The 70,087-nt window shown below is 40.8% G+C and overlaps 6 protein-coding genes across 9 annotated transcripts in view; 3 read left to right on the forward strand and 3 right to left on the reverse strand.

Annotated features, from left to right (window-relative positions):
* Window positions 1-492, reverse strand: part of tmlhe (trimethyllysine hydroxylase, epsilon) — a 10,510-nt gene extending 10,018 nt beyond the window's left edge. Inside the window, exon 1 of the mRNA XM_005931926.3 lies at window positions 1-492. This exon is cut by the window's left edge and continues 284 nt beyond it. The gene's annotated coding sequence lies outside the window, so the exon portion shown is untranslated.
* A 3,876-nt stretch (window positions 493-4,368) lies between these two features.
* Window positions 4,369-14,012, forward strand: mpp1 (membrane palmitoylated protein 1). Its single transcript, XM_005931925.2, has 12 exons — window positions 4,369-4,745; window positions 7,720-7,848; window positions 7,941-8,019; window positions 8,192-8,277; window positions 8,401-8,469; window positions 9,664-9,860; window positions 10,516-10,619; window positions 10,702-10,782; window positions 11,348-11,428; window positions 11,528-11,730; window positions 13,157-13,231; window positions 13,313-14,012. The coding sequence occupies exons 1-12, from the start codon at window positions 4,593-4,595 to the stop codon at window positions 13,487-13,489; spliced, it is 1,434 nt and encodes a 477-aa protein (XP_005931987.1). The 5' UTR covers window positions 4,369-4,592; the 3' UTR covers window positions 13,490-14,012.
* Window positions 14,013-16,759: 2,747 nt separating this feature from the next.
* On the forward strand, window positions 16,760-26,654 carry vamp2 (vesicle-associated membrane protein 2). The gene is made up of 5 exons (XM_005931924.3): window positions 16,760-17,129; window positions 20,799-20,901; window positions 21,168-21,326; window positions 21,618-21,669; window positions 21,832-26,654. Coding segments are annotated over exons 1-5 (333 nt in total). The 5' UTR covers window positions 16,760-17,127; the 3' UTR covers window positions 21,849-26,654.
* Window positions 26,655-30,520: 3,866 nt separating this feature from the next.
* Window positions 30,521-36,139, forward strand: pcolcea (procollagen C-endopeptidase enhancer a). Its single transcript, XM_005931923.3, has 9 exons — window positions 30,521-30,695; window positions 32,940-33,048; window positions 33,136-33,394; window positions 34,460-34,584; window positions 34,685-34,821; window positions 34,914-35,215; window positions 35,304-35,381; window positions 35,467-35,637; window positions 35,780-36,139. The coding sequence occupies exons 1-9, from the start codon at window positions 30,607-30,609 to the stop codon at window positions 35,908-35,910; spliced, it is 1,401 nt and encodes a 466-aa protein (XP_005931985.1). The 5' UTR covers window positions 30,521-30,606; the 3' UTR covers window positions 35,911-36,139.
* A 1,569-nt stretch (window positions 36,140-37,708) lies between these two features.
* Window positions 37,709-42,322, reverse strand: tmem88a (transmembrane protein 88 a). Its single transcript, XM_005931922.2, has 3 exons — window positions 39,945-42,322; window positions 38,655-38,980; window positions 37,709-38,216 (listed from the first exon to the last, which is right to left on the reverse strand). The coding sequence occupies exons 2-3, from the start codon at window positions 38,961-38,963 to the stop codon at window positions 37,929-37,931; spliced, it is 597 nt and encodes a 198-aa protein (XP_005931984.1). The 5' UTR covers window positions 38,964-38,980; window positions 39,945-42,322; the 3' UTR covers window positions 37,709-37,928.
* A 1,364-nt stretch (window positions 42,323-43,686) lies between these two features.
* On the reverse strand, window positions 43,687-68,292 carry kdm6bb (lysine (K)-specific demethylase 6B, b). Of its 4 annotated transcripts, none has more exons than XM_042224818.1 (22): window positions 68,079-68,289; window positions 65,682-65,846; window positions 63,610-63,668; window positions 63,005-63,128; window positions 61,278-61,334; window positions 60,809-61,013; window positions 60,479-60,727; window positions 59,276-59,365; window positions 58,919-59,197; window positions 53,875-56,429; window positions 53,653-53,779; window positions 53,090-53,195; window positions 52,490-52,695; window positions 50,648-50,817; window positions 50,493-50,561; window positions 50,262-50,410; window positions 49,839-49,953; window positions 49,568-49,755; window positions 49,292-49,433; window positions 49,052-49,178; window positions 48,454-48,624; window positions 43,687-46,420 (listed from the first exon to the last, which is right to left on the reverse strand). In XM_042224818.1, the coding sequence occupies exons 4-22, from the start codon at window positions 63,121-63,123 to the stop codon at window positions 46,397-46,399; spliced, it is 5,148 nt and encodes a 1,715-aa protein (XP_042080752.1). In that variant the 5' UTR covers window positions 63,124-63,128; window positions 63,610-63,668; window positions 65,682-65,846; window positions 68,079-68,289; the 3' UTR covers window positions 43,687-46,396. The 4 variants fall into 4 exon arrangements, 3 of the variants coding, with proteins under 3 accessions (XP_042080752.1, XP_042080751.1, XP_042080754.1); XM_042224817.1 differs by having other exon boundaries at window positions 59,276-59,431; XM_042224820.1 differs by having other exon boundaries at window positions 59,276-59,431; window positions 60,809-61,334; window positions 68,079-68,288.
* Between the last annotated feature and the right edge of the window lie 1,795 nt (window positions 68,293-70,087).

Below are 70,087 nucleotides of genomic sequence, written 5' to 3' on the forward strand. Positions count from 1 at the left end.
GAGAGTCTTAAAACTTGTAAAAAGTTCTTGGCATGGCGTAAAAGTCCAAATTAATTATTAAGCGACTCCTCCTGCAGAGTTGCTGCACTCCTCCATCAGTTGGCTCTTCTTCTTCTTTGAGCTTTTCTCTTTTGTTTCGCTTGGGGCAGCAACCATCAGTGAAGTTGCATTACTGCCATCTTCTGGATTTCAACCACATCAGAGAACCCGGATCTGCTTCCCCGCCGTCTTTACACACTTTAATTTGAATTAAACACACGAAGTTCTTTTTACTTATCATAACCCACAGTCCCCTGGCGGCTGGGATAGGATTCAGGACCCCGGTGGCCCTGAACTGAATAAGCGGAAAAGATTGGATGGAAGGGCATCTGTGTTAAATGGCAGAGCTTTTGATGGCACAGTTTACCACCGTTAATAAATGCGCCGTTTAAAGATTACTTTCCAGCTCGGCGATAGGAAGCCTTTTTATGAACCTGATGGATATCGGCAGGAGAAACAGAAATGAAGCCCAAATGTAGCTTGCCGACCTGTAAGAGTCCGGGTCATGTTAGTGAGTGGACAGCTGATAGAAACATGCTTGCTGGCTCCCTCTGGAGTTGAAACTGGCACTCCATCGGGGAGCTTAAACTCATTAGCTGGCTTAATACCTATTTCCTTGCCTCCTGTTTACTACACGTTTTTTTTTTTGTGCCACGCAATAAAGAGTTGGCAGCTCGTGGTTTGTTTATACTTTGCATATACAAGAGGGTTTTGGCAGGTGGGGAACTTTAAGTTCCAAAAAGTGATTTCCGGTATTTGCCAAATAACTTTTGTCCGTATTTAAACTGTTGTAAATAACTTGTTGGCCTATAATCTGTGAAACATATGTCAAATATATCTTTCATGAATGATATCAAGTCACTTTGAGCCAGAAACAATATCCCTGCCACAATGTAGAAGCCGCAATCTGTTTTGTTGTTGTTTTATTTTTTGTTTTTTTGTTGTTAAAAATGCTTTTATATCTCTTTTATTTATTACAGTAAAAATCACTGACATTAAAAATGGCTTTTTAAGAGAGATCAGCCCAAGAGGGCAGGAATTGCAAAAAATAAATAAATAAATAAATAAATGTAAAAAAGAAAAAAGGAAAGAAAAGGAAAGGAAAGGAAAAGAATCGTTTTATAAAGATATTTTGAGTGGTCAAAAAGGACTGGGTTGATTATAATGGGGTACAACACTGCAGAGACATAAAAAAAAAACCCTTAAAAACAGGTCCTTTTTAAAAATATAATAACCCTTCATAAATCCTGTTGATTACAGTTTATTTAATAATATAAGATGTCACACATAAAAAAACACACACAGAAACACCAGAAATCACTATTTAGCCCAACACAGAAACAACAGATGGGACACGACTCTAAACAGCTGGGATGAAGGTCAAACTTGGAATTCTTATATTCGGATTGATGACTCCTTCTGGAAGCAAGTCCAACATCTGGGCACTTTCATTTAACTTTTATTTTAATGAAATAAAAACTGCATACATAGGCCTACAATGTCAAGTCAAATTTGATCAAATTAAATGTTTTCTGATGTTGTCCTCAAATAAACTTTTAAAACTTTTACCAGCATCTTTGCTGTCACAAAAGTCTCCAATACAATTCACAGTTCTTTCACTGCTCTCTATTTTATAATATCTCTGTAGTTACCCACGACCTAACTTACCACAATCCACCACAACACTGCAAACCCATCAGCCTTCACTATGCATCTAAACTTTTGAATAACATGAAATTATTATCGTGATACTCCACATTATGTAATAGCCTGGTAACTTCTATATGGTTCAAATGATTGGAAAGTCTAATATGGTTTAATTTAATCTTTTAATTTCCAGTCTTGGTAGCCGGGGCTCGGTCTGCCAGGACCTCTGCTCCTGGCCGCCGCCCGGCTCACATTGCACCTGACCTCTACGTGCCTCCTACGGGTGGTGGGCCTGCAGGAAGATCGGCCCATGTCCCTTTTTCGGGCTGTGCCCGGCCACCAGACGCTCGCCCTCGGGCACCCTCCCCGGGCGTGGCTCCAGGGCGGGGCCCCGCTAACTCTATCCCGGGCAGGGTGAACTGTTCCCTCGATGGTCTTTTCATAGGGGTCCTCTGAATCACTCTTTGTCTGGTCCCGGGAGGAGGCCCTGGGGCAGACCCAGGACACGCTGGAGATATTATATCTCTCAGCTGGCCTGGGAACGCCTTGGTGTTTCCCTGGACAAGCTGGAGGAGGTGGCTGGGGAGAGGGAGGTCTGGACCTCTTTGCTTCTCTGCTTGGGCTGCTGCCCCCGCGACCTGGCCCCGGATAAGCGGAAGAAAATGGATGGATGGATTTCCAGTTTGTAAGATTTCCATTGTGGAGAAGTACACACCTTTTAAGGACAATTTCCCATCTTCTTTGCCAGGAAGCATCTGAAATATATATTTTTGAAAAATAAATGAATAAAAAAAAATTATGGATAAAACCAGGATTAATTTGTATCAGAATGATCAGAAGAGAAAAGTATGAAGAAGTAACGTAGATGTCATCCAGACCTTTATATCTTTAAGAGATGTCTATAGTTAGCTAGTTGATTTGTATCTTCTAGCTTCACAAATGAATAAAGCTGGGTATCATGATGTGACCGCTGATAGAAGCAGTAGGATGAATTCTGAGTGTACAGGGCTATTCTCTCTGTTCAATTCAATTCAATTCAATTCAATTCAATTCAATTCAATTCAATTCAATTCAATTCAATTCAATTCAATTCAATTGTGCTTTATTGATATAGCACCATTATGTACCAATATTGTAAGGTAAGACCCCATATAATAGAGAGAAAACCCCGACAATTAGATGACCCCCTGTGAGCAAGCACTTGGTGATAGTGGGAAGGAAAAACTCCCTTTAAACGGAGTAGAACTGGGCTCAGAGATGGACAGCCATCTGCCATGACTGGTTGGCGGTAAGGGGAAGAAGATTCAGCCAACTTTCAGGCTCCTCTTCTGTGGAATCAGTTCCCAGTTTGCATTTGGGAGACAGACACATTCTCTTCTTCTGAGATTAGGCTTAAAATGTTCCTATTTCAACAAATTGGGGCTGGTTTGGGTGAACCTGAACCCTCTCTTAGTTAATCTGCAATAGCTCCGGACTGCTGGGGGCTTCTCATGATCCACTGATTGTTTCTTCTTCACTCACTTCTGTTTCACTCTCCATGCTGTATTTCATCGTTAATTTTAAACTCTGGCTGTCTCCCATGTGTGTCTTTTGTGCTATCCTCTCTCTGCTCTCTTCACGGCAGATGGCTACCCCTCCCTGGTTTTGCTGGAGGTTTCTTTTTGCAAGGGAGTTTTTCCTTCCCACTGTCACCCAGGACTTGCTGCTAGGGGGTTTTCTGATTATTCGAGTTTTCTATTTATTATTGTAGTCTACTTGCAATATAAAGCTCCTTGAGATATAGTGATTTGTTTTCTATATAAATGAGACTGAATTGAATTGAAAGCGGTGTAATATAAATCTATTTAAAGTTCATTAAAACAGTAAAGGAGATGAAATCCATGTGTTTTTGTGAACCAGCCCTCAGTTCACCTGTCAAAAAGACTGCATACATGCTTGTATATGTTGTATGAGTACACAGTGGAAATAGACAGGCCATTTAAGGACGGGGCTTCCTGCTCACAGTCTCCCACAGCTGCACTGTATTAAACCTAATCACATGCAGTGTGCATGTTGCAACACTGATGTCATCTGTAATCACTCAGTAATGTATCAGTAATAGGATCACTCGACTTTCCCACTGATTATTTTTTGTTTGTTTGTTAAATTAGCACAGAGAGACTATCACACTGCAGCTGGGTACACTATGTTCCAAACTGAAGTTCTTGCAAGCTAGCTGCTGGAATCACCGGGACTACGTTATTTTTTGCTTCTCTGTAGCTTGAGAGGGTAGCCCTGCTGAAAATGCTGCGGTAATGTTGCATTCTCCGCCTGTGGGACATTTAGCATTTTGTGGGGCTCAAAATGGAAATTGATTTCCGTTTTGGCCCATCAGATTCCAAAGGCTTATTTAGCACCGGTTTTGAATTATTTTTGTACTCTTTTTAAAAAAATAAAACGAAAAATAAACAAAGAATCTTTAAAAGGGTTTTTGTGGCACATAGGTAGATGATGTTTGAATAAACATCGCAGTTTAGAGAAAGCCTATAGATCAATAGGGATATACGATGCCAACGTAGAAATATCCAAAGAAAATAACAATAAGAAGCGCTACATTATCGTTTGTAATTCTCTGATTTCTGCTCATTTTGTGATAATAACTTTAATAATGAGATTCCTGAGCTCGCACGGGGAACTTGAACGCATCAGCAGCCAGCCCCTCAGAGCACAGCAGCAGTCAGATGCATGTTTACTTGCTTTGTCAGCGGTGTCCCTGCAGTAGTTATCGCATGAACCTCACCTACTGCTGATCACATCTTTGGACTTTTATCTCCGACAGTGACTTATCTCATAGTCACTCCTTATCAGCAGTTTGTGGCCAGTGTCTTGAGGACTTTGATCGAGGGGGCAAATCGAGTTCACTGTGTATGTTTTTTTTTTTTTATCTAACGGGAAAGATGACGTTAAAATCCAATAAAAACGATCCCACTGTCACACTGGAGTCCGTGAACAGCGTCCGGACAGCCCTTTCCGATCTCTACCTGGAGCAGCTCCTTCAAAACAAACCAAAGTCTGACAAGGTAAGATGATCTTTTTTGTATATATATATACCTTATTAATTTATTTAGACCCCTCTGATTTCGCTGTTCTTATTTGCTTCCGGGAAGCAGATACGGGGACATGTGATCGTTGTTTATTTCCGAACAAGATCTCTAAGAATAGACCCGTTTATGTTTTCATACTGCAGCAGCTGAATGTGTTGATCTCTTAAACAAAGAACATTTAGATCTTTACTGTGTTAGCAGCTTCTTCATTGCTCAGCACTATCGGTCAGCCTCAGCTTGAAATCAGCAGACATTGCTGTGGCAGTTTCAGTTCTCCATTTCTCACAAATTCACGCAAGTATTTTGACAACTTGGGGAAAACATTAGGGAAGGGTTTTTTTTTGTTGGTTTTCTTTTAGCCATCATAAGACTATGTTCCTGTATTTCACAGAGTAGTATGAACTGTCTCACTAACCAGCTGGGCTATAGTGATATGAACGCATTTAAGAGCGGCAATAAGATCATAAAGAAGTAACATGTCAGCTGTGAAGTCGTTTCTGGGACTGTGCCTTCGTACAGTTTTGAAACATATTGTGTAATTTTGCTTACAGCTTACCCTGAGCCTCTGCTCAGGAATCAGTCAAGTAAAAGTTGTTTACACCACACTGCCAAGCACACTGTTAAACTTGTTTGCATTTTCCTCCCCTTAAAGATCCTGGAGTATGTCATGAAAATACTGTCTTTGCCTCTAACAAAGACTAAGCTAACAAGTATGACTGAAAAGATGTCCCAGAAAACATGTAGAATATGTCGGAAGGGAGAAAGCCAGAGTTAAATCTCTGGCACACTTTAGACCTGGATTTGATTTCCAGCAGGAGACCGGTGCCTTCTCAGAATTTGAAAAGTCAGCACTGAGCCACTGAGGGAAATGTGAAAGAGAGGAAACTTTATTCCTGACTTCAGCAGTTTGCAGTTCAATAGCCTTGAGTTGCAATCTTGCCTACATATCTTTCTGATCTGTGTTAATCAGCATGTCTCTAACTGAGGTCACGAGGGCATTATCTTAAATGGTGTGTTTAAGGCTGATTAATCATATTTTGTTGTGTCTTTCTTTCTTACTTTTTTTTCCCTTTTTTTTTGCTCCTTTGCACTGAGTTATACTTCTAATATCTCATGCTTAATAACTGTGTACTGCCCTACTTAGATAGACAATAAGGCATTTAAGGTCTTAAGGCAAGTTGAGGCAAGTTGATAAGCGGGACACGCAGAACTTTTGGCAGTTCTTTCCTCCTTTTTTTTTCTCCTTTTTTGTGGAAAGCTCATTAACCAAACACGGTGTTCAAATGTCAACTATTAATCTCCTACTGTGTTTCTCCAAGAGATCAATAGAAGGAAAACAAAAACCTGTAAACCCTTCATTGGGGAGGGCTGATGATTTATATTCCTTTAGTTAAAAACAGCAGATCATGTAAGAAAGATAAAGTATAATCAACTATTCTGTGTTATATTAGTAACCCAACTGTGTGCAGAAAAGCAAATGGAACTACTGCTATAGATTTTTATGGTGAATTAATTTATCTCGGCACGGATGGTCTTCCTCTACATGCCTGTCACCTTCTGTTTTTCACCCTGAAGAGACAAGCCGCCGCTTTGAACACTCTTTCTTTACCATGATGCTCCTCCAAACTTGAAACCAGCATTAAAACTGTGGCCATGACCTGACCATACTTGTTGAAGGATAGCTTGTTTCCAGTTACTGAAGCATTTCTCAAACCTTTAATTAAATCTTGATCTTGTTACACTCCAAGTGGTGGAGCTGACAGAGCTCACTGTCAACATCTTGATGAGGTGGGTTTTATTAAAATGACCCTTTAGTGCTAGTCTAAATCTAATTCCTCAAGAGATCAGAGACATTTCTGCTCCTTTCTTCAGACACGTTCAGCTGATTTGTGAGTAAGCGGACATTATTGCAGATTCTTTTTTGTGTGTGAAAAGAAATGAGAGGGAAGATACATATCGTGTATCGGAATATCAAGATTTTTATTTATTTCTTATACAGCTTTTCACTCTTTCCTGGTGCTCAGCACTCCCGATGGCTAACAGCACACACTGCTGATGAATTACTATCACACCTCACAGAGAAGTGACCTGACTGGCTGCTCATCAGTGCAGGAGTAGTTTCTAAACCCAGAGTTGGCTTTAGAGCAGCTAAAGCTATTGGTGAGGTGGACAGTGATAACGATTGGATTATTGTAATGCTGATGATGGAAGGTAGATAATTTTTTTTTTTTTTGCTGAAGCAGTGCTGATGTGTCATATTCACGCAAGAAAGTTTGCTGATGCAGGCAATCATCTCTCTGATGTCAGTTAAGTGAACAAATTATAAAAGGTTTGATATGGTGCACTCATTGCCCGATCCTGGAGGGCACTTTACTCTCACAGAGTCATTACGTGGTATCTTATCTTGTACTCAGTAGATTTAATGTAATTCCGTAGTGTCTTGATTTGTCAGGGGAGCTACGTGGATTTCTTCTTTTACGGCGATGCTTACACTCGGGAAATAACTCAGACGAGGTTGTCCTGCTACGCTTTTGGTGTAAAAGAATAGCACAAATCTACACATTTGATTTCTGTAGCAAACATTCAAGCAGCATGCTTCGTAGTGTATTCGTTTTGCTACATCAGTGCTTTGTTCATCACACTGCTGGTATCCATGACCACACGAACCTGGTGGACCAGATGAGTGGACGTGGTTAATGAAGTGTGTTTTAATGTCTGGTTAATTTTCAACTTTGAACATATGTTGAAAGTGCAAAGGAAACGTAGCTGTTGTGCTCACGAGGGCAGAAAGTGTCCGCCGCCGTTATTAGAAAGAGCAGTAAGCTAATGATCTGATCTGACAGAATAGTGAATTCGGTTCCCTGTATAATGGGAGGCTTCTTGTTCTTTAGTTAATTTCATTTCCTGTGATGTCATGTGATTCATTTGTTTTCTTTCTTCATTTTAACAGGCAGCTATGCAAAACTATGAGAATCAGGGGGCTGACTTTTATACCAACGGCAGTGCTGGACACAGAAATTGCACAGAGGTTCCCAGGATGAAAGAAGTGGCGTTTGAAAAGAGTGCTTCAGAGCCAATGGTATGTAATCAGCCTCGACTGTTCACTCAGTACTCCTGCTTTAAATTTTAAAGAAATGATTCCTCCTCATTGACTGTGGTCTGTGTCTGTAGGGGGTCACTCTGAAACTGAACGAGAAACAGCGATGCACGGTGGCCAGGATATTGCATGGAGGGATGATTCACAGACAAGGTGATTCAGCACATTTTGTTTTTTTGTTTTGTTTTTTTACAGTTTGCAGGAATTGTGCAAGAAAAGATATTAATATAGTGTGTCACGAGGGAGTTTTATCTGATGTCCTGATTAGTTGTTATAGTACTGGAGGATCAGTAAGACATCTAGTTTGCATTCTTTGTCTTTTCAGGGTCTATACACGAAGGAGATGAAATAGCAGAAATCAATGGAAAAACTGTGACAAACCAAACTGTAGATCAGCTACAAAAGATCCTGGTAAGCCACCAGCTCTTAAGTCCTTCCATTTATGTTTGGAGCTATACTGAATCACAGTTTTTGCACTTCATTTTAACTCGGCATTGCTATAAAAACATAAATCCGTTTCTATTTTACATACAGAGAGAAACCAATGGAGTCGTCACGATGAAAATCATACCCAACATGAAGAGTCGATCCCGAATCTGCGAGGTAACGATACGACCGACAGACTATGCACAGCTTTAGTGTTGTGATGCTTATGTTGAATAATTTGATTCATATTTATTCTCTCCAAGAGACTTTTGAGATTTGCATGAGTGAATCCAGGAAAGCAGGCTTTTCTGGTCATATTAGAGCACAGTCAAGTATTAGTTTGGTCACTTTTCTCGCAGTCTTTTTCTTCTGCATCTTACTTGCTTACAATGATTTTGTTTAGGTGAATCTGCTGTTAGTCAGTGAACAAACCAGGTGACTATAAACCTAGCTTTAATGTTAAGAACATCACTCATTGTTGCTTTTTGACATGAAACACATTGGTAGTGTGTTTCATTCTGCCATCTAGTGACCACAGCATGTCTCTCCATTTACATATTTCTTGTGGCATAAAAATGGCTGCCCTGTAACACACTTTTAAGTACAGACGACATCAACTTAAAATAGCTTTAAAAGAATTGACATATATTTCTTTTTTCAGCATCAAAGTTCGTCCCTGTTGTGGTCAGTGATGGCAGTTTACTTTAAAGATTGCACTGCATTAATATGTAGGCATTGTTAATATGCTTTCCATACAGAGAACAGCATTTTTGGTGACCCAGATCACTCCAGTGCATCAATGTTTGTGCACATTTTGGGGTGTAAGTTTGTGTAAACTTCCACTGGAGTCTCTTGGGGAAACCACAAATACATGTTCATGGACTCTACTAACATTAGTAATCATTTACGCTGAGGGGACCCTACATGTGTTCCTGCTATGATCTTTGACAGTTTCCTCAAAGTTTGCACCCTTTAGATTTTAACCTGAGATATAAAAAGTAACAAACAGTTACTTAGTTACAGTTATTTATTCGCACAAGTAGACCTTGTCCCTTGGTTAGAAATGTAGCCATGTCCACAGTTTGAAAGGAGCTGTCCAAGATCATATCATGAAATTGTTTACTAGTATTCTACTTCAGGGTCAATTCACAGTTATCAGTAGAATCATAGAATCGTAGACTTCAGATAAACTATTAAGTTCTACAGATATTAGAACCTTTACTCCCGGCTGACCTTAAATAAGTGTTGGGTGATAACTGAACACTCTGGTAAGGTCAGCAGGTTATCAGTAGTACCTTACATAATACCAACTGTAAATGTTTAGTTCTTTTACTGCCAGGGGAACTAATAAGATTTGTTCACAATCTCCAGATGTACATGAGGGCTCAGTTCAATTATGACCCTGCCACAGATGACCTCATCCCATGCAAAGAGGCAGGTCTGAAGTTTCAGACTGGGGACATCATTCAGATCATCAACAAGCAGGATCCAAACTGGTGGCAGGGCAGAGTGGAGAGCAGTGCTACTGACTTTGCTGGACTCATACCTTCTCCAGAGCTCCAAGAATGGTAAACTCTTTAATATACCAATCACATCACAAATCAATCCGATTTTATTTTATTTATATAGCTCCAAAATCGCAACAATAGTTGCTTTAAAGAACTTTATATTTTAACGTAACTGTAAGGTAAGGTACAATAATAGAGAGAAATCGCCAGCAATTAGACGACATCCTATGGGCAAGCACTTGGCAACAGTGGGAAGGGAAAACTCCCTTTTAACAGGAAGAAACCTCCAGCCTCAGAGAGGGGCATACCTGCCATTACTGCAATGTTCTGTTTGGAAAGTGTCCTGCCTGCCATCCCCATTCTTCAAACAGTACAGTGCACCCCACCACCAGGATAAAACTGGTCCAGATTGACTGGGTTTCAAACTGCCCAAAGCTCAACCAAAACAATTATTCACGGGTTCTGCCAGGCTAAGCTCAATCCATCAAAACCCAATCTCTCAAGTCATTGGACCCCAAGGATCTATTGATAGAAAACCACAAGATCCTCTTAAGAATGGCAGTTTCCATGCCCCATGTGGTCAGAGCGCTTTTGACATCATGTTAGGGATGTACACGATCTAGGTTTGCTGGTTTAATGTCGTGGCTGATTTATAATACAGAGTGAACTGTACCAGATATTCTCAGGCTAACTTAAATACCTGTTTTCCCTGCAGGAGGGTGGCCAGTAAAAGCAAGGCCAAAGAGGGCACTCAGTCCTGCAGTCCATTTGGAAAGAAAAAGAAGTGCAAGGACAAGTACCTAGCTAAACACAGCTCTAGTAAGTAGAACACTGCAACTCTCAGTCCCACAGTTTCATTCATTTCTTCTCTAGTGCGACCTAAAATAATCTTCTTCTGCAGTTTTTGACCAGCTGGATGTGATTTCTTATGAGGAGGTTGTTCGGCTCCCGGCTTTTCAAAGGAAAACACTGGTCCTTATTGGTAAGCTTCCTAGCTCAGTTATATTATAAGTTTGTAACCTTTGCCTTTTGCTTTCCACATCACCGCAATAGGAAATAAAACAAGCAAGATGCAGAAAATGTGCACAGTCCTCAGATCAGTCACTTTTTTCCTGGGTTTCAGAAATAATAAGATGTTCATTGTTAAAACATTGTCCAGAATCCTCTGTGGGCAATGAAGGCCTGAAGTCTGGAACCCATGATCATAACTAAAGAATAAATTTTCTTTGTTTGCGATTCTTTGTCAGGCTTTTGCTGCAGCTGTGCGCAGCTGTGCAGCTTTTTTGTCTTTAGCATCAAAAGAATCCTGTGATTATTCACCACACTTTTCTTTAATGGGTTGCCAGGTCTGTTAATGATGCAGTTTGCCAGCATGGTCTGGGTTTTTTTTTGTTGTTGTTGTTGTTGTTGTTGTTGTGAGAGCTGTTAGGCCACGCTTAATGCTACTGCTATTGATGTGTAAGGATTTTGGGTCTGACAGTTTGGGTCTGATTAAAATTTCCTTAAAAAATTAGCACTGTTTTGTTAATTCTGCCTTTTTTTCTCAGGCGCACCTGGTGTTGGAAGGAGTCATATTAAGAATGCACTGTTGACACGATACCCCGAGAAGTTTTCATACCCTTCACCACGTAAGTAGACTGATGGCCTTTTTATTCCTCTAACGTGGTGCAGGTTGTTACCATCCGTGGGCTAATTCTCACTAATTCTTAACTCTCATTCTTGCGCAGACACCACCAGACCCCAACGTAAGGATGAAGAGAATGGAAAGGAATATTACTTCATCTCCCATGAAGCCATGACCAAGAGCATCTCTGGAAATGAGCTGCTGGAGTATGGCAGCTTCCAGGGTTTCATGTTTGGCACCAAAATTGAGACCATTCAGAAGATCCACACGCAGGGCAAAATCGCTCTGCTGGATATAGAACCCCAGGTTAGCACCAAACTTCTTTTCATGTAGCATCAACGCAGTTGATCTAAATAAAGAATACTGTGTCTGCCCTGGAGTGCTATTTTACCATTTCTCAGAGTTGCATAAACTCACTAAATGTTTTTATGCTTAATTTGAGAGCTTTTTTGTTTTCTTAAATTTCTTTAGAATTGAGATATTCACCTACATGAATTAGCTTCACTCAAATGGAAAGAAAATGCATATCCAATCTAACTTTTTGCCCTTTAACCTAACCACATTGTTAAAGTAATATGGTGCAGATTCAGCATTCATATTATTAGCTATTGTTTCAGTAGCTATAGCTGTGTTTGCTAAACCTACTATCCACCTTTGACAAACCAAAGATGATAATTTTATATTCTCCTGCAGTGAGTTGCTTTTGTACTCATATTCATGCAGCACAGTGTATAGAAGTGATAATGTGGTATATTTTAGGATAGTCTAGACTGAAGTAGTTATTAAAAATCCCCTAAAATCCCCTTTTGTTAAATAATGACTCAAAAGGCATCTTTTTGAATGAAATTCACACTCCTTACAGGTAAACGTATGATTTTTATAACGATTTCATTTTTCAAATTATTTTTCAAATAAAACTGGGCTAACAAGTGAAGGAAAAGCTGCTCCTGTGCTTTGAGTCAGTCTCTTGCACTGCAAAAACAATTCATATTTGCCTTTATCTTGTCTTGTTTAGAGGATGTTTAAAGTATCAAATGTGTGAAATGCGCTGTACTTCATCAGTTCTTCTTCTTCCGGCTGCTCCCTTTAGCGGTCAGCCGATCATCAGATCATCTGAATCCATTTCACCCCATCCCAAGCATCCTGCACTGTCACACCAACCCTCTGCATTTCCTCCTGCAATGCATCCACAAATCTCCTCTATAGTTTTCCTCCTTTCCTTCTGCCTGGCAGCTTCATATTACATGATCTGGTATCCCATCTTGGACGAAGCTGTCATTGTTCCTACATCATCAAAACATTAGTTCAGGATCAACATCGCAACTGACAAATGACGTTGTCTGAGCATTCAGTTAGCATTAGACAAGAAGCTAGCTTATGCTTTTAAAAACTATCACTGGTGAAGCAACATGAGTAACCTAAATTTGTCTAACAGCAAACCAAACTTGAAAGTCCACCTTGCAGTGTAATGACATCACAACAACGTAACTGCTCAGTTGCGACGCTGATTCAAAACCAATGTTGTTGTGATGATACAGGAACAACACCAACACATAGATAGTAGACACACTGCTCCATATTCAACATTTCTTGTACAGAATATCCATATTCCCTCATCTGCACATGTCTAAACCATCTCCGCCTTGCCTCTCCAAATTCTTCTTCAAACTGCTCAAGTAAGCTGTCCCACTGATGTACGTGCTTCTAAACTACCACTAAATCTTTCTTGCAGACCTTGAAACTCTTGCGGACAGCTGATTTTGCACCTCTGGTAGTTTTCATTGCACCGACCAACACCGCTCCCCAGGTACTACATCTTATCCAAGTGTTTTAAAATCCCCAAATTTCCCAACCACAAACTGCTAATCATCTACATCTCCTCTCCTAGACGGAAAATCTGCAGATGATCCAGAAAGAGTCAGACGCCATCCTGAGCACATATGGACACTTCTTTGATGTGGTTCTCATCAACAACGACGTGGATGAAAGTGTTAAGGGTGTGGAGGAGGCCATGGAGCGGGCCACGTCCACCCCTCAGTGGGTGCCTGTGTCATGGGTGTACTGAAAGATGTTTGGCACCACTATGATACCTTCTTTTTGTCGAATAGCAGTGCAATATCACTCCTTTACGCAACGCCCCACGTGTCTGTGGGCTTACTTTTAGGTAAATGTTAATTGTCACAGAGATTTTTTTGCACTATTGCGTTTTTAAAAAGAAGCAATATGTAGATGGGGTTATCTCAGAGAGTCGAGAGCCTCACCAGGGATGTTTTTTTTGGCTGTTTAGACACTTTGTGCTTCAGGGACTAACTGGTGAAGTTTTGGTGCCGCGCATCTTTGGGATTATTTGGAAAGTAAAAAAAAGCAAAACGGGGCGATAACTGTGAATGAAATGCTCACTCTGACGTAACTGAGTTTTAACAGGCACAACCTGAAATTGTTCATGCTGTGAGTGTAGTGCCATATATCATTGTTTGTCACAGAAAACCCTTCGCTGAATCATTAGAGCCTCGCAAAAATGTATACCTCATATGTTACTAGAAAAGGCACTTTGAAACAAAAAAATAAATCTCCCATCTCTGTTGCAATTGAGTCTTTGAATGTGTTTTACGTTAAAAGCTGTTTCTCAGACATTTCGTGGAATTATTTTGACAGTTTGCTTGTCTTTAGGTCATCTCCTTTCATTGGATCACAAACATGAAAGGGTGTCTTTGAACCGAAATATACAAGTCGAGGTTTAGTCTTTATTGTTTCGGTGTCATCTAGACTTTTTCTGCCTAAATTGGTTCAGCATAACGGGGCAGACGTAACACATACTTCAAATCTCTCTTAACATTTTGGTCTTAGATGTAGTGCAGGGGTGGCGGGGTGGGGGTGCAAAAGGGTCATGTCTGCCTGAATATTTCAGAGCGCATCATAGCTCAGGGCTGCCATCAATAATAGATCAAGGCGTGCATGTCTGAATGGTAGGATACGAGCAATGCACCTGTATCAACCACATTGCAATTCCTCCCTCATCCACACTGTGGGATAAACACTTACAGGCTGTACATGACAATGAATTTCATTCCAATTCAGTTTTGCACAGAGTTCCTGGCAGCAAACGTGTACAGACTGAAATTAAAACATGTCACTCCATGGATGGATATATTTATGAGTGTGCAAATAAATGACACAATTTAGTTCTTAAGTCATTAAAGCCAATGTGCATTTGAAAGATATCAAAATTAAGTCTAAAGGTAAGGCTTGACAGTGAAATCTGCTGTATGGTGTACTGGAAGCAAACACGTAGAAAATCCGTGCCGATTTAAATTGTGTCTTTTCAAGAATTAACAAAAGGAACAAACATATTATTAAGTCTACAAATACAACTTAAGCTGCACAGTTAAAAAAAAAAAAGGTGTTATTTCATCATCAGCTGATTAGCTGTGTTCAGGTCTCAAAGCTTTCTATACATATGAAATGAAAAAACAAAACATCATAATAACAAGCTGGGTTTTCTCAATTTTTTATTGAGTGCCAGCTGTACAACATGTTCCACATCGTGACTGAGGTCATCACTGTGAAGGGGATAGTTACCAGTGCATAGTTAGCCTGTGAGGGGGTGAGCAGTGAAGTAACGCTGCCTTTTGATGCCACCAAGTGGTTGAGTGTGAGCACCTACAGCTCCTCTGAGAACATGCTGCAGGCTAACAAGAGGATTCTTCAGCTCTGTAACAGTAACCCCAAACACCATAATAAGTTGTATTTGCCAAATTTTAGACCAGCAATCTAGTGCACATTTACATGGTCTTGTTAAATTTTCTTCTAGCGTGACATTTTTATCATGATTGAACCTTATCAACGGACCCAACGCAGAGAATTAAAGAAAACGGGCTGTTTTTCACCATTTCAACCTTACATTTGTTTAGTCTTGCAAGGTATTTCAGTTTGTGTGGTTTATTAATGCAGCAGAACAAGCCCATTGGTGTGTCACATAGGATCATATTAAATTTAACTGCGCTTTGTGTTATTTATTTTACCAAGGATGCCCCCAGTCTTGCACAGCAACACAGTTGTTCATTACACAGATTGTAATGGAAACACTATAGATATATATTTTTTAGCCAAAGGTAAAACATAATTAAGGCACATTGATTTCCATACACTGTGTTGATCCTGCAGCAGCGAGAGCAGCTTCCACTCTTTTAGGGTTTATAGTACATTAATTGAACTCTGCCTCGTTATCATCTTCAACTTGGAACATCTTTGAAGGTAATACATTTGGGGCAGCTGTCAAGAGCTCTCAAGACCTACAAACAATAACTATTTTTAAAGGCTGACCTTTAAACTTCCTTAAGGTGTAATTCTACGTCATCAAGATCTAATTGGACCAACCATCACCATCATGGTGATGGTTGGTCCAATTAGGACCAATTAGGGCCTTCATTAGGACCTTCATTATTATGAAGTCATTACAAAACACGATAAAATAAAAAGAAAGGCTGCAGAAAAATAATGTTTCAAAACCATTTTTTGTTGCTTGACCTTTTGTTTTACTTAACTTCTACTAATCATCCTTGGGATGTAGGAACTGTCCACAAAGGTCAAGCTTGTACCAGCCTGTCACACATGAACTGTACATATACAAGTTACAGTATCAAAGCTATTACAATGCAGATTTATGCCAGTTTGAAATATATATATAGTTAATAGTTATCAGTCTTCTGTATCAGTTATTTATGTGAGCAGCGTGCTATCTATTCTTATAATATTCACCAACTATTATATATATACCTTATATATACTATATATATATATATATATTTTATCTGAATAATTAAACTGCCCACCTTACTAACCGGATGATGTCACTAGAAGGTGGGCTGGCCCAAACTGACAGAAGACTGAACATTACATGAACCTATATAAACTTATAAACACCAGTAACACTATTCTATGAACTTTGGGGCCTTTTATACAATATATATATATATATATATATATATATATATATATATATATATATATATATATATATATATATATATATATATTAACAGCCACATTCATATTTACTATAAATGATAACCTAGGCTACTGCTTATCTCGCCACACCCCCTTTCGAGGAACGCCATTTTGTTGACAGACAGACTCGCCATGAGAAAAAGCTCCTTTCTGAGGAGCTAGAACCCCAAATGTGACCGCAACATGCAATGTATTTAAATGAAACACGAGCAGATCCCCAATAATAGCCCCCACGATTGAAAACGATGCTTTGTGGGCGCTAAAATGGCGTGTTTGAAGTCTCCGGCCACCCATTTCAACATGAAAGTCGCCGCGATTGACGTCACCGAGCCATCTTTGTCCACCTAATCCAGGCGGAGGGTTATTACACCTTCATTACAGCACGGTCTCCGACAGCACCGGGCTCTAGTAAATAGCCTGTCAGGTGCCGCAAATCTGTAGACATAGAGATAATTTTTAAAAAAGAAAAAAAAGAAGAAGAAATATATAGCGAGGAGACACCTCTCAGTGGCAGATTCAAACTCAGTGCTCCTCCTAGGATATATAGGCAGGCAAACGCCACAATAACCAACCAAAGGCTGCCAGAGGGTAGAGAGGAGCGCAGAAGGCACATCCACATCCATCTGCCAGCCACTTAGCACGCGCTAACATTTCCAGTCCGGATTAGAGCACAGCTGTCTCCCTGCTACCAGGAAAATGTAAGTACAGCTCGCTGATTTTTATTTTTATTTTTTTTGTCAAATCCGAATTTATTTAATTGCAATTTGGTCCTCACGACTGGTGTTTGGGAGGCTTTGTGGGGATTTGTGGCGTGTGAACAGTATTCCTCAGCCGTCATAAACTGAGATGGTTATTAATCTCTGCTGTTGTGTTGCTCATGGAGAAATATCGCAGTTTGATCTCATTTCACAGCTGTCTCTTTCTGATAATATGACCCAAAAGTGAAGAGGCTAACGCGTCGGCCTAACCTTAGAGCAGACGGTGGGGTCGGGTTTAACTGTTATTAAACGCGTTATTAGCCTTATTTCCAGTGTGTGTACAGTGAACGTTTTTGTCGACTGTCTTTTCCCTTGTTGTAATTATTATTAGTTGTTGTTGTTTTTTTTCTTTTGCCGTGAGCTACATTTGACTTGAGCCAGCACGTACGCATTTTTTTCCAGTTTGGACTGGTTTGATTTGAAAAGGACACCGTCTGTGTGATTATACCCACGGGCTAATTAAAATACATTTATTTATTTCTTATTATTAATAATAATATTAAGAAGGGAAAAGACGTCGTGTTCTCTAAAGCTGTGTCCCCTTGTTCAACATTTCCAGTGCATTATTCTTCCCTTGCCCAGTCACAGGTGACGATTTGGCTGATTCTAGAAACAGCAAGGACATAACGCTGAACGAGCCATACTAGCTGTTTGACCAGCGCCAGACTATTTGGATAGCCTGTTGAACACACCCTCGACGATTTTCGACGAATACACCATAATACTTGTCAAAGACTGTTGTTATTAGCTCTGAATTAGGCTTAGGCCTAGTTTACGTGATGTTTGCAACCTACAGCGGGGGGTGGGGATAGCCTAGCCTCCTACTGTATGTCGTCGATTGTAGTGCGAGGGCGGACAGCTGTATATCTCACCACATTTCATTGTTGTTGGGTCTTCGTGGGTAAATGAAGCATGTAAATGTCTTTCTTCACGCACCTTTATTGTCCATTTTTTGTTGTTTTTGACCGCACGGTGAAAAAGGGTGGGCTGAGGAAAAGTAGCCGCCACAGCCTTCACTGTCAGCATTCGCATAGCAGGCAGTTTTAAGGGTGAAGCAGCCTGGTTCCGACACACTACATGTCATTTACCAGGGTCGTCGTGCCTGTTAGCGTTTTCTCTTTGGGCTTTGAGTTACATTTGTCGCCATATTTGGTTGTTATTGTGCATTTAAGAGCTTAAAATGCACCCTCCCTAATAAGGAACCTCCCCGCCCTCGACGTTGGCAGGCTGTAGGTGTTTTACAGGCCCGTCCTGCTCGCGGTGAACAGGGATGTTTCGTGTTTCCTGGTCTGTGTGGGTACACGGTCACACATGAACGTCGTGTAGGTTAGGATCCAGTGCCCAGCATCAAACAGACTGGCACAGACATGCTGGGATCAGACAGTTTAGTGTGGACTGCTGTTGCGCTGTCCAGTGCTGAAATGTCGCTCTCCAGTGCTGAAAATCAGGCGGCATGCTTTTCCGTGACAGCGACAAACAGAAATCAATTGCAGAGTTAAATGTCTGTCTATCTGCCAACCTTACTCTGGCTTAAGGAAACCAAGCATAAATGTTGAAAAGCTTCCTCATTTCATCAGGGCCCCCTGAAAACCTTAATAAGTCCCATCAGTGTTGCAGCAGCTCTCCACAGGGCAAGACTATTTTTAAAAGCACTATCTTGAAAGAAGGTTGAATATATTTAGCTTTCATAGGAAAACTGACATTAGCAGTGGACTGTAGACCAAACTGCATCTTACGTTAGGGGCTTTTATTAAATGTTTTTTTGTTTTTGTTGTTTTCACTGATTACAATCTCTAAGTGCGATTGAACTGAAATACTGGCACACAGATTGCTGATAGAGTCATTTATAAAATAACTATGTCTCCTTTTTTTAATGTATTAAAATGAAAACAATGTATCCTTTGTTAAAAAATACAGAGAGCATGAAATCACTTTATTTAGTTTATTTTCAGTTTGTTTTCTTAACTTTAAAGCTTTAAAGGTTTTAGATTATGTTCTGAAGTTGCACACAGATGAGAAATGGTTGATCAAATCAGCAGCACACAGTTTTCACAGGATGTGAAAGCTGTTGAGAAACCTCGTCACAGCACTAGCAGCTCTTCTTGGTGCTAGTTTAGAGGTGATGACAGCGTGAACCTCTGTACACGTTACACCTTTATGGTGGGACTCATTGGAAAGTTGGAGGGAGCTCATAGTAATTATATATATATCTGTGCAACTTTATTGTACATTCATGCCTGTAAATATACAGTTATAGAATAGTAGTCATACTAGTCTGATAAAATAAAATAATAACAGTATTTTGCACGTGTTTGTATTTTAGGGCAAATAATATTATTAATATGACATTTAGCTGTTATAGGGACCACCAGCAGCACCACGTAAACTATTTGAAAGGATTTGTTGTTGTTAAAGGATTAGTCATTTGTGAGTGTGCAGAGGTGACCTTTATACAGAGTTTCCCCTCGCACTAGTGAAGTAGCTCAGTTACAGCTAAGGTATATTTCTCATAAGATGCTACAAGCTTAGCTTTATCATAGAGTGTTTGTTCACGATCTTACTTTGTGGTCATTGATTTAGTTTGGATTTATAGAAGCAAATGGTAAGCATTAGATCACATGCTATCTAAGTATTTTCAACACTTTCTCACTTGCATTTCAGGAGTTTTAGCGACCGCGTTATACATTCTACATCAAGCTGTATAATGTTTAACGGTTATGTTTAAAATAGCCACAAACTATTCCTGAAAAAAATATTAAAAAGTATATTTGCGGTTGTAATTTGCGCCTGATGCCCATTCATTCTCCATCTCAGTCATGAGATGCGTGTCATAGAGGATTCAACGTGGATATTTTTTTTATTTCTATTGATATACTACAAAAACTATGGATATACCTCAATCACAAGTAGTGTAGCAGCACAGAAAAGGCTAAAGTTTCAAATAGATATAAATGACATTTGCATCAGCGGTGACAAATTTAAGTATTTTTCACTAAGACAAAAAGAAGCAGAGAAACTATTCTGAAACTGCCATGTGGTGGAACTCTGCACAGGAGGTTTAGAAATGGCAATGATGAAGAGATATCTGGGTTGGGATGTAGGGTCATTTTACCCAAACTGTTTCACTATTTGGGTCCTTTTGATTTAATGTTGTGGACCATAACTATAACTCTCTCTCTATATATATATATACATATATGCCTCCCTTGATTCAAAAAGCACAGGGCTCCAGTACATGTTGACTTTTTAGCGGTCAATGACACTCCCACTCTGTGAAATGACACTCTCTCACTGTGGTCACCGTTTGTACATAATGTCAAAGAACAGGCTCATCTAGCCCAAGAGGACAAGTTCAGTAGACTGATATATACTAGCATATAGAACTGACACATTGTGAAACCTCCACATCTGTTACATCACACTCGATGGTCTCTTTAGGTTTTTGTGAAGATTTTGGGGAGCATGACTCATTCTTTTGTAGACTAATTTTCACCGCATCACAAAAAAGCACTTATGGCTTTTTTCCCATCTGTTGTAGAGTAATGTGGGAATTTAACATGATGAACATGCTTTACATACTATTGAATATTTGCATTTGTTTATCATCAGGTCTGCCCCAGCCGCCGGAGCCCCTGCACCAGAGGGAGGGAATCAGCCTCCCAACCTCACCAGCAACCGCCGTCTGCAGCAGACACAGGCACAGGTGGATGAGGTGAGTACAGTGCAAACACACAGCCAGGCATTCATGCTTTTCATTTCATTCATTCATTCATTCCTCACATACTAAAAAAAGAACTGAAAAAAATGAACATTTAATAATAAGTAGTGGGTTTGACTCCTCTATCATTTCTCCAAGTCTTCAAACAGCTTTTGCTATAAAAATATATAAACAATATCCTATATCTAGTAACCCTTACATGCAGTCATGTTGTGTTGATGGCCGATTATACCACACTGCTCTGTCTGTTTCCCCCCCAGGTGGTGGATATCATGCGTGTAAATGTGGACAAGGTTCTGGAGCGTGATCAGAAGCTGTCAGAACTGGACGACAGGGCCGATGCCCTGCAGGCTGGAGCCTCTCAGTTTGAGACCAGCGCTGCAAAACTGAAGAATAAATACTGGTGGAAGAATGCCAAGGTGAGGTCATGCAGACATCCTTACTTGAATAGCAAATGTCTGTCTGTTTACAGACAAAATGAAAAAAAAAAGAATAAGAATCAAAGTGAAACAGAAAGCCTCTGCAAACATGGAGCCAACTACAACCATCAGTTTCTGCTATAAACTTTGCTCTTGAGCCTTATTTTGTGTGTCACTGGTAGAAATTATATGTGTGCTGTATGTGATATTTATGTGATATTGATATTTTTAGTGCTTTAAAGAGTTTTTATTAAAAATCTCTGTTTTTTTCTGGAAATCTGCTGATTACAGATGATGATTATCCTGGGTGTGATATGTGTGATTGTCCTCATCGTCATTATTGGTAAGAAGCACACTGATATTTTCTATAACAGATATAACAGTTATTTCAATGGTGTTATTTATTTGTAATACACATACATTTCTTTGTAGTTGCCTTTATAATCTCCTAACCCATGCAGCGATTTACCCTCCTTCACCTCTCCTCTCTTCTATGTCTCTACAGTGTACTTCAGCACCTAAGAAGAATTGCTCCTACCCCAGTCTGATCCTAACTTCCTTGCTACAGAAAAAAAAACCTCGAATTGATGACAAAATTAACTGCAGATGATTAATTTACTCTCTCTATATATAATTACATCTCCCCAATTAGCCTTGATATAACACCCCTAAACCCGTCAGGGCCCCCACGGCTCCCCCACTTCCACCACCTCGCCTCTGGACCCCTGTCAATATTTGTCCTGTGAGTGTGTGGCCCTGTCTCCTTTCTGGGTACTCTTGGCTTTTCTAACCTGCCATACTGAGAACCAAACACTTGTGACGATGCATCAACAGAAAAGGAAACAACGATTGGCGATAATTGTTACATAACTGATATATATATAGTTCTTTGTAGAGTTTTATTCTGATATATACCGTTTTGTAGGTGTGTGTGTGTGCGTGCGGTGCGTGTGCATTTTGTACTTTTTATTTTTTGTATTAATTTTACGTATGCTTCAGCGGTAACTACTGCCTATTAATCGAAGTGTGTACTTTTTGCATGTTTTTCATCATCTTTCCGTCCCCTTGCTTCTTCTCTCTTTTTGATGTATTTTTTGCACAGTGGAGTTCGCCTCCATTCAACTGGGATACAAATTTTCATCTTGTCTGGGTTACTCGCATCCAGCAAAACAAGCCAGAGAACTAAAACTTGCATTTTTAAAAAAAAAGTGACATCAAGTTACAGAAATTGGAGCTAATCCGCAGAAAGAACTGCCCTTAGAAAATCTCCAGGTTACTCCTTGTTCGGCTCAGGATTTCGATAACTTAATGCCGTGAAAAACAAAAATCAAGTCTTAGCTTCTTTTATGGCTTTTTTGAGCGATTCAACGCTCACTGATAATCCATCAAGCGTACAAATAATGCATGAATTGTAAAACTGCTCTAATAATCATCACCCCTCCCGACCCCTTTCCATGTAATCCTCCCATTAACCTCCATTTTTCTTTTGAAATTTCCCTGTTGAATAACTTTCATCTGTTGCGTCTTTTATGCCCCCACCCCACCTTCTGTCTCTCGGCATGCTTGGACACCTCAATTTCTTGTGATAATTTCGAAACTGCCATAGTACATTTGGACCAATGTCTGTAGATGTTTCTTTTTTTATTTAAATATTACGTAGTGTCTTATTTCGAAAACATTCCTTCATTGCAGTCTAGTGCAAACGCTCTTACTGTAGCACATGTAAGTGTAAGTATCTTGAAAAAAAAAAAGTAACAAAAAATGCGATGAACCTATTGTCGAAAACGTCAGTCGTGCAAACCACTGGAGAAAAAAGTTAAATAGCTGTAAGGGTACATTTTCAATAGGCAGGATTAGACTTTGAAACTGTCCAGATTATTTTTTTAGAGGTATTATCCTACACACTTACACACTCACACTTATATTCTGGAGATGTATTCTGTGAAGGTACCGTTGTATAAATTGTTGAATTCGCACACAGCAACGTTTCCCCAGTGTGGACACTAAAAGGCCTTAGTCTTAGTCTTCAGTCACTTTTTTTCAGTAAGTGTCAATTATTTCCAGTCACACAATCTCCCCCCATCCCCCTCACACTTTTAGTAGGTGTGGAGGGACTGCAGAAGAGGAGTCTGCTTCAAATGCACAAGCTACCTTGTTTTTGATGGCGCTGTCTGGCTCTTCCATAGCCTGGCCAAAGCAGGTCCTGGTGCAGTAAAAATCAAACAAACAAACAAACAAACAAAAAAAACCTCTCCACATGAAGAGCACATTATAAAACAAGACAATTCAGCCTTGTAGATTTAGCAACAGGGACAGGGGCTAATTAGTCAGATTCACAGTTTTAGATTTACTTAAGCAGTTTGCTAACCTTCAAAGGTTAGCTAGCGACAAGACAAGTAAGTCACAATTTAAAAAAACAAACAACAAACAGTAGCATTCCTAAGACGAGCATTTTGCTAGAGCAGTGGTTTGTCTCGGTGTGTCTCCCTATAGTCAAGGCCTTTTTCTTTTTTAAATATATAGATTCTATTTTTTAATTATAGTATATTTTTGTGTGAAACAGACAGGTAAAGAGGAAGTGTGCAATCAGTACCATTTGCTGCTAACTGGCAGCGAGCTCCTCTTTACCTCTGTCTGCTGTGTTTTTTGTAATTCAGCTCTGTGCGTTACACACTGCCAAGCATCAAAGGGAGAGGCTTCTGTTGTTATCGCAGTTCTTTCTTTCATTGGTGCCCTCACTGGTTTGGTCTTGAACTCTTACGTAACTTGATTTCGGCATCTAACTCCTGAGCGTGACCATTTCGGCTATTCTAGGAGCAGGAGAGCAGGGCAATATAGATGCACTTGATTTCTTTTTTTTAATTTTCAGACACTGTGGGACACTAAGGCCTTTTACACATTTCATTTCTCAAAACCGCCGAAAAGGTTTCGCTCTCAGCTGCGGGATGATTTAGAATTTTCCCTTGTGGTTGTGGTGAATTAAAGTTTATATTGTGTTTAGAGAAATGATGTACCGGCCTAGCATTGATAAATGCTCAACAGGAAACTACTCAGTTTATCCTTTACTGCCACTGATGCTACAGTCCTGAAATTTAGTTTTGAAGGAAATACAGCATTTCAGAGCAAATGTGTATAAATCCTTAGCAGCCTTGTGTCTTTTTATCTTCCCCACCACCTGAGTAAACCAACCTGCCCCTCTTTGCTCAACTCACTTTTTGAAATTCCTTGTCTGCGCGTGTGAGTGTATGTGTGCACAAGTGCTTTAATGTGTATGTGTGTGTGTGTGTGTGTGCATGTGTGTGTGTTAGAATAGCTCAGTCTTGGGAATATCCCCAGTTTATCCTGACAGATTAGGCCGCTTAACTCTCAGAGTGAAGGCAGGTTGTTTTCTTGATCACTGAAGTACGATGAACAGAGAGGTTACCAGAACTGTTGGCCCGTTCCAACCTTAACACACCCCCCACATACACATATATTTATCCCCAAACAAAGCAAAAGCAAACCACAGAAGATTACCAAAGACCAGAATTCCATGCTTATGCTGCCAATTGCCATCAAAAACAAGCGGATAGGAAGATGTTACCCAAGCTATCCCAGTCTGTCTCAGATAGCTTACACCCTTACTCTACCTATAGGAACTTTGAACTCGTACACACTGTTTATGTGGTGTGTCAGTTACGGCTTGTGAGTGTGCCATCCTACTAAACGTATGCAAGTTAAACCAAAACTTGAGGACCGCATGCTTCAAATCTCAAAACTACATTAGCCTTCCCCTAATTATGTGTATCCAGGTTTGAGGAGCTTCTTTAATCTGTAACTAGTTTTTAGACACATGATCCTATAACTAATTATAGCACAAGTCTTCTTTTTTGTGTGTCTCCACAGTGCTGCCAATTTTTCAGAAGACATAAAAATTAAGATACAAACTACAGCTATTAGACAAACCCGAGAAAAACAGTGAAATTTGCATCTGTTTGGTGTTGTAATATGGGGGTGTTTTGGGGATAAGGGGTCCATATCCTCAGGTTTAAGCCACTAGTAAATTTACCATAATATGTACAAGGACAAAAACTGCATGAGAAAAAGTAAAATTGGATATTTTTGGCAATATCAAATCATCATTGGGTTACAGATGTAGTCCTTTTAGCCATCTTACAGGAGTTAACCATACAGTGGACTGAAGTGGTATAACACTACTGATTGGGGTAGGATTTGTGTGTTCTCCATAAATCCAGCTGTTGTCCCGTGAGAGCTCAACCCTATTGGTCACAATAGTGAAAACGAAGTGATTGCTCTCTTTTTCTGTTGCTTTACTGTCTGTATGAAAAGAAGTGTGCATAAATTTGAACACCGTGGCACTTTCTTCTTCTTCTTCTTTTTAAAATGTTGTGACTCATTCATTTTCAAGCGGGATGGGAATATGATTCACTGGTGAATATTGTCTTACGTCAGCCTCAAGAACCGTTCAGTGATCTCAGCGCTGTGTTCAGGTCATTTAGGGGGAATAAGTGTTTGGAGCCCTTTTTTTTACAGGGCTCTTGAATTTGTAATTCAAATTTTGAAAGCAAACGAGCAAGAAAGAAGGAGACCAACGCAAAATCCGCAACCTTATTGAAATGTTCGCCATTAAGCCCTAAAGGGGGTGAACGCAGCAATAGGAGGGAACCTTTTGAGTCTCTGAATGTTCTTTTGATGGCTATCAATTCACAATATTCTACTTAACATATGTTAACATGTTTCTTTTTTTCCTTTTATGAAACCAAATATTGTGTTTTTATTTTGCATCAGTTTAGTAATAACTCCAGATGTCACTGAGTTTTTGTGTGTCAGCACTGATGGGTAAAGGTAAAGAAAATGGGAAGTTAGAAGGGCAGGGGAAAGTATTTTTACCTTTCAATAGTCCAGAGTGCTTAGAATGACTCTACAGTTTACATCAGATTGCTGTTTGTATCTACCAGATATATTTTTTGTTTAAATCAGTTTATTTTTGAGGAAAGACTTTTCTTTCTTTTTTTTTGTCTTTTCGGGAGTGGGTTTTCTGAGATGATGGTCCATATTGCCCCTGGTCATCTGGCCTTACAGGAGGGACAGGACTGGAAGATCACAGGCAATGTGCTGGGCTGTATGTTTTTTCTCTGTTTGCTTTTATTTATTGATAAATTTATTGTGCTGTCATTTGGTATGGGATTAGAAACTTAACAAGGTTGACTCAACGCAAAGGAGAGGAGACTGAATGAGAAACTAAAGTACATAAAATAATTGTAGTGTAAATCTATCAATGTCTTATTATATTGATGAACATCATGAAATATATGTATATTGGAAAAACTGTGTCTATGACAGCTTGTGCTTTCATTTGTGCTTCCTGCGCTTTGTCCGTGTGCAACAATGGGGAAATGCAAATGTGACTGCAAATCTGGGACCTGTGTGAATAAGCATACAGTTATTACCAATGCAAATGATATCCTTAATTGATCCTTAGTATATGCAAGAGTGCCAAAAAAGACTATGTTAAGACCTGAAGTCAGAAAAAATGTGCACCTCTGCATCCATTCAGTCTGCTTTATAGTCTCTTTTTAACTCCTTAAACTCACATTAAGACTCTCGCATCACTGAAAACTAAACAGCATGCACAACCAGTTGCATGAGCATATAAATAAGCTAAACTATAATGTAGCTCGTTCACTGTAGTTAGACTAATAAAGTAGGCACAAAACTTACGCCTCCATAGTAATTACGCACACTAAATTCTGTATCAGAAAAGTAAGTCTTTTGAAACCAGAGGGTAAAAATACAAACTGGCAGGTGTGGCTGAGACACTCATGTACATCACAGAATGGGATTTGGGGGGGGGGGTTGCTCTCTAGAAACTTCTAACAACCTGCCAATATCTAATTAGGGTTTTGGAACCAGGGAAACCTATGAAGGAGTATTAGGATCATATTTTTAAAAATACAATAATTAAAGTTGAAATTTTGAGAACATAAATAGAAATTTTAATAGTAAAGCCACAATTTGTGAGAATGTACTACTTTTTGTGTCAGGTAACAGATAGATAATTTCTCTTTTAGCATCTGGTAACCAAGTAAGTATCGAAAATTAACAATTTTATCTTATTGTCGACAATTTTATTCCAAGATCAAGCAGTATTTTACCTTTATTCTCGAATTTTCTACTTAATTCTAATAAATGCTCAATCAAAAAACCAAAACGTTATCATCGTCGTTTCCGGTGGCTTTTATTTTGAAGAGTAGCTAAAGTGGTCATATTTCTTGCTATCGGTTCACTAAATATGAATTTCCTAGCCCACATATGTAATAAAAGAAGAAGAAAAAAGCTCTCCAGCAAGCGCTAGCTCTAAATTAAGCACATAAAAGCAAAGCTTCATTTTGCAGATTATTATCATGGCGCTAACTCTTTCCAATTGCTTCGTCAGCGCAAAACAGGCTTTCTGACAGAGTGGCTAAATGAACGACTGCACACGCTTCAAATGGAACAACTTGGACGAAGAAACAGAAAATGAGCTGCTATCACTCCGAAGATGATGAAACAGAAAGAGGGGGGATAGACCATTGTTGTTACACGACTTCACCATCTATTTGTGAGGGAGGCGATAAGAAATAACACTGCACCCAAGATGTAGCTTCACGTTTCCACCGCTGGGTGTCGCCCTGTCCTCTACAACATTACTTCACGTACACTACAGACTGAAATTACTCACACTAAACTACTTGCCAGCATGCAAAAGCATAGATGCTGGCTTGCAACACTTCGTTTATATCACCTCTGCATGCAACCAGCTACATCGAAATCTGTGAGGGTAACCACTGCTCTATTTGCACACTTAGAGTTTTCTTTTCAGATGTTTCCTCATGCAAGCGTCTTGTTTTTGTTTTGATGGTGTTTATTATTTGAACTCATTTCTACAGATGGATATAGTTGGCTATTTTCTAATCTGTCTAACTTGTGCTTTTTATTTCTGTAAACCACATGTCTGCCACTGCAGCATAAGGGAAAAAGCATGCATGTGAAAGGAATTAACTTTCTAGCTGAATACTGTCATTACCATGACTCGGACTTACTGGCAAATAATGATGTCTCCTGAGCAGCTACCATAAAATGTGAGGGAAGTGAAGTATTAGGTGTGACATTTGAGTTGCCGTTAGATCTGACTTCAGTGAGACATCCTGTTATTGCTGTGAGCTTTTTGGCTCATTCACTGGAATATCTTCTTTTCCCCATAAAACGCACAATGAAGTGCATCCAGGAAAAAGGCTATTATGCCTCAACGACTTCCCTCCTGAAAAGTGACAAACTCAGACAAAGCAGGACACAGTCATTCCAAGTCACCTCTGCATGTGCTTCCATCTAGTTATCACTGAGATCCTATGAGAGTTGGTCCTTACTGCAACGCACCACATGATTTGAGGAATGTTTTTTTTCTTCTTTTTTTAAAAGAAATGTGCGGAGTGAATTTGTGAGGAACCATATTTAAACAGAACAGATGGCTCCACAGTTGCTTTAAAATCATCAGTTTGGATCCATCACCTTTACAGATGGATTCACACAACTGCACGCATTCTGGTTTTGGTTTTTTTTCCTCACCTCTGAAGCGCAGTGTCACGTTAAATTGTGTTTCAGAGTTTAAAAAGAGAGGGAGAGAGATTAACAGCTTGCAAAAGGAAATGTGTGGATGTAATAACAGTAATGTGCTGGCTGAGGGAGGAGGCATGGACGTGACCTAACTCCAGGGTGCGTACCAAAAACAACTTTTCACTTTTCTGGGACTGTCTCGCTGTCAAACTGTTTTAAGTTTGTTTTCCATTTTTCTCAGTCAGCGCACCCCTCCTCTTTTGCCTCAGCCGTCCGTTCACTACAAGTCATCTCCTCCCCCGCTGCTGTTCCCTCTTGACTCCCCAGCAGGAATGTGGGGCCAGCTTGGAGGACTCTTTCAGGAGTTACAGCAGAAACCTACACTCTTGCCTCGGATTACGGCTTAAAGGTCACTGTTACTCCCACACATATTGGCAGCGGCTGCATGGTTGTGCAGACGTCGTACACTCCACCCCCCACCCCACCCACCACCACCACCACCACCACCAGCAGACTCCTGTGCGTCTTTGCATTCCTTCCCCCGCTGACTCTTATCAGAGTCTTTGGGGTTAAACACAAACACAACACAGCACGACTGGGGAATGCTCATTTCTCTAACTGCAAAACAGACAAGCACCAAATCTGTCAAAAGTTTGGAAAGCATGTGGCACAAAACCTCTTTCAAGCAATCTGGAACGCCACAATGAGATCTGAACTATAAAATCTTACTAAACATAAAAAAAGAAAGAAAAGAAAAGAAAAAAACTTCTTTGTGGAAATATCTTTGTGATTTTACAGACTGTCTGGACCTTTTCCCTCGCAGTTTGATCAAGATGTCCACCTTTGTAGTCCATAAAAATTTATCATTTTACATCAGCGTACCCTCCACAGGCCTCAATAACGCAGGCGAAAGAGTTGGCTCATTACTGAATCTCAACAGAGAAAGGATACTCCCTCCTCTCAAGTGTTATTCTTGCCTTGGTGGCAAATAAACAGTCCTTGAGTCAATGGAGCCAAAGGAGCTCCTGGGGCTTAGGGAAATAAGAGCATCAGGTTTATTATCATTCCTATTAGAGCTTATTTTGACTCCCACATGTATTTTTCATTCAACTAAGGCTATTTTTTTTTAAAGAAAAACATTCTGTTTTGCAAATTAAAGGTCTCACATCATGCTGTGGAATGTAAAGATTTACGAGCCTTCCTGTGCACGTACAGCCCATACAGCCTCAGGCTTTGCCTCTACCTGTGCCCTCTCTGTAATCAGGAGTCAGACGCAAGCTGGAGTTCATTTTTCCTGAACTTTTAGGCATTTAAAGGTCCAGAAACATCCAGAAACAAAACTTTCCAGACTTCTGATACTGGAGCCCTTTGCTCCTCCTTCCTAGATGCTCACTGAGACTGAGACCAGACTTACTCTGGAAGAAACATCTGGCTCAAATTAAAGCCTTCTCCTCCGTCCCTCCCCACTCACGTCACATGATTATTTTTTGCAACTTTAGCCCTTTCATCCTTATTGTCCATCTCTTCGTCCATTCTTGTCCCCCTACTCATTCATTCTCTCCGCCCATTCCGAGCCTCCTCCTCCTCCTTCTCCTCCACTTCCTCCTCCTCTGTCTTTCACCTCTTGCCTCCTGTTACCATCTTCCTTTTCTGCAAATAGTCTGGTTTGCTTTTTGTACGCAGCATCATGAAGCCAATGAGCCATATCTGGGGTCTCTCCTTGGTCTTGTCTCTGACTTTGGGATGGACAAAGGCCCAACAGACAAATTTCACCAGGTGAGGTTGCATTTTAAACCATTTGTGATCGAGAACCTGCAGAAGAAAGGTTCTTCTTGAAATTCACTCTGATCCTCATATGCAGATATGTGAGGTGAAGATACTTTTGTTTGTTTTAACAAATATCAACCAGGATAAAAAGGCTCTTTGAAATGATCTTTACTATGACATTTTAATTCAGTCCTGCTTCTGTACATTCTTTCCAGCTGACTGTTTAATTGGGCACAGAGCTGTCCTGTTGGTTTTGGGCTCATGATGTGTGGCGCACTGAGTTTGCAAAGGCTGAGGTGCCACAGATGTTAATGCTTTCAGCTCTGCCTGTGGGGTTGAATCAGAGAAACTTGGCTCTGATTCTATGCATTTAGGCTGTAATCAGCAGCTGCCTGACTTTGCTGGGGTTCTGCTGTCTGAGTCCTAGTCTGGGAAAACAACAACGTTATGTTTCAATCTAATTTTAGTTTTCTAATTTTGGTTGTCCACGTTGCTGTTTTTGTCTCCTTACAATTTGTTTACTTCCTCTAAAATGAGGCATGATTGAAAGATGTTTTATATTTCTTAAAAACTTGAACTCTCTAAAACTCTCTACACCACTAACTGTAAAATATCCCTTAACAGAAATGACTTCATAATAACTGACATTTTTTCAGTGGCTCCTAGTTTTACAAATGTATCCTTGCCAAAATAGGACATTTTTCTTCCTGGAAAGTACATTTTGACAAAGTGTCCAAAACCTGAGCGTCAGCTGTAAAATCCCCAGTACTTTTCACTGGCCTACAATTATTCAACTCTTTACTTCAAGCTACTGACTAGTCACTACATAGTTATGGACTACCAAAGCACTCAAGTTTAAAAAAATACAAATTAAAAATTAATATGTGCAACCACTGTGATGGTATTGTCTCTAACCCCTATTAAATTTAGCTAGTTAGCCTCTGTTAGCTGCACACAATATCAGTCAGTCTGAGTCAAACAGTTATTTGATGTAAATACGCACATTGCACAAATGCAAGAACATCTCTATTTAACAAGCATTACAAATCTTACCTCGTGGGTAAACTAGTTACAACAACTTAGATAGTTTCCAACACCAAAGATAACAGATAATGTTAACTAGCAAGAAGAAGGAAATACCCACCTCTTTCTTGTTCATGTAAAGTGTTGTTTTGTCCAAGGAACACATTGGGGATCAAAAGACACAAACATGATAACCAGTTTACATTAGTTATGCGAGCCCAAACTCAAACCATGGCTGGTTAGTTCAAAATCTGTTAAGTTTGAAAATCTTTTACTGTATAAATGGACTAAGAAAAGGCAGTTGTGTGACTGGCTGGATGAGGCTTGTATAAGAAAGCCCTTTGAGTGCTCAAATTGAATAGAAAAGCAAACTATAGGTACAAGTCTATTTAAAACACACAAATAATGACAGGTAATTTGGGAGCAATTTATCTTACCAAAATGCTATTCAACATGTGGCTATAAGATCTGCGAATGAAACCACCAACCTTTAGATTAGTGGACCTTGGCGTCTCCTATTGGTAATGGAAGTCCAGCTGTGAAGCTTCAACATTAGCAAAAGGCTAATGACTTCAATCAGTCAAAAGTTCAGATTCCTATGGGGATGATAATTGACAAAAGAAAATTGCTATGTAAACCCACACGTATAACCATTTAATCAGAAGTCTTTTTGCAATCACAAGATTTTCCTCTTGCTGGACTTTAAAAAGAATGCAAAGTACTTCTGCGCTGGCTTCTGTCTTAAGAGCAGAAAGCCACAGCCATGTTTTATATACAGTCCTTGGCTCTATTTCTTGAGGTACAGCCAAGCTAAGACTATAAATCGATTTATAGGCTTTATAAATGACTGATATAGAGTAAACAAGGGTCTGTCAAAAGAAGTCATCTTAACTTAATTATGATCCTGTTACAGAGCTCAAGTGCTGACTCCAACTTGATTGAAGTGTGATTATTGTTGTTTTTTTCATTCTTTCCCTGTTTTAGTGTCAATTAAGCAGCAGACTTTAATTAAGAAAAAACATTGCAAGAATACATGTAGCAACATCTGCACCCTGCGATTAAATCATCATATAATGAAAATTTCCATCTTCTTACACTAATTTCTTCCAGTAAATTCCCACAACAACAACCACAACAGCCAAGTGTTCATTTAGACAGACAACTAGAGGATGTTAGTCCTTTTAGGACTCTGCTTGAGATTCCAATTTCTCACTGACTCCTTTACCACAGGCCTGTGTTCTACTGCGGAGGAGACATGGTTGCTGAATCAGGCTTTGTTGGAAGTGAAGGGTTCCCAAGCTTCTACAAACCAAACAGCAAATGTGCCTGGCGCATCACTGTGAGTCACTCTCCCTTCCCCAAGCCTGAGTTCTCCAGCTTTTCCAAGCTTTCTGTGTCTGACTCATGTGATCTCGATGCTTTCCAGGTCCCAGAGGGAAACGTGATAACGCTCTCCTTTCGCATTTTTGACCTCGAGGCTGACTCACAATGCCGCTACGACTATCTGGATGTTTACAATGGACATTCCAACTTGGTGCAAAAACTGGGTCGCTTTTGTGGAACTTTCCGACCTGGAGCGCTCATTTCAACCACAAACATGATGATGCTGGAGATGGTGACTGATGACGAGACGCAGAGTCGAGGATTTCTGGCCTATTTCAGTGCAGTCAAACCCTACGTATCTGGTATGTGGTCACATGATGAAGCTGTTTTGTTTTTGTGTTTTTCATTATAATGCCATGTATGCATTCCCAAATAATCCCAGTGCCTGAATGTAGCATATATTTTTGGACTTCGTATCCATGACCACAATTTCTAATGAGGTAATTTTGCCTTAAATTAAAGTTAAGCTTAATTAAATAGTTAATCTCCTCTTCTTCTTGGCCTCTTGCCTGCTCAGCTTTAAGCGGTGGCAAACCTAAAACCAAAGTAATAATAATAACAATAATAATAAAACATTTGAAAGCACTGCAGAGGTTCTCAATACACATTAGTTTAACAACATTTATGACTCCTAAAATTTTTATAAATCCCAGATTAAGCCTGTTTTGGATTTAAACTATTAAAAATGACTATATTCTTTAAAACGATTGGCAAGTGCAGCTTTCATAGTTTAGGAATGAAGTGTTTACAGCGTTAAAGAAAACAGGAAGTTTCCCACCTCATCCAGCTTTCACAGTACTGTTGTAAGGGAGCAGAATAATAAGTAGTGAATTTCTTTGCATTAAAACCTTCAATAGCAAATTATTACTGGTAATTAAAGTAACCTCTGGCAAATGATCTGAAACATATCATTAAAAGTAACAGGAGGCAGAACCATCGACAGTCTGGATTCAGCAGATAGATGTTGAGTATCAAGCCTGAGATTAGTCTTCAGACTTTTCTTTTTTGTTTGGAAGAGCTTATAATTAAGCTTCAATAATATGCTTCAAATGTGACCCTGAGTCATGCTGCTCCAGCGACCTCCAGCAGTACCCTGGGGGCTCATCAGAAATTGTGTAATAATAGTGGAAGGGGGGCCGGCATAGAGGCCAAAGTATGATGCTACACCCCTGAGCTTGCACAATGTGTTTTAAAAAGTGTTCCAGCCAACAGGCTAGATTATTAATATCAGCTCAAAATGTTGAAATTTATATCTTTGTTATAAATGTGAAATGTCTTATTTGATATTAATGGTGCAGACAGCTTTAAGAAAAATTTACAAGTCTCTTCATTTAGCACCCTAATGGAGTGTTTACGGCTTGTTTCAGACGAACAGTTCTGTGGGGGGAGGATGACAAAAGCCCAGGGAGAGATCAAGACACCCAACTGGCCCGACAAAAAATACGAACCAGGAACAAGCTGCTCCTGGCTGATCACTGTGGAGCCCAATATGGTCAGTGGCAAGCTGACTCGCAGTGTGCAGCCACTGTATAGTCCAAAGTTCCTTACTTTGATTAATTGAATCTTTATACTTGTGTCTCTTTGGATACCAGGTGATCCACGTGAATTTTGATAAGTTTGCCGTGGAGGATGACGCTTATTGTCGCTTTGACTATGTGGCATTCTTTAATGGCGGAGAGAGGGATGACTCACGTCTGATTGGAAAATACTGTGGCGATCAGGTCCCAGAGTGAGTGACAGAAATTTCTGAAGCCTTTAAAGTCGTTTTAAAATAGCCATTTCTAATTTTACACCTCATCCTTTTTCCTGTCTCGTTCCTAGACCTATTGTTACCAGCGGAAATGTGCTACTGGTCCAGTTTGTATCAGACCTCAGTGTGACGTCTGATGGGTTCCTCGCCCACTTTACCAGCATCGCACGTGGTTCTCAGATACCAACAGTCAACTCAGGACAGACTACAAGATACAGTCCTCCAGTACCTTCTGTCAAACCTGCACATCCTTCTACCCCGATAGAAACAACCACCAAATATGTGCCAGCTCCTGTCCCTAGGTCCACTCCGAGCCCCAAACGAGTCAAGCCCACTAGAGACCGTAATGCAAAGCCAAATGGAAAGAGGCCTGGTAGGTAAATGTACAAAATAAAAATAAAAAAGTTAACAACTAGTATCACTAAAAATATATTATTTCTTTTTCACTATTTTCTTATTAGTGCCTCAAAATCCACTCTGTGCCAAAGCCTGTAAAAGAAATGGAACAATCAAGACTAGTTTCTGTGCCAGTGAATTTGGTAAGTTTCCTGCTGTTGACATATATACACACACATGCATTATCAATCAGATGTTGCGTTCTGACTGACCCCACCTTTTTTCCAGTATTAACCGGGAAGGTGACCTCTGTGGCCCCGAGGCCCCGAGGTGCTATTCAGATTACTGTGTCCCTCATCAAGGCCTACAAAGCAGGCCGGCTAACCATAACACAAGTTGGAGAGACCATGTCAGTTAAGCTGATGTCGCAGTGCAAGAAGTGCCCGCTGTTCCGCAAAGGTGGGTTGTTGCTTATTTTTTAATTCGTATTATCCAGGTGCTGGAGATCAGCAGTATCGTCTTTAACTCAACAAACATAACCTCATTTAATCTTAATGTTTGTGGGGTTTTTGGGTTTGGTTTTTTTTTTTCATTCTCACAGGTGTCAACTACATCATCATGGGTCAGGTGAATGAACAGGGACAAGGTACCCTGGAACCCGGTGCATTCACAGCTCTCTACAAAGCCCCACACCACAAATTGTTAATGAATATCAGCCAACAACCCTGTTAACCTCAAATACCCGTCCAGACCAGAAAATGGAAACAGAAATCTAGACATTTTAATGTGAAATGCAGCTCTTTCAAAGCACTATATATATGTTATACAGGAATACATAACTTCAGTGTTGTACCGCAAAATAATTAAAAGGAAGGCAATTGTAATGTCTTATTCAAAACTCTGCCAAACCTTGTGTTTGTAATTTATAACTGAATAAAGGTTTTATATCTCTTTCATTTTATCTGACTGGCTACTTTGTGTGTGTATATCAACTGTGACACTTAATATTAGAATGATGTCTCTGACTCCACCTTGTGGATTTAAAGAGTAAGAGCAACCTGCACATTATGAATCGGATAATCATGGCTCTAGATGAAGAAAATGTATTGTCATTCATAAACACAGAGACCAGTTTACCTTCAGGAGATCCAGACCTCTCTGCATAAAACAATGTTTTACAAGGAAGAAACTTTTTATTTTTTTATTCGAAGATTCTGAAGCCAGGAATGACAAAGTCAATTTTCGAAAGATATATCAAGAAATTCCTCAATTTTATTACCAAAGGAAATGGAATTGCTCACTTTTTCTCTGCCGTTTTTGTAGCTTGCAAAACCATCTGAACCACTGAATACTTGGTGCAATAGACCTCAACACTTGAAATGTGCAATTCACTTGTATTTTTATTTTTATTCCTATTTATTCTATTTATCCCCTTCGTATATTTTATTTATATTTGTCTCTGTATTTATATGTGTGTGTGTATGTGTGTGTGTGTGTATATATATATAATATTCTGTAACTGTAACTTCTGTCGGTGCTGTGCTTTTTGGAAATCGAATTTCCCAGAGGAACCCACCCGAGGGATTAATAAAGTTCTATCTTATCTTATCTTATCTTATCTTATCTTATCTTACTTCTAGGGCCAGGGTCTGGCAGACTGACCTTATATTTGAGACCCGTGGTTCCTATTAAAAATCTCAAGAGGTGATAAAGTCTAAAGTCTTTGGTCAAAGAGTCTAAATCAAGATGTCAAGTTTTTCAAAAAGGTTTCTACAAATTCCTGTTCTGACCTCATATAACTAGAGTGCAACCAAAAAATGTTCTGTACTTTTAGTACGGAATTATAATTGGAAACCTTGCTTTTTTAATTATTACTGAAGTTTATTAGTATAAATGTGTTTCACACGGCTATACCAGAGCATCACAAGTTGTAGAAATAACAGAAAGAAAAATAACAGAGTACTCCTACCATCAGTCACACAGCAGGGATGTGGCTTTTTATGTTCAAGTGAGAAGTCCAGTGTAACAGACTCACCTGTGAAAAAGCTGACATCCCCATATGCCCTCTTTGCTTTCCAGCAGCTTGTTATGTGGGTTGTTGATGGCAGTTTGTCCATTAGATCTACTACCCAGTCTTCTCCTCATTCTTCAATTTTATCTTCAGTTTCATCCCTAGCATCCTCTTCTGCCACACCAACACTCTGCATGTCCTCCTTCACCATGTTCAGCATTTGGCCCACATTTGTAATTTTCTTTGGGCTACCTTTGGCTTTGACTAATGAGGCTGAGATGCAGTCTAGCTGCCTCAACTAAGCCACGGGTCTACCTTATGACCCCAGACACGTGCCGTATCCTAAGTCAGTCTCAGGTCATACCCTTTGAGCCACATCTGGCCCATGCTATATTTTATGTAGCTCGTGTCATGAGTTTTTCCTGCATCTGGCCAAAAGTATATGTCACTGAGTTAACTGAGCTATCATTTTCTTTTGTGTAAAAAAAAAAAAAAAAGCTGAGTGACACTTTATTTTTTAAAAAAATAACTTTACTGTATAAAAGAAAAGAAAAGAAATTAAATACATTGAAACTGTATTCAAAACGCAATTGTGACTCTTAAACAATGAATATGAATGATTAAATGTGATGGATTTTTACAATGGCTACAGAAAAAGGACATATAAAAGTAGATTTCGTTATAAAGCAGGAAACTTGATAATATAATCATATATAATCCTCCTCTCCACTCCTCTCATCTACACCCAGATGCTACCCTTCCCCTGTCTCTCCATTGCATCCTTTTGACTAAAGCAGCTCCCCGGACCTTGCTTCTGATTGCGTTGGGTGGGCAGGTTCTTGTACACAGCCCGGCTGTAGGGGATGAAGCACAGGCCCAGCTGGAGGTGTCGGGCCAGACGGCAGTAAGCCGCCAGCGCCAAGACCAGCAGAGGAGTGAGCAGCAGAAAGCCCACCACCAGCAGGGCTATGCAGGCTGTGTCGTCCAGCAGGTCTGAACAGTATAGTGATGTTCCATGGGGCTGCACCTGAAGGAGAAGGGATGAAGGGTCACAGAGGCCATTCACACCAAACCATCATCAGCACTAACTCTAAGAAGTGTTTGTGTATTTAAGGTGCTCACACTAGTGATGTACAACACGGTCAGCATGCAGTGTGCTGTTTGTGAGGGCCTAAGTCTCACAGTGACCTAGAGCAGCTTAGTAAATGAGCTCTGGGAGGCTCCAGAAACAGCTGAGAAAACAGCGTCAAATCTCCGGAAATAAAGGAATTCCTTTCTTTTCTTTGGCATTCCAACATAAGAGTTTGATTAAAAATCGACATCAGGAGGTGCAACTCCAGTAGTTGGTTTGATAAACTGTGATTACCAGCAGAATCTAGTTTTAACCCCTTTCTTTCAATCTTTTAAAACAGCATTTTCTTTCATTAAATCCAAGATAATTATATAAATATATATATGTATTTACTGTGGAGTGGCAGAGAAAGCCGAATATGATCATGGTCAGCGCAGGGGTGAGGATGATGCCGAACAAGATGCTGGCCAGACTGAAATTGATCAGAGCGATGATCATATTCTGTGCAGTGACCAGCACGGAGCACGCCCAGCAGTCCAGAGAGCCCCTCAACTCCACAGGGGGGTCAGCGGCTTCGCTCCCTCTGTGAGAGTAAGGAGGCGGCACCACGACCCCTGACCCCAATCTGGAGGAGAACCGTGCTTCGGAGCGGGCTTGCTCAGACATTGTCTTCTCCAGCGTCCCGGTCCGTGAGAGGCTCATCTTCTTTGTGGTCTTTTCTGCATAAAAAAACCACACACGAGTCATTCATGCAGCTAGACAATCCACAAAACAACCTGGATCAGCATGACTTTGTTTTAATCCCGGCGTTATCGATCTCATCTTGGGTCTTTGATTGTCTGTTAAAAACCTTCCCTCTCCCTGCATGCTCTGATTCCGATTCAGTCTGACCGCTACAAAGATGGAAAGTTACAGAATATTAAACCATATTATGCAATAGGTCCCTGAAATATTATGGCGAAAGATATGGAAAGTCACCATGAGATAACTGCACAGTTGTAAGTGCAAGGAAATTAACTTCCCTGACTCCACCTCCGACCCCCTCCCAAAACAATGAGCCAGGAGCATCTGGAAAAGTTTGAAAAAATTCCACTACTCACCGAAGTGTCAGAACATTGTCACAATTTTATTCATGAAATGCTGGGTGTGAGCTTTTAATTCCTACATTTCAATTCATTCAAGTGTTTCCACGCGATAAAGAGGAGCACTAACACTACTTCCCTCTGATCTGTGCTGCACTGACAGCTGCTGGTATTCACCAGTGTGAAATCTTTCACTTTGGCATTTCAACCTCACCCTCCAATCGACTGTCCAGTTAGGTGTTAAGATCATTAAAAAATATCTCTTCTAAAACTAGATTATTGTGCATTATACGGAAGTCAAAGAGTACAACTTGAGTAACAACTATCACATAGATTAAAAGGGCTTTTTGAGTATTAAAAAAAACATATCAACGGCTTACACAGCATTTTAACAGTTCCTTCGATCTGGGATGGCCTTTTGGAGACACTGGAGAAAATAGGCTGTTTGCTTCCAGATCAAAATGAACCCTACTGAATGGCACTGATTTAGTGTGTACACATTCAAATAAAATGAGCTGTTTTGTTCCAGCATGTTTTTATTTTTGAAAAAAAGAAAAAAGAAAGGAAAGCAAAAGTAAAGGATGGATCCTGTCATACTTACTTGCGTTATAAACCTGATGACCTTCCCCGGTGCAGCTCAGTAGTGGCCGCAGCAGATGAAGAGAATTTCAAGAATTTCCTCCTGATGTGCGTCTTCTCCGACTAAAAATCCAGATTTCGAACGTATATCCAAGTAAAGGTGGAGTTTCTACCTCTCGGCTAAGTCTTCTTCTGTGCTCAGGGCTAATTATACAAGCTAATAATAATAATAAGAAGAAGAACAATCGGGAATCTGTCAGCAGTTTGGACTTTAGAGATGTCACAGAGGCGGGCAGAAAAAAGCTCTACAGGCTGGTGGCAAATTGTGCTTTCCTACTGGCTTCCTTCCCTGACATGCTTTTCCTTCCCTTTTTAAGATTTTCACTCTGACTCCAGTTTTGAGATCCGAGCCAGTGAGCCTGTATCCTGTGTTGCCTCGAATGCACAGAAAGAAGGCTGGGCTGTGTTAAAGGCTGATGTTAGGTTTGTTGGGCAGAGGTGCAGTGGAGGGGTTTATATATGATAACCCCTGAGAGGAAGGGGGAGGGAGGAAGAGTGTTTATTTGGATGGATTAGAGGAGTTATATGCAGCCCAGTCTGCAACACTTTACACCTTCACTGAGCTTTTTCTTCACTGTCAAGTCCCGATAAGGTCCTGTTCAAAATCCAAAACAGCTCATTTTGTATCGCTTTTCAAGCCAAAAGAGAAAAAATAAATAAATTTGAACCCATTCTGGGAGAAGTCAAACTGAGAGTCTGACAGAAGACTTGCTATATTTACATTTTCACTGAGAGCTCAATTCAACCACTTGGCAATATAGCCTGAAGTAAGATGTTTAAGGCACAGACAGACTTACATAAGGTTTCTTCCCAGTGCAGGAGTGACAGGGGTTTGGCCTTTGACCCTGTGATGAAAAACAGATCTGCTCTTTTAGAAAACATAAGGAAATGAGGAAGCGGGGGAACACTTGCTAATTTAGAGGTGGGGAAAGAGGCTATCATGGGGCTGATAAGAAGCCAGAGGGGCTCAGATCAAAGGGTGAAATGAGTATTTTGATATGAAGTCTAATTTTATTATCTTTTTTTAAAAAAGCTCACCGTAGACATCTTTGTTTATTTCTTTTTTAACAAGGGGCAGATCTATAAATTCCTCAAAGAGAATGAGACTGATCAAAGAACTCTTGGCGTTTAATCTGTGGGTTTAAAATAGAAAGAGGGGATGAGGAACAGAGAAGGTGACGGGGGTCAACCAGTGTTTTTGCCATTAGCAGTGCCACAGTGTGTGTTGTTTGCATGTGCATGTGAGTGTATGAGAGGGCTGGTAGAGGAAGACCAGTCTTCCTGTCCTTGGATCCGGGATATCCGCTGCTGTGTCCACGCTCGACACTGTGATGTGCACAGGTCTGGCAATCTCATACCCGTGAGACAGAAAGAATGACACTCTCATTGCGTGTGGCGCCTGTTTTCAAACAGTTTCATGTAAGTCTACATCTGTTATATTATTTTGGTTCATTATCATTGTATAAGCAATATGTAGCGTTACTTCTTTTGGTCACTTTAGGCACTGACTTCATTGTTTTACTGTATGACTTAGTTGACTTATTGCTACATTTGAATTACTTTCCTGCTGAACTCGAGAGCAGCTGCAGCTTGTAGCTTTGACAAGATGGTATCAGGAAAGTGTTGGAGGGAAAAATAAACGAGCTGTGTGCTCGCCTCCCTCAGCATCAACTCTGAGGGAAGCACAGTGTCCAGTGGAGCCACTCAGTGGCCATAAGCAGACTGACAGAAGTGCAGCGGGCACATTTAAACGCTGGATCAGATCCTTCAGGACCACAAGACCTCATTGTTGCACAGATATGCCTTCAAAAGTGAAACAATTTTGTGAACTTGGAAAACTAAAATGAAAATAAAAACTATTATCCTTTGTTTCAGCATTTGTTAGTTTGGCTTGATAGCTAACACTTTTTAATTAATACTGAGTTTGACAGGAATGATAGTGGAATTTACTAATTAATGGATAATGGATGGTGCATAGTGAGATTATTTGAATTTTTAGAAAATGGAAATTTTGATATACTGGTTCTAGAAAAAAAGGGGGAATTGCATCACCAATAACACGAGGTTTTATTCTCCTGTAAAACTAATTTTTATTCAAATTAATAAAAGATTCAGACAGAAGCAAGTTGCATGCAGTTCAGTCTCACTTTCTTAGAAAACGATACCATATAAAATAAGTCGTGTTTTTAAATGCTTATAATCCTCCACACTAGAATGGAGTTGGGTTGCAAAGCAGCTTGCCGAGCCATCTACAACTGTGGGCGGGCAGAGCTCTTTTTAAGATTTTCTCATAGAATGCAAATAGAGGCTGTAGCTTACCCATCAGTTAAAAGACATCCACTCATATTGAGCTAATCTCAAAGAGAGCAGAGAGGGTTAGCCAGTTAAGACTGTAGAAGGTACTCGATGGGACTCCAAAAAAGAAATGAAACGTCGGAAAAAAATCATTGTGGGATAATTTATCAAAACATTTTATTTTCTTGAACAACCATACAATATGTCACAGAAAAATCACAGAGGGATTTAAGACAGGTCTGGCTCAGGTTTTTTCTTCTATGTGAGTTCTTTTTCAAACAGTAAGTGCAGCATAAATCAAACAAGTCAAGAGGGGGAAAAAAGAAGCATTATTACACCCTCCAAATAATCCCAATAATGAAGACAAGACACGAAAAACCTCGACGCCATTAAAAGTCACATCCCTAAAAGTCTCTGCAAAAGTGTCAAGAGTTACAACTACTGCTAATGCTCATCATAAAATCACTAATGCCTCACAAGATTATGAATTTCATACAATGGAAAAAAAATGTTAAAAAAGATCTCGTATTTATCTGTTAGATACAGTACAAAGACATCATTCCATTTCTGTTACCAGTAAACTGTGTTGAAATGGTTCTGAGCACCAAATGGTTGGTTTGAGTTGTATCACTGACTTATGTTCATATATCATTATATGCTGTTTAATGAGGGGGCACTGAGGCAAGGAGGGGTCTAGCACCATGAAAATTAAACCACCCCCCTGATTGCACTTCCCCTATCAACACATTATGACCATACTACATTTTTAAAATACCTTGTAGCCCCTTGTCAAATGACGTATCCTTTGATATGCAATAAATATATACGAAAACGACAATGTACAGTATAAATAATGTCACAATTTACAATTTTCCATTTTCTCTGTGATCCAAAAAACCGAAACTGACAACAAAAAAAAGAGGTATAAAAGCGGGAAAGATTTCCCATTGCAGTTATTTAAACTACAGTGAAACAAGATATTTTTAGGGTGTATTTTAATATAGCAACAACAGAAACAAATGACTAAGGTGGACAAGTCCGACCAAAGACGAGTTAAAATTTCTGATTGAGAACAAATCTACAGTCTTCTAGCAAACCTGAAAACAGATACATTATGTACATTGAATGGTGTGCACAGACTAATGAGGGGCAGAGGTATGATGTGGAAGATGTCATTCGTGGGCATTCTATTATAATGGTTATACGACAGTGAGGTTGAACCGCCATCCAAATTCATAAAAACAGACCCGAGCTTGTGGAGCGAGCACGAAAGACAACGGCAGGAAGAAAAGCTGCTGAATGTACTTTGAAGCAGCGCTAGGCGCATACAGCATGGTAACCAGCCTCCCAGCGTCACACTACATTACAGAGCACGCGTGAGATTTTTAGCTTGTAGCTTAGAATTTTTAAAAAAAAGTATCTGTGACTAAATTAGTTGTGTTTATAAACAAAAAACAACATCATCATAGATTGCATTAATATGTGACTTAAAATCTCAACATGTGAAGCTACATCAACTTTGTAGCCAAGTAAAAGTGAACGCAAAATAAAAGTAGGTCATATGAACAATAAATGCGCCATTACTAATATAAGCAATAAAACGCATTAATGACAATGAAAATCATTTGATGTGCTGTTAAACAAAGAAATCTGGGTCTTTCCTGTCATATTTACATTCAGCCGCTCTTGAACATGCAATACTGTTCAAAAGTTTTGGTGCACTTTTTTTTTTTAGAATAAAAAAGTAATTTGTTTTTGGAAAAAAATTGAAATTACTTAGTAATCATTAGTTTAAATTAGACACATTGTAAATGATGATCAGTGACCACCGGAATCGTTAACTATACATCATTAGTAACTATTTTAATGGAGGGCTGTTTTCAGGAAGCATCGTGTGTTCCAGTGGTACACTGTTACCTAATACAAGTTTATTAAGTTAAAAGGCTAAGTGATCATGCTCGGAAGCTGCAGCATTGGCCTTTGTTTGACTGATTGCAGCTGCTTCATCAAGAAGGTTTATGTTCTAAATAATGAAGCTCTTCAAAAATATTTAATAAAACAGCGTATATGATAGCTTTCTCTGAACCAGTGTGCAGCCAATAAAGTATCCAAGTACATCTGAGTCTCCAGTTTGAACAATAGATGCCACATGGCGTCTTCTCTGGCAGCTTCAACAGCGCCCATAAAATGCCTGTCTGAACATCTGCAGTAAAGAGGCGTCTAAGCAGTGTCACAAAGGAAAAAAGCCACAAGACCGAACAGCAAAATATGGCTTTTTCCTCACAACTTTGCTTGAAGACCAGAATCCTGGAGTCACCTCTTCACTGCCGACACTGAGACGGACGTTATGTAGCTGCTGTTCACTGAAGATGCCAGGTGAGGACCTGTGAGGTACCTGTTTCTCAAACCAGTCTTTAGTCAGTGATGGACTTTTCCTCTTCCTCAGCTGTGCACCAGCCTCTCCAAAATCTCTTTCCATTCTGATTAGAACTAGTTTGTCAATTTCTTTTTGGCTACAACTGAACGAGCCAAATTTACTGCTTCCGTTACTTCAAAAAACATTTTCACATGTACTCATTTAATTTACAAAAACACTCTTCTGACGACCACATAGCCTTTTAGCACGATAAAGCTGTAACAGGAAACACCGCAGAACACAGAAGTGATGGTTCTCTTCGAAGCAATGACGACTTTGTCCATTAATCAGAAATTGTTTTGTAGCATGTGGCATGTCTGATCAGCACTATGCCTCATTAGACAAAAACCAAATATGCTTCTATTTCAGAAACAAAAAATCTTCCGAAACCAACCCAAACTTCTGAGCAGCAGCGCACCGAGCTGGACCCTTCAGGACTGACGATACTGACGCGGCCTGCAGTCTGACCTCACTGGTTTTTGCATTATAACATGATTGTGTGTCCCTCCGGACGTTTCACTTCACAAGCACTTCACTGACATAAACCCGAACGGCGACCCCTGCTCTCTCGCACCCCATCTATGCACACCACTGCGTATCCCATAAATTTATTCACAATTTACAATTATTTATCTTCTCTGTCATCTAGAAACAAGAATATTGAAACAAAAGAGGTATAAAACTGGGACTGTTTGCCCATTCCAATAATAAAAAAAGAGAAAAGAAAAAGACATCACAATGCCTTTTTTCCTCCATGTGTCATAGAACCACACCTAACACCATTTAGACCTGTGAAGAAGCCAAAAACAAATAAAACAAGTTCGTTTTTCTTTCTGCACACTTCATTTTCAAATAAGAACAAAACTGTTTTAGTCCTCTGCTAAACCCGTATTTTAGAGACACTGATAAAAATTTGTGTTTTTTTCTTTTTAATGCTTACATAAAACCTTTGTGTGTGTTTAATCTTCTAATTATCTCTCCTCTAAAGTTCACAAGGCCAATGTGGTGTACTTCTAGGCTGGTAAAACTCTTTTTAAGCATCTAACGAGCATAAATAAGATTGGAATAGCACCTCAGAGAGTTTACAGACAGGAGTTACAAATGTCAGAGCTTTTACCTGAATATGAAAAAAAAACAAAAAAAAAACCCAACAACAAATAACCAGAAACAGAAACCAGTACGATGCCAAATGTGACAATCAGCTACTTCTCTTATGAAGCGTTTCCCCTGCTGGTACATTAGAATCACAGCAAATTCATGGACACATAGAATAACTAGATTGGTGTAAAAAAGTTCTACTGAATTTGCATAAAAGTACCTGAATCAATACACAGAACTGGCTACTTGACGCTTTTGAATCACAGCAGTGTCCGTTGAAAATACATCACCTGATTTTCAGTGCTAGCAGTGCTCACATTGTGTTTTTTTTCTCCTGTCCTTATCTAAAATGCTTCTTGTGAAAAGTACCAGTCTAGTCATTCTATTTCAAAACACATGTCCAATCAGCAGCTGGTATGGGGAAGACGGTGAGCTATATAGTTGGACTGGCTGAGTATCCATACCTTACAGTGTGATGTAAACAATACTGAGTAAACGTGATTGGCTGATTGAGACAGTGTTTGCAGGAACAGATTGCCTTGAAGGCAACATTTGTGCTGCCATTAGAGTTTTGGTTATGGCTGAAAGACACTGTGGAGGAGTCCTCACTTTGAGAAGGGAGTTGGAGTCTGAAGGATGAGGGGAGAAAAAAAAGAGGAAGAGAGACAGTTCAGCTGGGGGTTTGGAAAGAGCTGTTATCAAATACTTATTGCATTACTGCGGACTATTTTTCAAAGCAGACAACTAGTATCTGCAATAAGGATGTTGTTTATTTAAAAGCACCAGGACAGGGAACCTAGCAGACTCCCTTACTGCAGCAACAAATCATAATGTGAACCCCAATTTTACAAAATGGCCAAAAGTAATATCAATTTTAGCCAAATAACACATGACTTATTTGATATGTATAATGGTAGATGAGAGCAGTTCTAGGGAAGGTTAACCAAAGCCAATAAAAAACAAAAAAAAAAGAGAAATCGAGAGAAATAAACTCTTATTCACACATTTCTAAAGGGAGAAACTCTAAAGGCTGGATTAACATAATAGCGTCACATCAGCCACCAGTAAACAGCACTTCATCCAACCCAGTGTGCTTTTTGAGAATGATGACTATTCTCTGTTGAAATGACAAATACATGATTTGGAAGCAAGATGATATCACTTTGTAAAGTGAAGCAATGTAGCTGTTTGGGAAAAAATAAAAGTTACAGGGAAATTCTGATTTTCTTTTTTGGTTGTGAACTTCACAAATTTGCTAGCTCAGCTTGTTAAAAAGAAAACGTAGGAAGGTAATTTCGCTAAAACAATACCATGAAAAAGTATTTGACCCCTTCCTGATTTCTTAGCTTTTTGCATATTTGTCACACTTACATGATTCAGATCATCAAACAAATGGTAATACTAGACTAAGATAATCTGAGTAAATACAGAATTTTATCTAGACCTACCAAGTGAAAATGTGAAAAAGTAAACCTGGTAACTTCTTGTGTCATCCTTGGCAGCAAGAACTGCAATTAAGCATTTGTGATAACTGGAAGTGAGTCTTTCACATCGCTGTGGAGGAATTGTGGCTCACTCTTCTTTAGAGAATTTGTTTTAAGTGAGCCACATTGGAGGGTTTTGGGGGATTTAAATCTGGACTTTGGGCACTCCAAAAAGCTTAATTCTGTTTTTTTGATCCATTCAGAGGACTTGCTGATGTGTTTTGAATCACTGACCTGCTGCATAAGCAAAGTGTGCTTAAATTTAAGGGCACGAACTAATGGCAGGACATCCTCATTCAGGATTTTCTGGTAGAGAACAGAACTGATGGTTGTACCAATTATGACAAGTCGCTCAGACCCTGAAGCAGCAAAACAGCCCCAGACGATCACAGATCCACCACCATGTTTGACTGCTGGTGTGATGTTCTTTTTATGACGTGCTCTGTTCCCGTTACATGATGCAAAATAAATAAATAAATAATTATAAATCAACTTTTGTCCAGTTAGTCCACAGAATATTTTCTTGAGGATCATCAAGATGTTTTTTGGCAAACATGAGATGAGTCTTTGTCTCTTTCTTACTGTTGAATCATGAGTGGGTTCCTTAGATGTTGTTCTGGGTTCTTTTATAACCTACTGGATGAGTTGTTAAAAGCTTTATGGAGTAATTTTGGTAGGCTGGCCATTAAAGTTTTCTCCATTTGTGAATAATAGCTCACTGTGGTTTGCTGGAGTCCCAACGCCTTAGAAATGGCTTTATAACGCTTTCTTTCAGCGACTTTGTTTCTCAGTTGTTTCATGATAATGATGTGTTGCTTTTTCAGATCTTTTAGCCTGCTCCACTTTGTCAGACAGCTTTTTTAAAGTGGTTTCTTGATTAGACATGTGTTGCAGGCCTGCTCACAGTCCATGAAATTGAACTCATTTAAAAACTACAGTTTGTATTTACTTGGGTTATTTTTGTCAAATATTTTTATGATCTGAAACATGTAATTATGACAAATATGTGGGGGAAAAAAAATCAAGAACGGGGGAAATACTTGTTCACAGCACCGCATAGCTCCAAATGCATGACAGAGATGCCATCAAAAACAAAAAACAGTCTGAATAAATAAATTTAATTCATTCCAGATGCCAGATTAAAAAATGACCATTAGAGATTATAAAATCATACTAACCAGCACAAAACCGTCATAGATTTTCATCAGCTCCTCTGTCCGATACTGTTCCAGCACCACTACTCCTGTCAGCGACGGGCTCTTAGCTCTGGCACAGTCCTCACAGTGCACCACGTAGGTTGTCTTACTACTGTTCTCACTGGTCACAAACAGCAAGTTAAACACCTCCACCTGCACAAACACAGTGTAGTCAGCACCACTTTAGTCAAGCATTAGTTCATATTTAGTGGTATGACTCTGTTGGGGAACCTTCCAGACCCTTCTATATGCAGACATAGGGAGAGCCAAAGCAAAGCCCCAACACAGGACAAAGCAGGTATCAGCGACTGCAGATATAACATTGCTTATGCCAGAAACAGCATGAAAAGGAGCAGCTACAGCAGAGGAGGGTTACAAAGCAGCTTGCAGGTATGCAGCACTGAGGGAAAGCTAAAGCAGCACAAACAGCATCTTCTAGGATGGATTTGCCAATTGGATGTGTAAAAGGGTGTCAGCTGAGCGACCTCATAGCCTGATTAAACTAACGGCGCGCTCGACTTTTGAAAGTGGGACTCGTATCATGCTTTCACTTCTTTCACACAACAGAAGAGTCACTCACATCACACTCGTTGCAGTAGTAGGCTGGCTCGTCTTTCACGCGGCTCTGGTAACAGATTTTCTTCCCTGCAGCCACCAGCTGGTCTCTCAGAATATGGATGTGCTTGATGGACTGCAACAGGCAGTGTCTGAGTGTTTGAGAGAGAGGGAGACAGAGAGGGAGGGGAAGACAGTGAAAGATGTAAACTAACGCCCCCTCACATACACACATGTATTCTGTAGATGCAAACACGCATCTTACTTGATCATCTTGAAGGTATCCTGATCTGTGATTTTAATTGTGCGAGCCACATTCCAGGAAACGTGGATCATGGGAACGATTGACTTAACCTTCTTCACCTCGTTCCACTCAAAGCGCTCCAGGGCGAGTTGATATTGGTATGCTGGAGGAGTGAAAAAAAAGCAAACACAAAACAGCGGCTGACAAAAGGCAACAGCATATTTAAGTAGTAACTTTAGACAAAGAGGTTTGAAGCTGCTGCTTTTGGCTTATTTTATTTTTGTCCTTGTAACTCACAGTTGAGTGGTCCCACATTCCAGGCAATGTTGTTGCACCAGCCCACAGCTTGGACCCAGTGCACAGTCCCTGCATTAATCCACACCAGGTCGCCTGGCCTCTGGATGAAGCGGTACACAGGGATGTTGGAACTGTAGAGATCCTCTAGAACTGGCCACCAGGAGCCTGTAAGGTAGTCTACTCCATGCCTGAAGGAAAGACCAAAGCAATTCAGGCTACAGTAACATCTTTTGTATCATTTTTGTTTCAACTGAATAAGTTCTTAACTCACTTTTCACATAAATTATTAATAAGTTCCCAGTAGTGCTCATGGACTGCGAACCACTCGCAGTCACCAGGCCCGATGTTGATGTTAACTGAGCAGAAGTTGTTGTTCTCTTGATGACCTGATGAGAAACACAAGCAGTCCTTTTAATTTGAAAAGCAAAGTGTGTAAAGTGTGCGTGTTAGTCCCCATAGGGAAATAGTTCCTCTGCATTTAACCCATTTACCCAGTGATGCAGTGGGCAGCCGCCAGTGCAGCGCCCGGGGAGCAGTGTGTAGGGACGGTACCTTGCTCAGGGGTACCTCAGGGTAGCCGTTCAGTGGAGTCGAACCCCCGACCTTCGGATCATGGGGCTACCACTCTACCTACTGAGCTATCCCTCATTTGAAACATTAAAAAACACCCTCCTGAGTCAAGACACGCACTTACCTGGTGTACGGCTGCCCGGCACCTTCATGTAAAGCTGGACAGTGTTCATGCCCAGGATGGTGTGACCGACGTGACTCAGCATGTTGTTGCTGGATTCCACTCGCATGAAAGCTGGCAGCTTCAGCAGCTCCTGCAGCTGGGGCTTCCACCTTGAAAAAAAAAAGTCATAAAAAAAGAAGGTAATGTGAGAGATTGTGGATCCTCGATTAGGTAAGTTTAACATGATCTTACCTTTTAGGATCAGACAGATCTATGTTGGTCCCGAATTTAATGATCTTTCCAACAGGTTTTTGCTTTGAGCTGGGGAGAGACACAAGCCTAACATGAATATGCTTCGCTGTAATACTGTGACCTTTTACACGAACAGATCACAGTTTTTCACTAACCTCAGAGAGCTGTTGGCATGAGGAGGCTGAGCTTTGCTCAAGATGGACGCAGAACTGGCTTTTGAGGTATGATTGCCTTTACTGTTGGATAGTGTCAGAGCGGCTTTTGTGGCCGCCGATTGGTTTGGAGTCTGTTCCTCATCTTCCTCATTCTCACTCTCCTTCTCCTCCTATAATACATCTGCATGAGCTTAGCTTATAACTGATAACAAATGCATGATTACATAAATTCAAGGTAAGTTTTGGACAGAGACATCTGTGAAGTCAATCACGTTTTTGCCTGCATGTGTTGATTTCCTCACTTCAGACACTTAAATTGTTAAACACAAACTACTACACATCTGCTTACTAACCTACAACCTTCATTTAATGTATTCTATTCAAATAACCTTTGAACAAAATACCTTAAAATACTGTTAGTTTCCCCCTAATGCTTTAAACGATGGACAGACCTGCATCAAAAGTAAATACAAGTCTAAGAATATAAAACAATTCTGAATTATCATTCACAGTGGAACACATAACACATGTATGCTTATTTACAGAAGCATGGATTCTTTCTTGAAAAATATACATCTCACACATCTGAGATGACAAAAAAGAAGCTAATCTCCAGTTTGCAAAACATTAGTTTTCATACAACTTTAAAAATGTTTTTAACACACTGCAAATCACTGTTGTTTATTCAAGTAAACCAACATTTAAGTTCTAGTTCATGGACCCCACTTCAACCTAATTCCAGTCTATAGCATAGCGGTTAACACATTTGTCTAACACAGAAAAGATCACCACATTTTTTCATGATAAATAAGGTTCTCTTAACTACGGGACAGGACTTTTAGCTTTGAGATAGCTTTGCCTTTCTCAGACAGAAACATGAACTTTGCGATCCTTGGATGCTTTGTTTTATACTGTTATCAGATGAACACATTAATAACGTGCCTATAACTGCACCCAACAACCTTCTGTTTCATTCAGACATTTAAAAACAACACTCCCAAAATGTTCCCGCTTGTCTTATATTCAGACCTATGATTACATTCATTCATGACCTCTTTTTTTGTTTGTTTGGTTTTTTTCTGTGCTGATACATGGAAGAGCTAGCAGCCTTTATTCTTCAAGAAGCATAGCAGTAGGAAATGGACGGCTCAGATTTCTGTCCCTGGTAATATATGCAAGACGATCCAAAACACTGCCTTCATATTCAAATCACAGCTGTAATCTGTTTCTTTTTTTCAACACCAAAGATAGTGCTTATTTGTTTTGCATGTGTAGCTTCCTCCATATCGGTCACAAAACAGGTGTGGTAAGAAAGCCTGCATTGATGCGCACTTCTTGTTGGGAGGGATTTATAATGCACTCTGACTAAAAGCCAGTTGGTTTAAAATGGAGCTTAATGCAGTGGACTGTGCAAATGGGCAGACAGACTGTAATGATATAGGAGCCTTTTGGAACTGGGTCACATACTGTTGCCCATGTCCTCTACTGGTCAATCCCCTTTCCTCTTTAACAGACAGAAGAAATGACCTGAAGCCACCTGGCCATACACCCTATTTTGAACTTTTTTTGTTTGCTTTATTAAAATACCCTGGTCTAGCAAATGCTGCTGAACTTCCAACCTGAAGTGTCCGTTAAAAAATGATATTCAGGGGTGAAAAGACACCAGCAGGCAAACAACAAATTTAGCAATGTCAGCAATCACATTAGAACATGTGATACAATATTTCTTTAAAATCTATTTAGCCATGAGCTGAAATAAAAGCTGGTGCAACTCAATTATTCAGTCAGTTATTTAATTACCCAACATTAATTGGCATACAAGTAACATGAGAGGATGCCTACCTGCAGGCTCTCCTGAAAGGTGGAGGCCTGGTACTGGGCGTATTTGGCAATGATGGTGTGTGAGCGGCTGCTCTCGCAGGGCCATGTCTGACTCGCGCCACTTGCATCCCAGTTCTCATCAGCAGGCTGCTGAACCTGAGTCCTCACTTCCACTGCATGGTCCGAATTGGCCTCCACCAGAGATTTGGTTGAGAACAGACCAAGATCTGCGATGGAGAAAGAAACAGAGAAAGATAATTACCAGATAATTACAAAAACAAAACTTTTTTTTCCCTGTTCAATTGCTGAGACCGGTGTTGCCATGCAAATGAATTCAAAGCGGCAATCATAGAAGAGTGGTTGCCAAGCCATCAATCGCAGTTGAGAATACATGTTTTGCATTTAAATGTGAAAGATGAAGCAGGAAGTGTTATGTGGCTAACAAAATTTAAATGGGTTATATAGCAAGATACAGCACTATTAAAATATCCACTACTTCTATGACAAACCAGTTTTTTTTATCTGAACAATCTGTGCCTAATTTGACCTTTCCTGCTTCTTGTGTGATGATTTGAACAAAACAATAAAGTTAAATTATTTTTTAACAGTAATTAAACTTACTAAGGCGGAGGGAGCCAGCGAGGCCTCTGATGACCGTAACAGCGTTTTTGGGATCAGTGCAGAACTGAAGCAGAACCGGAGAAAAGGCATCCCTCTTGCTCTCCAACTGTGAAAACAGCACGGGGTAAACCATGATGAGACCTGAATGCAGTGTTGGAGAACATTTCTCTGGAAACCAGGGGAAAAGTCCTCACAGTAGGTTTGAAATTTGCAGATTTCTCAAACAAGGTGTGTTAGGATAGCTCTCGCTTGCTAACCAATAAACGGGCCAAGAAATAGAACTGAGCTAAATGTTAACATGGGGATTTGTTGTATATCCATAAAAACTAATTGAACTGCAATCCATCCAGTTTTTTTAAATTTCAGAGAGATTTCATTCTTAACCTTTCAAAAGTTGAGAATGGCTAAGCTAGGCTAGAAAGGTTAGCAGGTTTTTGAGTTTAGGCTAACTGACCAGCTTAGCCTGAGAACATGATCCGCAGAACCAGCCTGTTAGCGTGGCTAAAAACAAGATTACTTTTGAAGTCTGGTTACTTGAGCTCCATTAATTAGCACATACTCACATAGATGCTTGGTGTAGGAGGATTCAGTTTATCACGAGGAATGGGGGTCTCTGCTGCAATGTTGGGTTTAACCGAGAATGCGGGAGGCAAGTACGACTCCTTGAATTTCCCTTTCAGACTTGCCCCCCTAGGAAAAAAAATGATACCAGAGCATTAATACTCATTAAGAGAGGTGAATAACACTCAGTGAGCTGGTAGCACATTTGTCAGCTTTATACTCACCTGCATGCTCTGATCACATCAGCGGCTGTGTTTGTGATGTTGATCTTGGAAAGTGGGATTGGGATTCTGGGCTCCTGCACCTCTGATATATTGAATGTCTGCCTTCCGCCGCTCTCCACTTTAACCAAGAGGATCTTCAGCTCCTTAGACAAGCCCATGGACAGCGCTTTCAGTTTCAGTGGGTCCACTTTACTTGCTGGTGCAGGACGACCTAATTTGGTTGGACTTGTTGATACAGCTGATGTTGAATTTGAGGTGGTAACGTCTGTATTTCCGACTACACAGGCAGTCTCATTAACGAACCCTTTCTTCTCATCTGTTGTTGCATTTGAATTCCCAGTGTCCACTTTTTGTCTTTTGATATCTTTGCCATTTGGGGTTTGATTTTCCTGAGGAGTCTGGCCCTTCATGCTGTCTTTGACCAGTCTGGCTGAGTATGAAATAACTGGCACTGAAGATAAAGCATTGCTGTCTTTTACATCGGGTACTCTACTTGTTTTAATTTTACAGCTGATGACCTTATTTTCTTCTCTCTTTATCTTAATCTTGATCGCTCCCTCTCTTTTCCCATCCTTTACCTTCTGTTTTCTCTTTTTCTCTTTGCCTGCACGTTCTGTCTTTGTGCCGTTTCCACTTTCTTCCTTGGTAGAGGGAGCTTGCTTTACCATCTTCATTACTGTATGTGTTGTGGTCAGAGTCAGCTCCGCACTCAGTGCCCCATCCAAAAGAGTCTTCGTCCTCTCCATCGGGTTTGCTGCATCCTTGTTGTCTTGTTTCATCACATCTTGTACATAACTCTCATTTCCCTCCTCTTTTTCCTGCACCATTGAGCTGGTGGCTGGCTTACTCACATCTGTCTGACTGCAGAATTCTTCAAGTGTGTCTGAGGTAATGTGAACTGGTGATTGATTACTGGGTTCGGAGGATTCTGTGGAATTTGATGTAGGGAAGAAGTCCTGACTCTCGGGGCAGTGGATATCTGGGCCCAGTTCAAGAGAGGAAGAGTACTTCACTCCATTGGCATCACTAGCAGGAGGACCGCCGAATGGACCACCTCGGCACGCGACCCTCTGGCTGGCAAGTAAGGTGGCCAGGCTCTCAAAGACATCATCAAGACCTGCGTCATCATTGTGAAACTCATGAAGGGGACAGCCAGACAGCTTCCTGCTGCTGTCCATCATCGCTTCTTTTTCTTCCTCCAGAAATTGTTCAATTGTACAAGGTAGATCAGAGAATTCAGACATGCTGCTGTGGGAATAATCTTCTGCACTCATATGATCAATGCTTTCACTCTCTACAGGAGGGGGTGAAAGACATTGAGTGGGGCTGAGCTGGAGGACAGGTCTGCTTAGTACACCTTTCTCTAGCTCCTCCTCCTCATCTCCAAGATCTGATACTGGAGATCCCTGCCAGCTAAGCACAGGAGGTGTGTTGGCAAGGTTGTCTCCCGTTTCCCTTAAATTTCCCATCACAGCCACAGGCTGAAGGTCTGGAGCATTGAGAACTCCTCCCTGCCCACCTTGCTGCTCTAAGCCAGCCGAGCACACTGTACTGAGAGGCGCTAAGGCTTTAAATAAGAGGGAAGGGAGTGTGTCATCTGGCTTTGCTTTTGGCTCACCTTCCAGTTGGGTTGAGGCGATGGTGGAACGCTTGCTGGCCTGATGGTGGCTGGTTTTCTTAGGAAGAGGGGTTTCTGGGGCACTGTTGCTCTTTTTGAGCATTTTGTGATTTTCAGACTTTGAGGATGGCTGCTGTGAAGTGGGCCTGGGATGAAGGGTGTTTGTGGATGACCTATGCGTAGTCTTTTCTCCTTTTTCACTCCTGTCCCTGTGCTTGTGTTTGGGTGGTGACTGGGCCTGATTCTCTCCGTTCAAAGTCTGCATTTTACTTATCTTTGTCTCACTTAGACAGGTGGAAACAGAGACGGAAGAAAACATTTCCTGTTCTGTAACTTTCATTTTGAGGGCTAATTTCCGTTCCTTCTTAGATGCTTTATCGCGTTTCTTTTTCTTCTCGGCCAACCTTTTCTCCTCTTTTTTCTTCCGCCTTTTTCTGTCCTCACCCTTTCTGCCCATCTTTGGAACGTCACCCTTCTTCTCCTTTTTCAGCAGCTTATACTTTTGTTTGGATTCAGACTTTTTATCTTCTAACTCCCTCTCAGGCTTGTCCACTCTTGCTCTATCGTGGGGAGACTGCAGTGAGCAGAGGAGCTGTGAGGTCTTCCTGTACTTGAGGTCTGAAAGCCTAGATTTTGAACCAGCATGGGGTGTCGGAGATGTACTTGATCCCCGACTGGGTCTCGGGATGACACTGGGACTTTCTTGGAGCTTTAGCTGCCCACTGAGGCTGGGACAACGCAGCTGAATGACTGGTGAATCTTTTCTGCCATTGAGCATTTTGTCTGTAGAAGGACTGGAAGGAGCACCTGTACTGCTGGAAGTAAAACCTCCATTGTTCGGACCACAGAGTACAGATGAGTACTGAGGAGAGTTTACACCAGATTTCGAGAGGGAGGGGTCCCTTGAATTTGTCCGTTGATGAATGCGCTGATTCTCCTGCAGAATTAATTTTGCATCAGTAACTTTAAGCTGTATTGTACATTTAAGGCCTTTATACACCAGACATGTAAAATTGGTTAAGTGTTAAAAATATCTTTCAGACTCACTTATTCTTGGTGCACGTGACTGTGCAAGTGACCGTGTAATTTTACTGGACAAACTTGTCATGTACTTTTTGGGACCAAGCTGAATTTTTCTAAGTTTTCCGATGAAAAGAAACATTCTGACCAATCAGATCACTGAATCTGGCAAAAAGTGTGATTGTAGCTCAAAGCCCGCAACGGTACTGAATAGAGATGGCACGATACCACTTTTTTATGTCCGATACCGATATCATAAATTTGGATATCTGCCGATACCGATATGAATCCAATATAGTGTTTTTTAATCAACAAAACTGTTTTTTTTTAAATATCTTGCTGCATTTTATATAAGTTCATACTCAAGTTTAAAACAACAACACCACTAAAGCTATTCTGTTATACCTGTATGCAAAAAAAAAAAGTTTCATAGTTCAGCAATACTGATCAATCTAATAAACTTAAATCTACACCATCATCCCTATTCTGGTATTGTAAAGAGTACTTAGCGTAAATATTAAGCAACCTAACTAATAGGGTTCCAACTCCCAGCAACAACAAAAATAAATAAATAAAAAATAGGGAACCACCCCTCACGCTCCACCTCATGATGCTTAATCGACGTAATCAACCTTAATTTGATGCAGTGTGAAAAAAATGCACAGAAATCAATTATTTTTCAAGAAATATTAAATAGATTCAACATCTTTCTTCAACAAAATTGCAGACTGCACAGATGGTACCTTCCCAAAGGAAAAAGTACTATAGCTTACTAGGGTATATTAGACTTAATAGTTACTATATACAGTAATTGACTTCTATTCATTTTGCATCAAATTAAAACTTTGGGTGTCAGATAATTATTTATTAAAAGCTAGACATTTTAAATGAGAATAAGAAAGAAAAGTATGTCTTTGTGCCCCCTTTTCCCTGTTAATGCCCAATCGGCCCCCCTGGCTAAACTTTGCTAGATCCGCCCCTGCACAGTTACCAGCGTCAGCTACGTAGAAAAAGATCCTCGAGTAGAAAGTAATATTAAATAAATTCTAACAACAGCTTATCAAGCTTAAACGTGATGCTGTTGTTCAGCCGCTGGTTTGCTCTTTCTGGTGCGAAGTGGGCCAAAAACAAACAAGAGAGACGGACTCGCGACAGAAAAGCCGATCAGCTGATCATTAGCAGTTTCATGATTGAAGTAGCAGAAAGAAGAGGCAGTCGCTTGTTAAGCTTAACGCAGGAATGCTTTACATTCAGAGATGGACTTACACACTTGCTTTACTTCTCTCGGGGATAACTTTGTCGGAGATGAAATGCCGGGTTGCTAGCGAAGCTCCAAATGCTATCCAGACCACCGACAGGTCCCGCATGCCACAGCCGCTCTATCACGTGATGCATACTGCTCCGACGTGCTAACGTTCTGAGGTGAGTTATGGCGTGTTGCAAGTTTTGTGAGGTGCTTTCGTGATATTTAATGGATCGGATTACATTTTTTATTTTTCTCCGATATCCGATCTAGTAATTTAGGTCAGTACCGATACCGATACGTAATATCGGATCAGTCCATCTCTAGTACTGAATATGCAATGATATGTAAATAGTAAAATGATACTGTTTTATCTGTTTACACACAGCTAAACACTGTTCAATCTGCTCTCGGAAATTACTTGTCTGCCTCCTCAGATGTGGTCCAAACTCTGTCAACAAGAATTCCAACTACCCCACTGACATCCTGAAATATGTACGAAAGTGTTCGTGATACAGCTTGAACTCCTGGACCAAACCAAGAAATTCTCCCTGCTGCTGCCTTTATGTGAGAATTGGATGAGCTCAGAATCTCCTTTTCTTCCTTTTCTTGTTTAGAAACATCAGGATCAGCTTATCATCGCTTCATGTCAACTTTTTTCACAGTGCGTTTTTTGAGAATTCATTTTCTGCTAAAATTCAGCGCTTCGACGAGCGGTCGACAAGTTTGCATCTGAAAAAATGTGGAATGTGTCACTTTTCCGCTAAGTACTCAGTGTGTAATGGTCTTTAGGTTCACAATAAAACTGGGGATGTGGAAGAAAACACAATTATACTGACACTAATCATTAATCATTATTAATCGATTTAACTATAGGGTACTGTAGCTAGGATATACAGATCCCAAACGCTCTGGAGGATCCTCAGGATGGGTGGAAAAAGACCAGGTTACTTTTTCTTTCTTGTACACAACAAATAACATCATGGTCACCAGAACATGACCCCTTTAAAAACATACTGTCTCCTGTCAATTCTGAAGGTGATAAAGAGCAACATCTATCCACACTTTATGAGCATATGGCTTTGCAATAAAAACACTCTACCTGTTTACTATGTGTAAAATAGCATACTGAAATAAAAGTGTGATAGTAGTTTTTCTCTTACTGTGCTTTGTTTGTGATAATGGTTCCAAGAGTCCTTATCCTCCAGAGGGTGTAGTGGGGCGTTGTGCTGAGGTGCTCTAGGCTGGCCTGTGTGCCGTTGATGGTTATAGTGATGGTGTTGGTGGCTGTAAGGCACACGGGTGTGGTCTGCTGGTGAAGATGAGATTTTCCGCTCGACCTTCCCTCTGCTTCCATAATGCGGTGGCCTCCTGCCGCAGCTCTGGTTGGATGGCACTGGGTCACTGAAGCCGTGTTTCCCAGCACGCAGTTTAGAGGTTTCCTGCAAAAGTGAAAAACCAGATTTGGGAATCAATGGTTGTGCCAAATCTGAGGAATAATACATGTTGTACATGCTCACCTGTTGCTGTTTTGTTGAGGTCCTGTGTTCAGAGTGGTGGCATGGACCCGCCCTGTCACTTGGAGGCTTCCAGTCGTCCTGGTTGGAGCGCTGTTGGTGAGGTGGTGATGGGGCACGAACAAGTAAAGGTAAGTGCCTGGATCCAGTATGACAAGCCTAAACAGATAAATATCCTTTCTTTTAAAACTGCATTACACCAATAGGTGGGGCTGTTACACAGAAATGAAATGCCATGTAGCATATAGATGTGTACATGTAAACATAGTGACAGCAGTGAAATTGGCACAGTAAGGTCAAATGAAATTATCTGACTAAGTTTAAGAAACTAAGGTTAATAGAAAAAAAACAATGTTGTATTCATAAATAAATATTGATTAGTGAGTAATTATGGCGTTAAACAAACTGATCCATTCACGTGAACTTAAAACGAATCCATTAAACATGCAGTGTTTGAGTGCCCGAGATGGACATCACCGACCTCGCAAATTGAGTTTCCTGTATGTGGCTAGAGACTAACTACATATGTAATAGTCAAAGTCCTATGTTTTATGGCCTGAGAAGGCTTCCCCTTCAACAAGCTAAAACACAAGGGAAAGGGATAACACAGCATCTGTATAAAATACCATCCTCTTCTTCCTCACCTCAAGCCTCTGCTCCTGAACCGAAGTCAGGGCTCTAACACACAAAGATGTACATAAACTTTACTTCCAGTTTTTGAGCCACTTCAAAGAAAGTTTCACTAGAGCCAGCTAATAGTAGCCAACACGGTAAAAAACGCCGCTAACAGCAGCCAGAAACACAGAAAGCCTTTGGATATCCTCAACAACTTATCTCAGCATAACTGCCATTGAACAGAAGTTTTTACACAGTTTTACAGACGTGGATACATATTGCACTCACCATAGATGAATTGAGGCCAGAGGTTTTGAGGTGACTTACGGGGTAAAAAACGTAAAACACTTTCCTGATTTACTTTCCGTGTTATTCAAATATGTTAAAACAAAGCGTGTACAAAAATGCTTTTATACACAGATAGTAGAAAAAAATTTGACCATAGCAGTTATGGGTTACTGTTTACATTGAATGCTTTTGATCTCTCTTGGCTGACCGACTGCAATCTCCTGACATCTAGCAGTGACATTTTACGCATTTTGCGTTTAAAAAATGAAATAAAGGTTGTGTCTCCAAATCAAACACATTTACCTGATCAGGTCCAAAGTCTCTTCTCCTCTTAGCTGGACACTCATCCCGGGGGGTTAATGGGTGCTCCGGGGTTGGACTGTGATGATGCGCTTGCTCCCGTCGCTGGTGGAGGGCTGGCCGTTTCCATGGTCCTGTTCTGTTGTTCATCATCCTGTCTGGGAAACTCCTGCGGGGGTCCGAGTGGGCCCATCTCTCTGGCGTGGTTCCCTGAAGCTCCCTGTTGTTGCGATGCAGGCGAGGACCCCCGTTCTATTGGGAAAAGAAAAACAATACAGTCAAGATTCATTAACTAATGACTTATCGGCAACACCTCACCACAAAGTTGCTGACATTGTTTTGCCAGTTTGCGTAGCGTTCCTCTGGTCCTGGCAGATAACCATTGTTGGTGCCATCTCGGATGTGGAACGAATGGATGGAGTTGTGATGCCAGTTCTGGACCTCAAACTGCACCTCTTTACCATCCCAAATTCGCAGCAGCTGGCTATGCCCCTTTGGGATACCTTTGTCTGGGACATGGTTGATTGTTCTGTCACCCCTGTGAAAACAACTAAACTCAGGACCACGCTGTGGACAGGCATTAATGGTAATTACACCACAGTATAACGGAAACTTTTCCGGTCAATACTCAGATTCATGAGGGCATCAAGAGTTGTACTGTTCGGTTTCTCAGTACGAGTGAAGCCAGCTTAGAGAAGATGACACTGACAAAAGCAGTTTCAGTAACAAATCACAGCACATAGCTCTGAAAGCTGGTCAACACAAACCCCTTTAAAGTGTGGTATGAACGATAAATACTTACCTGCTATAAATACGACTTGACAGAGAATGATATGGCTGTTTGCGCCCTTCTTGGAGCCTATAGTGGGGGACAAAAAATATATTGTGTTGTCTTAATTCGTTTCAAAAGATGTGACGCTTTTACTCGTAGCCTGAAGTCAGATTAAAGCTAATTTCTCAAATGTTTTCTGCAAATAAATGTTAAATGTAGTTCACTGTTGCTCAAAGTTGGTCACAACTTTGGACATACTCAGAAATGAGGTTTTCCTTCACAGCGACTCTAATCCAGTTTTTTCCCTCATGCTAAACTTCACAGCTTGTTCATCAAAGGTCTCTGCAAGAATAATTTAATCCCACTGCTTCTAAAATTTCTCCTGGCATGCCTCCTCTTCAGAAAATGAAAATAGTTTACGGCCCACACCCCACAAGAAAATGTTTTCAAGGTGTTTTTTTCCTCTGTGAAATAAATGCTATCACCACAGCATTAGCAGAATTTTGTTTACTTATGTTAAATAAAGAACACTATATTTAGCTTTATGTTTTTACCTACAGCCCTGCAGTGGCTCTATGCTCCACCAGAGGGGCCTGATTAAGAAACACTAGTTTAACCGCACACGGTAACCACCATGACTCAACCAAACTATTTAAACTTTAAGTGGTGGATGCGCATAATAAACACATCAAATACGTAGTGGAATAAGAGCATCAGCTTCATTTCTACATTACTTATTTAGATTACTGTTATCAGTTAGTTCAAACTGCTCTAAAACACTATATCCAGGCAGTATGTTTTTAAACTCTTGGCTTTGTATGATGTGAATAACAGCTGATCTCCCTTATATGGTCATCTCATGCACAGCGCTTTGTCTGCAAGAACACACTCTCTACCTACCTGCTGCTATGAGAAGCAGCCAATCAGAAGCTAAGTTTGCTTGAAGGTAGTGGAAAGAAAACTAAAATGACTTGTTTCAGACATTAGATGAACTTGGCTGCACCAAGGCTCCGTATAAAATGCATGAAGATTATTTTGATCTGCGAATCATGCAAAGCTACTGTAGCAGCTTTACCCTAGAAATAGGAAGAAAACTATGGAGCTGAAAACGAGCGCTTTCCTTTCACTTTTATTATCTATTTCTCTCCAAAAGCTGCGACTGCACATAGCTGCATGAGCTACAGTCGCATTCATCAGCGCGTACCCTCAACTGTTGCAGCTGAATAGCGAGACTTGAGTCTTGTGCCAACTGCAGCTGAAGATGCTGTAGTTTCATTCACCACAAGCCTGTCTGTTGAAACCGCACACGGGTTTATTCCCACAGCTGCACATGAAGTGAGAGCTTTTCATGAATATGCTCATCAGAGTTTCAGTTGATCAGTCAGCCACATAAAGTGGCTCTTATCTTGAGTCAGCCCAGACTACAAAAGGCTCAGGTCTCACGTGCTCAAGTGACCCTTGTTTGAGGAAGTTCGAGCATCGAGTTGTTCCACTACCAACGGCCGCAGTGAGCTTAAACCCAGAATCTTTTTTTAACAGTCACACTGGCTTTCTTAACTGATGCAGCCTTAGTGGTTAATTTTTTTCATATCAATATGATCAGAGACATGAAAATAGAAACAAACGAATATAGTATGGTGAGGCACATGCATAGCACATGTTATCTGCTGCAGGTGAATCACATGTGTACCCCTTAAATGAAATACTGTCCTGCAAGTGTTGCGTTTGTGTGTGGGTTTGGGGACGGTGCTGCTGACCTCTGTGTGTGGCTCCAGGGGCGAGCATTTACAGGAGCCCATTGTCCTTTGTTAGGTCCTCCAGCTGAGTAGGAGTCCCATGTGTTACGGCCAGAGTAGAGCTCTGCTGGGTGATACATGCAGCCTGGAACACACACACAAACACACGCACAGAGTTTAATGTGTAAGTTGTGAAAATGCTGAATACACAAATCAACCTGTAAATATTTAAATACCCTGACTTTATGAAATGCAATTTCAAAATGATGCTCCTTTAAACTTTTAACACAAATTTCAGCATGCACATCCCAGGTATATGAAATGCATATACTGCACACATGCTGTATACGGTATTCAGGGTCCACTGCAATGAATTGTGCAGTAATTTTCATTTGAAGTTAATTCCTACATTCATACCACGTATATAAAAAAGGGAGCTTTAGTTCCATGATACTTATACCTCAGGTCGATGCAGCTCTGGGTTGTAGTGCAGTAAGGACTTTGGGTGATAATAAACTCTGTACGGTAGCGCCAAATTGTGAAGTATGTCTGCTTTTAAATAGTCACGCACAAACACACCCACACACAGAGAGCACAGAGACAGACAAAAATATTTATGTGGTTACCAGTCTTGGTCTGTGTTTTGGAGGCCCTCCACTTCACACCTGAGAGCAAAAAAAGCAGTCTGTGGACAAAACACGTGGTTAAGTGAAACGTTCCGTTCAAGGCATTTTTCCACAACACTTGCATTTCTTCTGGCGTTATAAGAAGCTTTATTTTTTTAATCATGTGGGTTTGTGACTGAACTGATGCCACACTATCACTCTGTGTGCTCCCGGTAGATTTAATTCTGCTCGCCGAATTTTCTGCTGCTGCACTGTATCTGCTCAGTGGTAATACCATCACTCAGCCAGAGCTGCACTGTGCACTCAGCTTCTCTCTAATCACAGCCACCACCGCCAGTGGTCACCCAGTGATGGGAAAAAAAAGCCCACTGCAGTGAGACCATGGGCCATGGCAACCTCACTTTGAAGACAAAGAAAGGAAAAAAAAACATGGTGGCCTGCTGCATTTATTTTATCACCATTCCCTTCAAGCCATAAGTCCCTAATTTACTGACAGAGCTGGTGGTAGATGTGGCTCAAATCAGCAGCAGACATCCACAGTAGGAGTTCATTCTAGCCAGCTTTATCAGTCGCTATTCCAGGAGCTCTGCGTTTCCCTATATTCCTCCTAAGCCACAATCTATATCAAGTCAGGAGCTTGCTGCACTGTATCTGTCTTTTACAGTGTCTTCCAGCCTCAATTCTTATTTCCACTTTTGTGATTGCTTTCATTGCTTAAAACAGGAAAGTCACACGTACGTCTTTCATTAGCGTGGACTGAAAAGATCACTTACTGCCTCTAATGATGACACACTTTTCTTGCTGAAGAAAGCTTTGCTGTTACGGTGAGACATTGGCTTCATTTCTCACAATGAATGATGAACTGGCATGCAGCGTTTCACCACTTCCCTCACTGTGCATTAATTCTACTATAAGTAGGGTTTTTTTGTTGTTTTTTTCATGGTTCTGTGCGTGGTGAGACTGTTGCAGCTGTGTTATATTAACCTTTCTGCGAGTGCTGAATGAGTGAAGGAAGCAGCCTCTTCAAGGGACCATTTCCAACCAGTTGCTAGAGCAACTGAGGCCAGACAGTTCCTAATGCTGTAGCTCTAGGCTTTTCAGACTCAACTGCATTTAGATGTATTTTTAGAGCACACTGAGAACACAACAGGTCTTTAAGCGTGCACACAACGTTGCACTGCTAGCATGCATTACAACAACACTGCATGCTTTCACTTTCACATACAGAACCGGGTGACATCAGTCATCGCTGGGTTATGCTGTGCAGCAGATGCAACACATATGGCGACATCCACCCCAGTCCTGCTAAAAATCTGCTGTTTCAAACGTCCGCAATTCCACTCTCTGCCTCTTTATCAGTAAAAGTCTCCTTAGCTGAGATATCGCTTGGTTCTGTTAATGTATTTTGAGTGTTTGTGACTGTCCCAAACAATTACTTGCATACAACAGTTTCCACTTTTTTCCTACTTTCACAACTTTTGCGAACAAAGTGCTGCGGTTGCTGTGCTTGCAAGTGATGGGGCAACGGTATGCAGACCCATCTGGTATAGACCCTCCCTGCTTACAGTGTTGTAGGGGGAGCCGTCAGTCAGCACCAGCTTGCATTTGACTCCACACAACAACGGCTCTGTGGCTCCAATATTAAACCCATGTGTGCAGGAGTTAATTCAAGACATATGGGCTGTAGCTGCGAGGCCACATGATGTCATGTGCAGAATGGGTTAAGTTGCTGCAGGTTAAACTCCCTTCACAGCAAGGTAGCCCAAAAGAAAGCGCACACAATTCCAAAAGTGTAGTATGTAAGAGCTGACTTTATGAAATGCCAGGTGCATTCAATTACCACTGTACCTTTGGCCACTACAGTCCCCTCTTTGCTTTGGCAGTGTGTAACGTTTGTGCGCAGACAGGTAAAAAGCCTTCATTTGTTGACGCCTACTATTCACTTAAATCCACCATCTCCTTTCTCTTTCCATGCCACCAAAGAAGGACAGCCATGTAAACCCACATCTGGCTATTTGAAACCAAATGTAGAACCCATGTGTGTGTTTGTGCATCTCTTACACAAGTCTTACCTTCAAAATAAATGCTGAGAGAACAGTGTTGTTGGTGGAGTTGGGGGTGAGTGGGAGTGGGGACTTTCTGGTCCAAATTAGATGATGCTGTCAGGCCGGAATAGAAAGACAGCAGACCCGCGGAGTCTCGGATCCCTCTAAATAGACATCCTCATCCTTGGCTAGCTGGTAAACACACACACACAGACAGACACACAGTAAAAAAGGACTGAGGAAATACCATCGCCAGTTGGTGCACAGATGTACAAGATAAGGAAGGTTTTGTTTGTTTGTTTGCTTTTTTAAGAAAAAGGGCACTTCCATCTCATCTGTCCCCTGGGTACACCTGCCCATTGTCTTTCTTTCTGTTCTTGTTTTTTTTTTTGCAAAGATCTACATTGCTGCAAACCTGACCCCCTCTAAGACAAAGAGCTGTGAGCAAGAGAGGAGAGGAAGCATGGTTTGACAAGCTGGCAGGCATTCTTTCCTCCTGCCTTCCCCTCCTTGCTGGTCTGCCCTTTTGCCTTTGCTCTCTTCCTTACTTGTTTCAACAAGGCTCTTTTTTTTTCTTCTCCCTCCCTCTTGATATCCAATATCCCACCCTTTCTCTTCCAGGCAATCTGTACGGCTCTGCCCATGCCTCACCCTTCCTTTTCTCTGCACGCTGTGTCCTTGTATCCCTGGCAACCAATGATATCATTTAGTCCAGAGCTGGGAGGAAGGCCTCGAGCAAGGAGGGGAGTTTTTACATTTGTGTGTGAATTTTGACATGGAAAGGGGCGGGGGGGGGAGCGGTAGGATTTCATGGATCCTGCCACATTTCTCTGTTCGCTCTCTTCAGGCTTGGGTGTTGTTTACACAGCAGCTCTGTCAGCTCCTGAGATCTCCAGAGCTTCAGAAACAAGCTGCCAAATTCATGCAAATCTTCCACCACGCCGACTGCAGTGACCCCGCTGCAGATGTGCAGATCTTTTTTTCCACCGAGGCTCCATCATGTGCATGTGTGTGCGTGTGTGTATATGTAGCACAGCTCCTATACCATAAAAGGAATGATGGGCTGCCTCTGGTGGTCTCCTATTGCTAAGCTAACACAGAGCAGAGACGTGAGGAGAACAGATGGAGGAGAGCGGACGAGCAACAATGTACAGACGAGAAACAAGAGACTGGGCAGGCTCTCGTGCACATGCGTGATTTTATCGGACACCGGCCTTAAATAGTGTCACCATCGCAGAGAAAGAACGTACAGTATGAGGCGAATATCAATCACATTTCTAAAAATAACCCCCAACACACATACGCATACACACACACACCCCTTCTTGTTCTATCCCCCTTCTCCCTTTCTGTAACAGCAGCTTCTTCCCAGTGTATGCTCCATAAAGCACAGCTCTCCGAGGGGGTGCTGGAATGTACCAAGGCAAGGTCAAGAACAAGAAAGAGGGGTGCCTTTTGCAAACAATGCAAAAAAAAAAGAAGCTTTTTTGTACAGCTTTCCCACCCCTCTCTTTAACAAAAGACTGTGAAGCAGGAGTGAAGAAGACGCTGGATGCATGCATGAATGCGCGTGACAAACAGCTGGGTTTGTGGGAGAATGGTAACCTAGAAATGCACGTGCAGGTGGTTGCTTGCACTGATCCTTTCAGCTGAAAGCATACACCAGGTTCACATTACTGACAGTAACGTCAGACTGCTGCTTTTCCTTTCAAAATCACAAAAAGGGATCGCTTCTGTTATCAAACGTGACCCAGATATTTAGATGGAGTCAACGCATGGCCAAAGAACCACTGTGGGAAACATGTTGAGGGAAGTGAACTTTGAGAGGAGCCCAGCAAGTGACACAGTTCAGACCTGAGCTAAAGCCATAATTACAGCACTTGGTTGCACTGAAGAGCCTTACTACTGTACACCTCTTTCCCTCCCTCCACGCTCACACAAGAGGATATTCAACAGTTTAAATGTGCCGGAGAGCACCGATGTAGCCATAACAAGAGTGTAACTGCAACAGTTCCCCTATCTTCAACCTCCCCCTCCCATCACATTTCTGTTCTTGCGCATGCTGTGTGTCTGTACGTGAGCATGTATGTGTGCATGTATGTGTATGTGTGTGTGTGTGTATGTGTGTGTGTGTGTGTGAGAGAGAGAGAGAGAGAGAGAGAGAGAGAGAGAGAGAGGGAGCTTCATGCATGAACGTGCGGCAGTCTGCAGACACCACACACACTGCAGTATGCTCATCCAAGGCAGATCGTTCAGGCATAGTGACACAAATAACAGCAACAATGCAAGGGGACAGAAAACAGTTACACTTCTCCTTCCACAGTGCTGTACACAAAGCGACACATTTCCACTCAGACATAAATGCACATCCGGCCCCCCCCCCCGCCTCCCTCCTGCCCACCCGCCCGCGGTTCTCTCCTTTACCTTCTTTTTTTTTGTTGTTTTTGTTTTCTCTCGTCGCACGCCCCTCTGTTCCCCTTTTTCCTCCCTTTCAACTCCTGGCCACCTCGTCTCTCGCACGATCCTCTCCTTTCTTCCCTCTTCTCCTCCTCTTCCTGTTTCCACTCCACTCCGATGCTGGTTCTCGCTCTCGCAGCAGACCCATCCATGTGCACAGAAACGACGGGGGCGGGCCGGCCGACTGTCAATCACGCGGTGCGAGCGAATGAGGCGCGCGAGCTTCCTATCAAACACACTTTGCAGGGTATGCGAGAGGAGAGGGGAGGGGAGAACGACAGACAGAGAGAGAAATAAAGAGCCCCTCTTTATTTCCCCTCCCCTGTGTGTATGTGTGTGTATAACCTGGAACACAGCCAGTACAGTAGAGGAGATATTTAAATCTCTCCACAGCTGTAAAATAATCTTCGGAAGCAGAGAAATTGGTTATACATGCGTATTTATGCATAAATAGACTGGCGACTCGTTTACCTTATCATGTCCCCCTTTCATATATATATATATATATATATATATATGTAGAGATATAGGGAGAGAGAGAGAGAGAAAGAGGGAGAGAGATATTGCACCAGTATGACATATCTCATGTGTTCTTGTTACAACATTTTTCCTCCCCCAAAACACTGAAAAAAAACCCCGCAAAGGCTCACAGAAGCACAGTTTCAGTGTGTACCGTGTAAGGGCTCAATACCCGCGGTGTTGTCTTTCTGGGTGCGCTGGAAAGTGAAGCAGAGTGAAATGGTGACAGAGAGGCTAGCCAGCGTTGGCTGAGCTCAAATGTCAAGTGACAGGATAACTGAGGGGAGGTGGAGCTACAGCTTTTGGTTCATGAAGGGAGGGTCTTGTCTTTGTGGCTTTAACAATGCAAAGCCACCGCTCACTCCTCTCCGCTCGTTTCACCCGTCGGCGACCAATAACGAGCAGGCAGACCTCTCAGCTGCGAGTGAAAGTGAGAGGCAGAGATGAAGAGGACGAGCAGCCAGACAAATGTAAAGAGTGAAAAGGTGGAATCAGACTGCTGGAAGATTTTTTTTCTTCCTTTCCCCCCCTGAAGTGCCTTAGCAACAGTCCATGATCAGCTCAAAGTCTATTGGTCAGGGCTCAACCCCATGTGGGTGTTTGGACCAATGAGCGGTCTTTGCTGCAGAACTAAGCGGGGAAAGTCTCACAGGCTAGCAATACCTGCTAAATTGTGCCCCCTGGCGGTTCAATGAAGGTCTACAATCTGTTCTCAAGTGGATGGGAGCATAAACTCTCAGTCCTGTAACTTTTTTTCTTCTTTGCAGTCTTGTCTGTCATCTTCAAAGTAGTTCGTGTAAATGTGGATGTAATTTAAACTTTGTGATGCATTAGTTTACCGTGACTATAACGGAGCAATAATACACTGATGCACAAATTGGCGAAACAAAAGCAAAGACTGGAAATTAAAAACAGTTTGTCATCATATGACCATATATATAAACGTGATTTCATGCAGTTATCATGAGAGAGGGCACGAGGAAACAAAAGAGACGAGTCTGTAGTGCCTCCATGTGGCTAATATGCAGTATTACATAATGGCAAAACTGCTGTACGTTAGAGCAGTTTGATGCTATAAATGTATTATCACTAGTAAATATATGTGTGTCTATGTTTTATGGAATCACTCTTGTTTTTAATATGATTGTGCAAACATTTTTAACTACTTTATTTTTGTATTTTTTATGTTTGTTTAAAATAGGTCTGTCTTGTAAATGAGACATTGAGTCTCAGTGGGATTACCTGTGTCATACTGCATTATATATTTATTCATCAATAATAAGCCATCATAAAGCACTTCATTTGTAATTAAATTACTCAACAGCCATACACAATCTTCCTGTATTCTGATCACATGTTCATTGCCTGTCTGTGCATCATTGAAACAGTGATGCTTCATGTTTGTAAAGAACTTTGTATGAAAAATACTCTTGCCCTCTTTGATCCACCCCAAGAGA

The sequence above is a fragment of the Haplochromis burtoni genome, unplaced genomic scaffold, assembly GCF_018398535.1.
Source record: "Haplochromis burtoni strain Fernald_Lab_line unplaced genomic scaffold, NCSU_Asbu1 Contig_152, whole genome shotgun sequence".
Lineage (NCBI taxonomy): Eukaryota > Metazoa > Chordata > Actinopteri > Cichliformes > Cichlidae > Haplochromis > Haplochromis burtoni.

Excerpts from the sequence above, each read along its gene's own strand:
- mpp1 (XM_005931925.2), top strand. The coding sequence starts at position 4,593 with ATGTTTTTTTTTTTTTATCTAACGGGAAAGATGACGTTAAAATCCAAT. Across the intron at positions 8,278-8,400 it reads ATCAGCTACAAAAGATCCTG|AGAGAAACCAATGGAGTCGT; the intron begins GTAAGCCACCAG and ends TTTTACATACAG. Across the intron at positions 13,232-13,312 it reads CGACCAACACCGCTCCCCAG|ACGGAAAATCTGCAGATGAT; the intron begins GTACTACATCTT and ends CTCCTCTCCTAG.
- vamp2 (XM_005931924.3), top strand. Across the intron at positions 20,902-21,167 it reads CACAGGCACAGGTGGATGAG|GTGGTGGATATCATGCGTGT; the intron begins GTGAGTACAGTG and ends TTTCCCCCCCAG. Across the intron at positions 21,327-21,617 it reads ACTGGTGGAAGAATGCCAAG|ATGATGATTATCCTGGGTGT; the intron begins GTGAGGTCATGC and ends TGCTGATTACAG.
- pcolcea (XM_005931923.3), top strand. The coding sequence starts at position 30,607 with ATGAAGCCAATGAGCCATATCTGGGGTCTCTCCTTGGTCTTGTCTCTG. Across the intron at positions 33,049-33,135 it reads AATGTGCCTGGCGCATCACT|GTCCCAGAGGGAAACGTGAT; the intron begins GTGAGTCACTCT and ends GATGCTTTCCAG. Across the intron at positions 34,822-34,913 it reads TGTGGCGATCAGGTCCCAGA|ACCTATTGTTACCAGCGGAA; the intron begins GTGAGTGACAGA and ends TCTCGTTCCTAG.
- tmem88a (XM_005931922.2), bottom strand. The coding sequence starts at position 38,963 with ATGAGCCTCTCACGGACCGGGACGCTGGAGAAGACAATGTCTGAGCAA. Across the intron at positions 38,217-38,654 it reads GCTTTCTCTGCCACTCCACA|GTGCAGCCCCATGGAACATC; the intron begins GTAAATACATAT and ends CTTCTCCTTCAG.
- kdm6bb (XM_042224817.1), bottom strand. The coding sequence starts at position 63,123 with ATGTATCACCCAGCAGAGCTCTACTCTGGCCGTAACACATGGGACTCC. Across the intron at positions 53,780-53,874 it reads GATGTGATCAGAGCATGCAG|GGGGGCAAGTCTGAAAGGGA; the intron begins GTGAGTATAAAG and ends TTTTTTTCCTAG. Across the intron at positions 50,411-50,492 it reads GATCTGTCTGATCCTAAAAG|GTGGAAGCCCCAGCTGCAGG; the intron begins GTAAGATCATGT and ends TTTTTTTTCAAG.